This window comes from Parambassis ranga, chromosome 16 (genome assembly GCF_900634625.1).
Source record: "Parambassis ranga chromosome 16, fParRan2.1, whole genome shotgun sequence".
NCBI lineage: Eukaryota > Metazoa > Chordata > Actinopteri > Ambassidae > Parambassis > Parambassis ranga.
In genome coordinates, this window is record NC_041036.1 from 9,221,273 (window position 1) to 9,292,966 (window position 71,694).

Here is a 71,694-nt window from a genome sequence, read left to right on the forward strand (position 1 = left end):
CGAGTGAGAAGGGCACATAATAATGTTACAAAGAGAGTGGGTGACCGTAATCCAGCCACAATGGTCACGAAGTTCCAGTAAGACAGCGATATCCACCAGCACACCATGGACAAAGATGCATCCCAAAAACCCACATTTACCACATGAAAACATGCAATACATCTAAAAACTTGAGTCATCTGTGCCTCTCCCATCATATTGCCAAAAAGTATAAAAACACAGTTACAAACGTCACTAACGGCCACCCAGCCTAAGTACAGTAGCATGAAAATGTCAGATCTTCCTTCGCAAAAGAAAAAGTATTTCACCGAGCACCTGTTTATTACTGTCATTAGCCTGCTATCTGAACAAGACACTATGGGTTAAGTGCATCTGGCGTGGCTTAATATAGCCTAGCACACAAACTACTGCAATGGCAAATAACCATAAAACCACACATGTACTACTTAATATCCACCTCACTCTGTGCCATTAAAAACTAATTAAGGACTTCAAACATCCTCCATTACAGAAGCGGCCTTCTGCTTTGGTGTAGGAGAAAACAGTAAGGTCTCTATAAACAGTTGTGGTTTGGACTGTTGTGGTTGTATTGGTGTTCTATTGTATTAATGTGGTCAGCGTTAGTCATTATGATCATACTGTACTCTGGCTGGAGTGCTGCATGTTTGTGCAGTCAGTATATGACTTTAATGTGTTTTTGTCCATGTATTTAAGCACATGAAGGCACTACCGGATGGATGTAATGACTCAATTTAACTTTTTCAGAGAAAAGATTTCAAGGGTTTTAACCATTCATTCACATCAGATCCTGTTTTTACTGCTATAGCAGCCTTTTGTAATGAAAAAAAAATGCAGGGTTAAATGTCCTCTTTCGATCAGGACTGTAGCGCACTGAATCAATGCTTTAATGTAGCTATACGGCATTCTCATGAACTCAGTTTTTTTAATCCATGTGTCAACTCCCTTCCGTCCAAAATACAAAGAAGCAGATAAGTAAGAAAAGCCAGAAGGACTCATGGATGCTTACTTACATCAGTACAAATTTCTCACACAGCCGCAGATGGTACAGGAATTTCAGAAAGACGTGCACCTGAAACTAAACTAAAACAGACTACGCTGCTGCAGCATTTTTCTCTGTTACCACTAAGTAAAGTGAGCGGAGCGGGGGGGGGGGGGGGGGGGGGGGCAAACTTTCAGCACATGTTATAGGTACCACTACTATTCTTTCACGTCGTCTCAAAAAAGTGAAGTATGTGAAACATCTGCAAAGCATTTGCAGAATTAAAAATAAATTAATAAATAATAATGGACGTCTGGTGCTCAGCCAGGATTTTGAGTCCAGTTTAATGGCACATGGCTTCATGGTTTGTATTAATTTACCCTGGGCTTTGGCGTTTGGCAGCAGGCTGAAATGAAAGAGACTGGCCCTGGGCAAAATACATCATATTTACTAATAAAAAAAAAAATCCATATTAGAGCTGGAGTTTTTTTTTTTTTTTTTTTTTCTACCTCACTTTTTCCGGCCTCAATTATACTGAGCTTGAAGTGCAAATGTGCCCAGGCCTGGCAAGAGGTTAATTTAAGTGTGACTATAATGTTCCAGCTGCACATACCGACAGTGGATGATAAGTGGCCTGATAACACATTAATGCTCTTATGGAAACATTACTGAGGCGTAACAACTAAAACTTTAAACACTGTTGTTAAGATTCACTGATACAAACACATAGTGCGTGTAATGCTTTAACATTAATTAAATTAATATCCATACAAATTTCATTCACAATTTTTTTCAGTGTACATTATATCTGATAAAAAAAATTGAGACTTGTTTGAAGTAATTGAAGACACCACATGACAGGTTCTTTTTTATGGTTTTTTGATGTGCGTAGGCAAATAAAGTAACCTGCTCTTTAAGGCCATTTATATGCTGCAGATGGTATCACATACCGTTTTCCTGCAGAAAGGATATGGACATGTTCAAAAATCTGTTTGATGAAGAAAGCAGCAGCTTTGTAACAGCTGCTGTTCGTGTTTTATCTGTAACGTAAATCAAATAGTGACTCAAAGCTCTTACGGTAAATTGTGATGTTGAAAATGTAAAAAAATTAAGGAAAAGATCAAAAACTCTGAAGTCCGGACTGCATGTTCTTCAGGGATTGTTACAATTTAATTCATTCACATTGTATGTGTTTGGACAGACCACTGAAGCTATTTTAAACTCATTTTGTAGATAACCACACAATACAAAAAAGGGTATTTTGATAATTAGCAAGTCATTTGCTGGCCTCAACACATTTTTCTACTTCCTGCTTTGCAGTGATGGTGGCTTAAGGCTCTGAAAGGCGATCAAAGGCTCTTCATACACCATTAACCAGGAAGTGCTGCTATAACGACTCTAGGCTGTTGCCAGTTTTAACACCCTTCCAGAATTCTTTTGGATTTTGCACTCACCCAAAACAAATCCTTTCAGTTCAGACTTTCTCTTCATAACTACAATAGGTGGCTTTTGTTCAATATTTCAACTTCCACTGACAACTCATAAACATTTATTTATGGTGGCTTGTTAAATAGTCAAAGTTTTTGATGAAAGCTGAGGTTGTGGTAAATCACTTTGTGAGTTAGCCATAACACTCCACCCACATCGCTTTTATACACAACTCCTGAGGCCTGATATGACCCATGATTCTCTGATTGTCTCATCCATTGGTGGAAATGTAAATGACAAACATTTGGGAGTAATGGCTAGAATAATGTTAATTTGAGTGTTAATGGTTTTAGTGCTTTAAGAGTCGTGCAGGTGACTTGACTAAAATGGAGGAGAGCAATGCCTTGAAACAATGTATAAATACAGCAAATGTCAGTATCAAGACTATGCACATGAATTTGGTGTTGCTTAAATGCTTGTGCAACTACAAATGTCTGCTAAAATATGTGGAAGGGTATCAGATTGTCCGAGTGTGTATTGAGTTCAGTAATGGTACAGCTGTAAGTAAAAAGACTGTAAGCCTGTCATTAATTGAATATGAAAACTGTCCAATGTGCAAGGATAGTTATGCAGACTGAGAGGATAATGAGGTGTGTGCCAAAGCAGAGTATATATGTTCCTGTGGGAGCTAACCTACTGAGCATCCGGGGCATTCCCTCAAACATGATTCAACTGTCTTCAGTTTTTCACTACACAACAGGCCTTTTCTCTGTCTAACTCTTTCATGTTCAGGTGTTAAAACCTCTCGCTCTCGACTTTGAGCTTATTTGTTAAAATGGTTTCCAGTTCTCTGTGAGAGGTCTGATTGATTGCTTCTGGATGTCATTTGGGTCTGAGATGGGGCAATCTGAGGCCATGGTGTACACACACACACACACACACACACACACACATTTTGTTCATGTGATCTGTTTCAAAACAGATAGGTCAAATGTGTGACAAGTGCTCTGTCTATACTAATTAGGAACCTCTAGTAGATACATACAGTCCCACTGGCTACTGACTTTAACTCATGAGATAATATGTAGATACACATTTTAATTGAAACAAACTAATTTGTGTACACATAATGAATTTGCTTCTAGCTTCTTTACTACAGCCTATAGTCTAATCTTAAGAGCATCTGTTGACTATTGGACTCTGCAACCTGCTTCAGAAAGACCTCCAGAGTTGATAGCTAAGAAACATAAAACAGGTGCGCACACACACACACAGAAGATGACAGGAAATTGCCACCAGATTCTGACAGAATGTGTGAAGGGAGTTTTTTTTCCTGATTGCATCCTATTCTTCACACCAAACCACATGTGCAGAGGTGTGTGGGCATTGTTTGAACCCCCATTTGCATGTGGCACAGTTGACCAGTGTTGATGCAAAATGGTGAGTGATGGGTTAATCTGGTGCTGCTTGTGGTAAGAGACTAAAACTCTCCATTTTAGACTCTTACCACAAGCAATTGTATGATTCAAACTGAAAATGCTTTATTATGTATTCCAGTTGATTTCAAATGTACATTTTTTTCTTACCTGCTACCCCTCCCCCACAATGAAGATTCTTTCTCCATGTCTTTGTTCATATTTTTAGTTGCATCGATTTATAATAAAATGTCCTCACGGGTATATCTGTATATATAACTTTAAAATATGCATTAAATGAAAGACTAAGATTGTTAGACCAAAGTAACATATAGCCTTTCATCTTTTGGTGCAGGATGAACTTAGAAACTGGTTTTTCATTAATTTTATCTCTAAAAGCTTATATTAGAGATTCAGCTCTTTACCCCCTACTGAGCATTCATATACATATGTCATACATATAGTAGGAAGACACAGGTTATTGTAGATATCAAGAGAGCGGGGGGGGGGGATGAGAAATTTGTCATGGTTTTAAAACCAGCAGGGGGTTTAACAGCATGTGGAACTTCTAATGATTCTTCTTGTCGAGTGTAAAAGATTATATCAGCTTTTCTTATTATTACATGTCAAGTTTAACATATTAAAGAAAGTAAGGAAAGACACAGAGCAACTCAACAACTGAACATGAGCAGAGTTTGATGTTGCGACGTCTACTTCTGCTTAGAGATGCAGTTACATTTTTAAAATGCAAAATATATTTATCTATGGTTATTACGTTGGTGGTTATCAAAATATCTTTTACATTTACCTTTTACCAGCTGATGGAGGGTTGTGCCGGCATGTTATTGTGTATGAAGGCACTAGCCTCCATCAGCTGGAAAAAGACCACATGCAAAGGCTGTCTTCAACATTCTTACATTAAATACAACAGTAAGAGTTTAATGTCAATGACCGTGTATCTATCTGACACAATGCAGTTGCACCAGGTAGATACAGAAAACCAAGCAATAGCAGTGGAAGAATTTATTTGAACTACTGAGACTTTTGTTAGAATGATAGCCTGTGGAAATGCACAATAATAAACGAGTAAATAAATGTCCCCTTTATATAGTTTCTTATTTTTCTGTTTTTCTTTCCTTTTTTTAGACAATTTTAAAACACTTTTTTTAGACCCAGTGTTACAGTAAAGTTAAGAAAATGAACTCCTGAGAAGAGGTTTGCTGAAAGAGTAAAACCTAGAAGGACGTTTGTTTGCATTATCACAAAGTGTTTATATCAACATCGTGCCATGCAGTACAGCCCTGTGTGTGTGTGTGTTGCTTTTTTTCCGAGACATGCTAGGACTAGTTAATTGGGGACAGGACCTATGTCTTCATTTGGGAAAAAGCTGATTTTTGGGTCAGTGGTTAAGGTTAAAGCTGTGGTCAGGCAAGTACTCATTGTGTTAGGCTTACTCTTTAGGAAATGAAAGTAAATAAGTGTACGGTAAGTCACCTGAGTAAGATTCAGTGTGTTTCTGTGTAATTTGGATGGAGTATCTGACAAGTAAAACCATTAGACCTAACAAGATCATTCAGAAAATCTGAAACCATTTACTCTTCTGAACAACACACTACTGTTCTCCAGTTATAGGAAACCTAATCAAAAAGTAATAACATTACTTCTCCATTCATTTTTGTATTTGTTTGAAGTGTTTCATTTCAACCTAGCAGAAGACAGACTCCCAAGAAGAGATGGATAACTTTGACATGTTTGAAAAGCTCATAAAATTCGGAATGTTGTGCGAAACTGTTGCTGTAGCTGTTCAGTCCCCTGACACCACAAGCTGTATTAACTTCTGTTTTTAATCTTGGCTGGGTTTGCCATAAACAAGTAACTGGGTAAAAATTAGGCCAGGGTAAAGAGTTAGGTAGAAATAATATTAAAACACATTAATTCACAACATTGAACACATTCTACAAGGAAAAATGCTCCAATCACACATCGGCTCCAATGAGTGCCCTCCCATCAGCACCTAGAGATGCACTCAGAGAATTACACTCACATGTTCCATTTTCAAGGTTTGAAATATCGACCTTATGTTACACTCCTGGTTATGACATGCTGTATCTAATTGTCATCTAACTCCAAGTTCACATTGTATAAACAGGTCAGAGTGATCTTACACTCTTACACAAAAATACCAGTTTTACTGCTTATTTTCTAACCATGCTTAGAGGAAACAAAAATAAAAAATGTGCTTTTCAAACCTCACTGCATACTACAAAAAGCTATAGCAAATGTTCCTTTTCCTCAGGTGAACCACATCCACGCAAGAATAAATCCCCCCTAACTACCAGCATACAACAACACAGCTGCAATAGCAAAAGCCAGCCAGTCCATTCCTGTGGTGTCAGGGTCTGGGGGTGTCAAGAGAGCTGACCCCCAACACACAGCAAATAAAACTGATTTACTGCTGCTTCGCTGGCTGCACTGCACTTTATAAAACTGTCCTAGGCAAAGTTATGACCCCAAGTAACACATGCATAGACAGTCACACATAAACACTCACACAGAGAGTGACACACACATACAGAATCATGGGCACAGGGGCACTGAAAGATGGATGGAAATGTGCACAGAAGTAGACCCATTATTGTACATGTAATCAGATACTTCTACACAGACTCACATGTGGAGAACGACAAACAAACCTTTTAAGGAAAAGAATCAGAAGCTGATAACATCATCATGGAAGTTTTTTATAGACCTGAAACATGACTTAAACTCATGAGTCCATGTTGTACTTACTGATAGAACAAGATTATTTTAAATCAGCAAGCGGTGTTAATGAAAGATAAGAGAAATGATTGCATGACAGGGCAGTAAAATACAGAACGGAGTGGGAGAGTTACCAAGCACTTGTGTGTTTACATGAGTGTGTGAGTTTTGTCTCTGCTGCAGTGCCATGCTGCAGACATGTTGTGTAAGGCCAAGATGCACTTTTTGGAAGTGGAGAGAGAGCAGAAACACAAGGGGAAAGATTATTTATCGTGTTTTTTTATGGAGAGTTTCTGTTTATTGCTACAATTCTGATTTGTGGGTGCACAGGATTTGTAGCAGCTAAGAGTCTATTGTCATTCTTGCACAATCACTATAACAATGAAGAATCTACTTTTGCATATTATGTGATGTCATTACTACACATTTGTGCAACACACACTCACAGACATGCGTGCTCTGATAATACAGTATGGAGTTGTACGTTAAATCTTCTTGGTTTTAGGCCATCCCTCCTTTTCTAAAAGAGGAAAAGCAGAGCCATCAGCTCATGAGTTTAAATCACCCACCACTGCCACACACTCCTCTCGACCAGTTCATCCCTCCAACCTGCTGCCTTGGTGGATTGCTGACACTAAGCAGATGCGCTGCGCTTTATCTTGTCATGACACAGAGCTACTGAAGGAAACTCTTTAGTAATCAGATGTTCAGCTGAATGTGATTTTCAGTACTCTACTTGATACCTCATTAACTGCAGGATTGTGTGTACTGGAAATATAATAATCTGATGACACAATGTCTGAGCTTTGACATTGAACAGATGCTAATTGAGTTTCCAGTTTCATCAGGATCTGGCCAACAGGATATCAGACCTTTGGGCTTTTTTATTTTTTGGTTTAAAAAGAGATAAACACAAACAATCAGTGCATGCAGCACTGCAGCCTTTCAGTATCTCAAAAATGATCATGACTAAGCAGTTGTGCTTTGTGTTATCTTGTCATGGTACAGTGCTACCAAAGTCATCCTCTCAGTTTTAGAGGCCCCTGTCTGCTGCCCTCCTTTGTGGCCCATGACAGTTCTAACAGTTCCCTGATTAACAGCAGCTGTCAGTGTAAAACCCATTATTACTATTAACTTGTTCTTGTAGAGCCACTTAGAGAGATGTGGAATGCTTAGTATAGGGAATTTAATAGCACTCATGCATGGCAGCTGTATGTTATTTTGTTATATTGTGCAGGTATGTGACCACAGCACCACAAACACCTTACGCCCTACTAAATTTAGTGTTTGCTTGTTGTGCATTATGACATCCATTCTAGGCTTTCAACTTGATGTTTGTGTCACATCTAATTAAGCTGTGGTCTGTTGTTACAGGCTGATTTGTTGTATTAATGTGTGTGTGCTCAACATTACAAAGGAGGTGACATAGTCAGCATGTGAGCTATGAGGGAAATGTTGCCACAAGCATTGTTCACCTTGTACCAGTATGTATGTTCCAGACTGACAATTGTGCACACAATACACACAGGATCAGTCGTGTCAATAAATAGCAGTCACTACTTTCTTTCTAATTACACAGACATTTATATGACATGTGTCAGTGTCTATCTCTGTTATTCTATTTGTCCTCCACACCCTCCATCCATGCGGTGTGGTCTAGCCATGAGATCTGAACTACAGATTCCTGAAGGTGGGTGTAGGTCTGATCCTACTCTGTCACCCAGCGATGAGAGGTGATCCTGGGATTAAAACTCTGTTGGTTCAGGCTGGGTCACTGGAGACAGACTGGGGCTGGCAATGAGACAGCAGCAAGAGCAAGAGAGAGGGAGGGGTGATAGGATGGGATGCAGAGAGAACCACAGAAGAATGAGAGGCGGGGAACATGCTGACAGAGGGCAGACAGATACATAACAGCAGAGAAGCTGGATTGCAGACAAAGATTAATTGATAACTTTTGTTGGAGTTCAGTACATGTGCCCAAATTAAAGCCACAACTACTCAGTAATTGTAAAATATTGTGAGAGCAGTATAATCTCTCAAACTAACTAACAAACTTTGTCTTGATTGTGAGGCTGCATATCCAGACTGGAGACAATGATGAAGTCATTTGTGATTCGCCCGTACCATCTATTTTTGAGATAAGCTGCTGTAGGGCAGTTGAAGAGTGAATCAAACTAGTCTGCATGAGACCTCTTCAATGAACAGGTGCAGCACCTATTCTGTTTCGAACAGAGGTCATTGTCACCCCCCCGCTGAGGGGTGGAGGGATGAAGGGAGGGATGAAGTGACTGGAAGACAGGACCCTTCAGTGCTGGTTTGGTTTGACAATGGGTTGCTTCTGCCTGGTTGAACGGTGCATTTGTGTATGAAAGGAGTTGTTAGAGGTGTGTGTGACTGAGATAAATAGAAGAAAAGAGAGAGAGAGAGAGAGAGGAAGAGTTACCGTGTGGAAGTACTGTCGCCCCACCTCACAGAGACATACACACAGAGAATCTCTGAACTGTGCTTTGACCTTGCACTGACCTGAGCCTGTATCTGGTTCACCTGTCCACAGGGGATCTCCTCATCCTGCTGTCCACTCATCACTTTCTGTCCAACCATTAAGCCTCTGCAGTGGCAAACTACACAGCAAACTAGCACTGTTAGCTATTGTTATTCCTCGTTTAAGACGTATTAAATGTACTGTCATCACAAAATGAGTGTGTAAGATAAAAGTAGAGTTACTACAGGAAAGCATGTAGGAGATTAGAGGGAAGCACACCAAACTGATTTTTTAACTTACAGCCTGCCAACTATGGCTAATCTGTCTAACACCAGACAGCAATCATTACTTAACCCAAGCTTTAAAAAATCTTCAGGAAGTAGCAGTTAAAATAAGAAATAGGGAGGATCAGTAGTAATGTAAAGTGATGTACAGACAAGGAGGTGTCATCTAAAAAGCAGTAGTGCCATCCAAAGTTTTAAGTGGCATCTAGAGCAAAGGCTGAGTGATGGAGAGGGGAGAGCTCTGCCCTTACCTCTGCATGACACCCATCCATCCACCTTCGTAACAGGACCGCATCAGAGCGGCCAACAAAGGCAGCTGGACTGGTTTGAGCTGTGCACTCACCACAATAAAAGGTCAGGGAGAATATCCCTTCGCGGGTGTGTGATTGTGTGTGTATTTCATGACAGAGACATCCATGGTTTGGTCTACTTAGCCTCTGTCCTCTCATCAAAGGATGCAGGTGAGAGCAGCATTGTGGGCTCTGAGTTCTCATGTTACCCTTTCAGCTCAGGGAGGGCACATCAAAGAGAGGTGCTTGAAGAGTGCAAAATACATGCACTCACATGCGCACACACAAAAGCATAAAAAATGCAGGAACGTATGTGCACACATACATAACATACAAACGTGCTGGGCAGAAGAATGCATGCACGTCTGGTAGATGGATACATTGTGTAACACATCTTTTTGTTCCAACACAGTACTTGGAAAACTATAGTTTTTATTTTAATATAGTATCTTTCATGTCATGTAAACCATGACTGTATGTAATCACTAATATGCCTTTGCAGTTCTCCCTGCTGCTAGTTTCAAAAGCCAGTCAATCCCCATAGGCTCACATAATAAAATGGCCAACTTTACAGTAGACATACAATGGTCAGAGCCTCCCACAGAGTCTCAAAACAGTGCTTCAGTAAACTGCTGACAGCTGACACTGTCCACAATTATGAACTGTCAATGGGTGGGGCAAAGTTACTGCCAAAACTGCTGGTCAGTTTATGAAGATGAACATATAAGAGTGAATACTTCCACGAAGCGAGCACCATATTTGTTAAGGTAATAACCCAGTTTGACAACGAGCCAAGTATACGACATTTACTAAATGTGATAGTTTTTCATTTGGTTCTCTCTAGCCTGCAGATGAAGACAGAGGATCATAACAATGCTTACCGAGCTTGAAAAGGCCAAGTGCCTCTGTGCTTTTTAGAGATCAGTGTGTCAGAGAGATTGAATGATACAGGTCAGATGTGTATATGTGTTCGCGATACCTCAGTGTGCGAATAAAAACAAATCCTGAGTCAACCCACTTTCCCAAAACCAACCATCATGCGTGTTCCATTTTAGGTTTTGTAACATTGTATTAAAAAGCTGAACTCCATGAACTTTCTGTCATTTGAAACCTGATGGGAGCCTGCACACTACAACCAGATTTACTAACATCATTTTCCATGGTGTCTAATTTTAAACTCTCCCAGTATTTGTTATAGGAAGTGTACTGTGTTGACTTACTGAGTCTAACATTCTCCATATATTGACTGTGAAAATATGAATTTAGAATACACAGCAGCTGAGTGGTGGCGATTCAGGACCAATTTGTGTTATGCATGCAGCTTAGAGCATAATTTAAACATTGTTTTTGAAGAAAATGTTTTTGTGTAAACCTGTTTTTCACATGACATGTCAGTAACATAAATATGTCAGTGTATTAAAGTGTGTCTTAGTGGAACTTTTGTCCAGTGTGAATATTGCTTATGTATCCAGAATTTAAGTGTAACATGGCAGAACAATTTTTAAGTTCTACTGAATTAAGGCAAATTTGTAGCAAATATTTGTATTTCATGTTTACCTATTTACCCAAGAAAACGTTAAAAGACACCAATAAGTTTAGAAGATATCCATCTGTACTCAAAGAAGCAGAACCATGGCCGTCTCATTTTCCGATGTGAGCACCTGTGGAGCTGATTGAGAGCCTGATGTGCTCTTTGTGGTTTGCCTTTTTTTTAATAAATATCTCTGCTTGCCATGTTGTGAAACTCTTAAAGTAACTGAGGTAATGTTTTCCACTTGGTCAGAGAGCAGATTTGGTCTTGACAGAGTTTGGCGTATTATACAACTTTTGAAGTCAGATCCTCATCTGATCTAACGTCTGTTTCGGTTTCTGAGACACTATCTGTGGCATCGTCAGCTCTCAAATATGCATTTGGAATGATGTGAACTGTAGCCAAACTGTAGATTCATCCCTGTTGGAGGAAGTTCTATTATAGTATAAACAAGAAGCCATTTATCATTAAATATATAAACTGTCCTACTTTTTGAGGATGGAAGGATGGAGGAAGTGCGTGTGTGCATCTATGCACTGTGTTGTAGCCTGCTAAATCCATATGACTGGCACACTGTCAGAAAAAAAGGTTAGCCAGCAGTTTGACAAAAACACTCTAGAACACCATACATCATACATATTTCAGGAATCGACCCTATGGTGCATATCTTAAGCAAACGTGTAAAGATCCTATATGTCGTCCCTCTTTTAGATACTACTAAATACTTGTTTTAGAGAGGAGTCACTCAACATCTTTTCCTTTGTCATCATCACATTGCTATGCACCCCCCTGTGGTGTTCACACCAAGTACATGTAAAACTGGAGTAGGTGTCGGCTGGGTTATCTCCTATGAGGTAGACATTATCTACAATGAGTACACATTGGACTACTGTGTCTGATCTGTATGTATTGTTAGAGTCATTAGTAATCAATCTATTCTGTTATATATGTGTGAGGAGATGTTGCAACCAAGATATTTGAACACAAAATGTGAAAGCTGGGGTTCATTTGATAATTCCCTTTTGTTAGTTGTTAGTTATTTAATCCTTCCTATCTGTAGACATTATTATAATGTTTTCCATACGCCCATTGCATCAATAGCAAACAGAAGAAAATGCAGAAGTGTATTTTTTTTAATAGTTTCTTTTCAGACACTTCCATCACGAGTCCTTCTTCTGAGCCCAATAAGTGATGTCATCTCTGATTTTCCCCCTCTAATGAGGCTCACTGCACAATGGATGGTGTGTTTGTGTGTTAGTTCGCACAAACACAGGAGTAGTGGAATAAATGCCAGAGTTAGTATTTTGGCATTTATATGTCATTCCAAAAAATGCCTTAATGGAGTTGCAGCTGTGACTGAGCGCTTTAGAAGGATCAGCTTACTTTACCCCCAAAAATGTTGTATGCTCAACCCACACGGTCAACTCTTTAAATGATGAATGATCTGCCGCCGGAGGAGAACCATAAGCAGTCTTGAGTCTGTTTCACAGTAGCAGTGACTCTCTTAACTCCTAGGTTATCCACGCTGACAGGAAAAAGAGGCAGAAAAATATAGAAAGACAAAATGAGAGCAACTGACCTGACAGGTAGAAACTAGTGTTACTATCATCAGCAAGCTGGGACACAAAATTTAACAAGGGAAGATTAGAAGATATGGATAACCTTTAAACAAAGTGAAGCCTGTGCATATATCAACCATATACATGCTTATGTTTTATGATAGGCTCCATAAAGCACTCTGAGAATGCTTTTACGCTTTCCCAGAGATGGCCTGTTTGTTGCCTTTGACATGAGCTGAAGAGGAAAAAAGGCCTGTAAACACTGTATACCTACAAGTTGTTACATATATACAGCACATACTGTACTTGTTACACTACTCAGACGAAAGAAAACATGGTGTGGCAGGATTTTGCAATTTGTAAATTTGTTATGCACGATAAACAACTTCACTGATCAGTTACCAACCAGAGAACTGGATGCTAAATCACAGAGCTTCTATTGTCAGCCCATGTGTGGATCTGATTCCCTGCTAAAGAGGGTGTCAGGCAGAAATGCAGCACAGTAGTCCATTACCTCACATCTTCAAAGCCTTTGCTGTATAGTAGTAGGCATGAAGTGGATTTTAGAGGGTGTTTTATGTCAATTAGTGTTGGTATTTTTAATCCCAACTGGCTTGGCTTTAGTGGTCAGGGTGAATGGAAACAGGTGGAAAGGAAGGAAGAAATGATAATTGTAATTTGTGTATGTACTGTATTATAAAACATTCTCTTATTTACTCACACTGCTCAGTCTATGATGGGGACCTCTGTTTAAACATCATGATCCCCTGTGGCTGCTGTTGTTCAAACTTTGCAACACATAAGGAGAACCCACTGCTCACCTGTTTGGGATTATCTAAGCTAATAGAGTTAAAGGTCCATGTAGGACAAAAACAGTTCCGCACATCTGTTTGCATTGACCTAACTTTGTGTAAGTCACTTTTATGACATCATATCAGTTTTCTTCCATCTGTAACTCTAATTTTCACACTCAAGATCCAAGCATAAACAAGGATTATATGCATGTTTACAGTATCATGGATGAACACTGTCACCAAGTATTTCAACATACTTCCGGGTGTCAACCTGGTTTATAGTGTTTCTCTGCTGCTGCACTACTTTATTCCAAATTTAAATATCTCAACAGCAAATGGATGACCATGGATGCCATAAAGTGTTCTAGAGAAATTCATGGTCCCCAGAGGATGAGGCCTATTGACTTGGGTCATCCCTTTACTCTTGCCACTGTGACTAGAAGTGTATTGGATCGCCATGTAATCTGGAACAGACATTCATGTCGTACACAGGATGATTTGTAGTAACTTTAATTTTTACGCCTTTATCAAGGCAAAATAGTCAATTCACCTTGCTGCTTACTGCTAATTACCACTCAAAAAGAGGTATTTACACCCCACAGTAGCATCAGCATGTATGACAAGCATGAATGAATGAATGAATGAATAAAGCCTATGTCAACTTTTGTTGACAGAAACACAAGGTGTTAAATTTTGGACACGTACAAAATTGTTTAAGATTGTGTATCATCAGTGTCAGCACAAACATAGTTTCCGTTCTGTTCCACCAACAACTTTTTTAACGCTCTTTCCAGAGACATCTGCTGTCTGCTGGGCATACATTCTCAACATTTGTTTGGTGACATCTTAACAGTGGAAAAATGTACCTCAGTTCTGGGAACATGGCAGTTGGTGGTGATGCCATTTTTGCAAGAGCATTCAGCTATTAAGAGCCAACCTAACAATGGTGCTTTGGATTTTGCTTGCAGCCTCGTAAAAACGACGAGCATCTAAAGCCCCTCTCTGCATCCAAGCCTTAATTCATTCCTTATAATGTAATGCTTCCCCCACCACCACTACCACCACCACCTTAGGGAGTGCTGGCAGCAAATGAGACGTCACCTTCTTGCCTCCTACATGGCATGTCTGTTTTTTATTACAGGTTGAAAGGTTTTTTTTCATTCTTTCCCCTCCAAACTTTCATTACACAAATGGTTCTTTTTTGGAAATAAGTATATGATGATAAATGACTGCTGGAAGCACACACAGTGTTACACTGCGGGCGCATGTACCTTTTGATGAAGAATGGAGGGAGAGAGGTCCGAGCCTGGTAAGGTGGAAGAAGGATGAAGTCCTTTTTTTCTGGTAAAACTAAAGGTTCCCTTGGGACCATTTCAATTAGTCATCGAAAGGTAAATTGGTCAGTTTATTTGACTGAAGGAGAGCAGCTTTAAAGAAAAATGACTTCAATGCTTATGAAGTCAGAGAGGAATTTCTCGCCCAGCTCCCTCCTATTAATGCAGCCGTGTGCTTTACATGTGCTATTGGAGTAGTGCATAGCTATGTTTCCCAGGCAAACCATTTGATATCTTGAAATGGAGCATGCCTGCAAACATAATTAAAATCCATTATGTCTTATGAAAGCAGTAACCTTTCAGAAGTCCTTTGTGTGGCTCAGATTGTGGTGTAGTAGCTGTGTTTAAAACAGATGCAGCCTGTTCCCAGTATAGTGTGGACCATTCTGAGAAATACTACCAGTGGAAACACCCACTGACACCTGCCAGCCATGCTCACTGTAGCTGCAGGTTGGCAAGTCTCCAGTCATCCCTCTCTACAACATGAGAGCAAACTGATTTTGCTCTTAGAAGGTGTTAAGCATCTAATAAGGACTGAGAAAAAGGACATGACTCCTTTTATACCCATTTAGAAATATCTAAGGAACATAACCACTCAGTTTTTGTGTGTTTTCAGCAACAAGCAACAAGTATTTAAAAGTCAAGTTTGTTTGTTGTAAACTAATGACTATGGTTAATTCTGTTGCCAAATGGTTGGTAAAAGACAAGAAAAGTCATTCACCTCCCATTGTTGTTTGCATTGCTGGCGCATGTGTTTGTGGTACACTATGAGAAAACAGAGATCATTGGTGGTCCAGATTCATGACTCAACAATCGAGTTATTTCATATTTACTGTCGGTCTTTATTCACTCTACACACGCTTGCATACATTTACTGAAACATCTTATGGTTGTTCTGTCACCTGTCACAGTGATCACAGTGCTCTCATCTCTACACACATCACTTACTTTGGAGAACTTCAAAAACCTCTGTGACGTCTCTCTCAACATCCTGCTGTGCTAAGTCCAGAGCCATCTGGCTCAGTTCAGAGGAATCACTAGTGGCTTTGTAGTCTGAAACCTGCCAGCAGACACTATATGACTTGATAAATGATGTAAATGAATGTCAGTTTGTATCAGTTTAAAAGGTCAACAAGCTCAAATCTGCACTGATTTGGTAAAATAATGTATTCATTGAATGGGCAGGCAGAATATAGAAAGCAAATAATTCAAGCAAAGCTATAATAAATGTCTGGGCCTTTGCTGACATACATGCAGAAATAATCAGCCCCTCCTTGACGGAAAAACAACAGCAGGAATCATAGTATTTGTCAGACCATTTAATTTCAAAATACTGTTTAAAAAAGAGAGTTGAGCTTTGCGTGAAAAACCCACGCCACAATGACACAGACCCTGTTACACCTTGATTCAAATCAAATCCAAACAAAGCAGTCGGGTGGTTTGGGACTGCTGGTGCTGGGTGCTGTTTTATGGCAGATGCTGAATCACTGCATGAGTGTGGCAGGTGGGAGGTAAAAAGTAGACTTCAGTGGGGGCAATCTGGAAAGATGCTGTGGAAAGCCCCCGTGTTACTGCACAGAGTCAAAAACACTCACGCAGGCGTGCAAACATGGTCGTGGGTGTGCGGACACACATTGACATGCTCCGACATGCACACGCAAAAGCGTACACAAACAGATTTTATTTATTTAGATTCATAAAACCTCAAAATGTTCAACAAAGTCTATGCAAGAATGAAATTTAAAAAAAATCAACAACAACAAACTTTTCATCATGCGATATCCAAACACACAAAGTAAACAAATGAAACCAACTTCCCACCACCCTCACATTCACACACTATAGATTGTAATATGCAACCTACATTTACATCAAAGCCTTTTTTTAGTTTTCCACGTGAATGAGTAAATTTGTCTTTCTTCGTTTTTTGTAGTTCCCTGTTTTCCACCACACAGTAAAATCAGAGAACAGATGCATTTTACATGTACTGGATATCCCAGCAACCTGGCAGCTGGAAAGCAGAGCCACCAGCAAGGTCTTGTGCGGTCTATGATTCGTTTATGGTCTTACGGCAAGAGGTAACATAGCAACATTGTTTAAAAATCATAAGAACAGAACATGAGGCATGTTTCTCTGTTTTTTTCTGTGGTTTGTTGTCCTTTTCAGCCCTCAATATCAATTCTATATCAACTGTTGACTATGCTCCAAGTCCAGTCCTTTTCCTGCAGCACCGTGCCTGCTATTGCAGAGTGAGTTATATAAAATAAAATATATATATAAAACACACATTTAAGTACACATGTTCTTCTCAACAGGTGAGAGACAACACAGAGTACAGACACTTCACAGTATAGTGCTTTCTTTCTGTACTGCTATATAAAACAGGGCTGTTATAGCTCAGGGCTGCTGTAAATGCTACATGGATCAGAGTCAGTGTTGGTCCTGGTCTGTGCCAAGCCAAAAAGCTGTAACAACAAGAACAAGCACTAAGTCAAATCTGCAGGGTTTATTTGGTTTGAGTTCCACACTGTCAGATTCACTGGCGAGGAAGCTTTGGCCACACAGCACAGCGAAGAGGAAAATGAAGTTAGAAAAGTGCTTCATCCAGGCACTTTCATACATACCTATTTGTCAGATCAGCAAAGCTAAATGGAAAAATATTATTAAGTTGCCAAAATACTGGTATTATGTATGACTTGTTATAAATATCTTTGTTTTAATTGAGACCATACAACAATATAGGTATTTTCCATTTAGCTGCGGATGAATATTTACCCTGTTGTATGCATCAGAAAATGAAAGCACAATTTTCAAAATCTTAACTTTTGAATTCAGAAATTAAATGTTGTTTAATATGGATAGAATGTAGAATGAAACCAAACCGTGGTGAAGCCACTTGATCTGTGCATTTTGTCGAGCTTTGTAGTGTTACTATGGTGAGGATTGGCTTAATGCAAGGTGTTTTCATTTCATTGGGATGCATATGCTGTGGGAGATGTATTGCTCAGAACTCGAGGATGTGCAGTGTCAAGCATGTTGGAGTTGTTTGGATGAGCGACTCTCTATAAAACTGTTCCTTTGACCAAAGCCAGGCTCCGTGTTTCTCTTGCTGACAGCTTTATAGTAAATGAACACATAAAAGAGTGGTGTTGATCTTCTCAGCTTTCTTGGTAAGGAAGGAAATATTATGACATATTGACTTTTTTCTTTCATGTTAAGCTAAACTTGCATTTTGTGTGAGATTTCACATTACTGCACAGTACATTGCAAATCAAGCTTAGAAAAGTTCTTGTTTTACTTGTCTGTCTCATACTGTCACTAATATATTCTCAATATAACTATACTTGATTATTGATCTTCCCACTTGCTATATCAGACAATGTTTCCTTACTTATGATATCTTATGATGTCATCATATGGTGGTTCGATCCCAACTCCTCCCTAGTCATTATTGTGTGTCCTTGGGCAAGACACTTTACCTGCACTGCTGGTCATTGTATGACACTGCTTGGCAGCAGCCTTAAAACAATTTCCCTCTGGGATTATTAAAGTATCTAAAAAACATATGATATCTTTTTTAATGTGATCCAGACCTAATGAAGATTAGACTATTTCCATTTATACTTCACATTTGCTTGTTAGCTCCCCCTTGTAAGCTAAAGCTTAGTATTCATACATACTAATTAAAGATGACAGTTAGACAAATACAACATACACACAAGCAGGATCTCCCTGATTCACAGACAGAGCCACACTACCAGGCGTGTCTCACCTGTGCAGAAAAGACAGGTGTGAGTGTGTTGGTAGCCAGGAGGCACCTCACAAACTCACCCGGCACTGATAGGGGTGTGATAGCCTTCCTGGGTCCCAGAAGAAAGAACATTTGAGTAGCATGCGTGTTTCCTGGCCCCGACTAACGTACACCCCTATGGACAACACATTCCACTTAGCTAAACAGCCATGTGAGCTGTCGGTGTGATTGGCAAAGTACATATCTATGGGGTTAGGGATGTTCACAGACACACAACTGCCAACAGTACCCCTACACCTCAATCGGACCCTCCCAGGAGGCACTGAGGTGCATCGCTGAAATTTGAACCCTGCACAGACAGCACTCCTCGCCTTTGAGAGGCAGAGCAGCTCATCCTGAAAGATGTAATTTCTCAGGGAGAGAGATGATGTGGGGGGTGCAGAGACCATGCAAAGTGGGCTGGAGGTGAAAGAGATAAAGAAGGGACTTTAGGAAAAAGAAAAGGAAATCTGCTGGCATGTATTTAAAGCGGATGATTTAAATTGCAAATGAAAATATCTTACAAAGAGCCATGAATTGAATGAGAAAGTCCAAAGTACCAGCAAATAAATCACATAAGCACAACGAATATTAATATTTCCTTTGGCAACACCATTTTCCTCTCACATTGCAAATTCATGTCAGTGTGAGGGTGTGTGGCAGATTAGTTTCCAGGTTGTTTCCCATACTTTGAGCCCAGTGCATGCTGGGATTGGCACCCAGGTATCAATGGAAAATGTATGAATGGATAAAAAAATTTTCTCATAATATGTCCTCACTGGTGTCTTATATTAGACTCACTTAAGAGACATTAGTGGTTTATGATCCTTGCAAGAGTAGAAGAGGAAATGTGTCACAGCCACTATGTTTGCCATCTTGGCTGTGTGTGTGTGTGTGTGTGTGCGCGCATACCCACTTGGCAGTTAAGAGTCATTAAAAAAGGGCGTGAAGGAGCCATCAAGTGGTTTCTTGTCATTAATGAAGAACAGCACTAACAACCACAAGAGTCCTTATACACACAAACACCATAAACACTAAATGATGACATATGCACACATCCAAATACACTCATTGACTGTTTGTCTTTGGCTCTTTACTCGCTGCTGCTCTCTGCTACAAACACTTTTTTTCCTCTTATTTCCGGCTGTTATAAGTGTGATGACCCCTTGAACACATCAGTGCATGTACACACACCCACACACTCTTAGACAAACATGTAATTTTACAAAATCAACAATGTACATGTGAGGTGCTTTAGAGTACTTCAGGGTCACATTCTAGAGAAACAACCAGGAATAAGGAGCTTTACAAACCACAAAGTGAATTTTTGTTTAAATGAACTTTAGGAATCTGTTATATAACCCTGTATGATGATAATAAAACCATCATCATGGCCATTGAGAGTGTGCTGTGGATAGGTGAAAGAAGGATTAGGAGGTTGTGTGACAAGACGTTCAGTCACCCCTTGTACTTCCTGGGCCAACAACCCTCACTACTTTTAGGCAAGTATCTTAAAGAGGATGTCGTGTGTTCAGAGCTGCTCTGCACTTTCTCAGCCACAGCTCTATCACTTCAAAAGCTTAGGCCCTGAACTGTTTGTTTACAAGCTGCACAGCATTGATTGTATAGCCAACAGTCTGTGTGCTAGATTACAGCACATTCAGCACACGCAGGAACTGCAGAGTAAGCTTTTCACGCCTTCTCTGCTCAAGGCTGTCATCTAGTGGCTCTGAAATCACTAGTGCCAGAAAAAAGAAGCCCTGGTCTGGCTGGAAAACTGACTGAAACGTACTACAAAACCTTTAACCACAGATATTCTGCTCTCCTATCTTCTCTGACTGGCTTGTCATCATTCCGCATCTTCTTCTTTGCACTGTATCCTGAGCCTGGTTTGAGTTTCACACAGCTGTGTGAGATGGGACTCCTGTGGTGATTTGTAGCACAATAATGGCTCTTCCTCTGCTGCACTTCTCCTCCCAGACATTGAGATAACAGTTCTCACCTTACCTCAATCACCATCTATAGGCGCTGAGCAGGGCTTCACGGGGTGGGTGAGGGCACTGAGGTGACCTGAGGGCGGAGGAGGCAAGGCGAGAAGGGGTGGAGGACTTGCAGGTGTCCAAACTCCTCTGGCTATGGACAGGTGCACAGCACCTGTGCCACATATGTTCATATGTCTGTGTGTATTTCTGTGAAGTTTGGACACCAGCTGTGCTCTGTGGAGTCTCTCCCTCTCGCTTTCACACACTTCACCCCTGTGTTCTGCAGCACACACACACACACACACACACACATACACACACACACACAGTCCTGCTGCTGAAACATACATATGTTCCATGAGGTGTCCCACACTTTTCTGTAAATCAGGCCACACAGATCAATGAGGTATCAATTCAATGAGATCAAATCACATTTACAATTATTCAGCTTTTAGGTTCTGTGTATGTGGACTCACTATATATGGCATAGCTGCTGATTCAGCAGGTTTAAGGTCACCTTTACACGGAGGGGAGTTTAATGAGGAGTCATTGTTCCAAAACAGTGGTTCTTCTCCTACAGGGAGTTCCCCTTTGAGAAGAGGAGAGGGCAGAGGTGAAGCACATGAGGTGGTAAAGGATTTTTAAAGGAGAAAAGATGGACTGAAAGAAGGATAGAGACACTTTTATAAATCCTACTTAGATAAAATATATTATTACACATATGGTAGTAAATAAAGTACAGACAGAGCCATCTTTTGTTATAGTGAAGCTATTAGTTGGGAATGATAAGACTATCATTTAGTCAAATCATTTTATTATCACTAAATGACATCAGGAAACTGCTCTGCTGCAGTTAGCATCCAACATAAAACAAAACCAGATCTCACAAGTACACACAAGTATAAACACATGCACAAACAGAATTTCCTCAGCGTCTGGACAGCATTACGTGGTGTGTGTGGAGAGGAACCCCCCCTCCCTGAAACACACACTCCTTCCCCCTCCCTAATTATAGTCTGCATCATTGGAGACTGCGAGCTCTTGAGAGCATGTTTTATCACTGTATTGTGGCAGCACAAATACACACGCACAGCCCTCCACAAACAAAGTAACAAACAGCAGCTGCATTAAAACGACCATCTTTAACATATAGGGACCTTCTGTTGTGGCAAACATGGCCCTCATTTGGAGAGGAAGAAAATATCAAGACTAGGAGGACAGGAGTGATAAGAAAGATGAGGCAAGGTCTAAAGGAATCATCTGATTTTTCTTGATGATGATCGACAACAAAAAGGGGCACTGTAGGGAACCGTAAACAACACACACCACAAATGATGGCGAGCCGCGTATCATGTGATGGTGCCTGGATACTCTCCCTGTGAAGCAGGGCGAAGGGGGAAGTGCGGTGAAAAGGCAGAGGCCCAACTGATAAACAGAGCAAAAGGGTAATGCACATGAAGGCCTGCTGTGCTGCGCTCAGAAGATGGATAACGAGCCAGCCTGCATGTAAACTGTGGTTGGAAAACAACAAAAGCTGCTGACTAACTGTAGTGGTGTGTGGAGAGGTGGGGACGCCCTGTCATTTGGGAGGCCTCCACTCGCCAAAGCATGCTTCCTTTTTCTTGGAGTTAAAGCAGGACCAGGCCTGGAAATGAACATTTAGATTCTGTTTTTTTGTTTTGTTTGAAAGCTCTGAGACTCAGCTGTACCCTTCTTAGTAAATAACAGGCTCATTAAAGGCAATAGAAATAGGAAATAGGAGTCAAAATTGGAGGGCAGAGTGTTTACACATATAGATCAGTTTGAAAATGCACCATGTGGTAATGCCATTGCATTTTGGGGTATTTAGCTTGCAGCAAAAAAACATATGATGTAACTATCCTAGTTCTTTACTGTCTGAATGAAAGTCGACATTAGTGAATATTTCCAACACTACAAAAGACATTTCTATAAAAACAAATTAAAAAGAAATTTTATTTATTTGCAAAGACATACAAATGAAAATCAAAAGTTAGTTGGTTATAATTTTTGAAAACTTTGAAACTGATTAAAAGGTTTTCTGTTTTCTAAAAAGACACTCAAAAAACATTTAAGCTCATTGATTCGTTCACTGTCCGTTGACCTCAGATATGTTGTCCTCTTTGCCACACTTTTTGTTCACTCCACTGAAATACTTCTCTCTGAAGGCGTTGTGTCCTTGGTAGGGGCTGAAACGTGGGTTTGATAGATGAGCCAGACTGTCCACCTCCTGCAGAGACACAAGTATATATGATATTGTCCTCAACATCTTTGCATACCTAAAACACTTAAAACAAATATGAAATGAACCAAAAAAAACATTCTAATAGTTACTTACATATAGATCAATGTAATATTGTGTCAAATGGTGTGTACTTTTCCCATATTTATGAGAACAGAACTGTTAACAATGTGAGTCAACTGTTGTGAATCCCTACTGCTAAGCAGTTTGTCTTGGCTGTTAAGTAGCTGCTAGTCGACTGAGGCATGAAGGGAGATGTTGGGAAGAGGAATAATAAGTTGAGTTGAGCTGGAAGTGATGATTCCATTGCCAGGCCTGTAATCTGTCAGTAACACCTCTCTTTTGCTTTCCAATGCTGCCAAGCAACCTGGAAACAGTTTCAACGACCATTCTGAGGGGGAGACTTCAGTTAACGACACTGAACCTAACTATGACCACAAAATCAATGATAAAGAGACAGCACCACATAACTGAGAACAGAATATAGCACATAACATAACACTCTTTACACACGGAAAGTTGGACACCAGTAGATGAAAATGCAAGAAATTTATGGACACTAAACACATTATGTCACATCCCATAAAATTAAACAATATGAGGTTTAACTGGAAGCATTTACAGTAATTAGGACAGCTCCTTCGTCATCACAACACAGACACAGTGTGGACACACACACGTCATGACAATACAAACACATTGAAGTGTTGACACACACAAGGCTGTGAGGCCTGGTGCCAAAAGATGTGCAGTGAGGGCTATTTTGAATGCAAAAACTGTGTGACCTGAAGAAGATAGCAGTCAGATAGGATCAAACAATTGTGTGTGTTTGTGTGTTATACACAGCCCTTTATGGGAGCAATTTGGGGTTTTGAAGTGGAATGGATGTCAGATACAAAGATGGATTGTTTTCCATACGATGCGTGATTAAGCTATTTAGGGTTCCAGTATAAAAGAAATGAGCCAATCACAGCCAGATGGTGAGGATTTACCCCAGACAGACCCAGAGACACCAACACTTCCAGTGGGATGACATGTAAAAACATACACATGCTACATACATGTACATGACACATACTTATATGGTTACATTTACAAGAAGAAAAACATTAAATGCATGAAAGAACAGACAGGCACACACATGCTCTCAGTTTACATAAGCTACAGTTGTATCTGTGTTGCTGTTTGTGTCGCATAGTAAATACATATAGCACAGCATGCACACAGGTTGGTACTGTGCAGATATGTGGTCACTTAGAACTGTGGAACCACAACACATAACTTAAAACAATATATTTAGGAAGTTGTGTTTCCCATCAAAGGATGAAGGAAATTAGATTATATGGTCAACTTTAGAGCCACACACACACACCAGAGGGAAATGTAAAAGCTTAAAAATGCTTTGTTTAATCTTTACAGTGATTAGATGAACAGCAGAGTTCATAAGAAAAAAGAATCAACAGTGCAAAAGAGCTTTTTGAAAGAAAGCAGCCCACAGCAATCATATGTGTGCATGCTCACACATAGCCAAACCCAAGTATGGAAAGTAACACTGGGAATATCATTTCTGATTGATCTGCAGATTTTCCATATTATTATTTTATACAAAATAAGGAAACCGCATTTCGTCCCACTGTAAGTGGAAAACATTTGACATATTTGGGTAAAACGGTGGCTAATCATTAGCTACTTCTTTCAATCAACTGCTGTAAAGTTTTGTTTATGCTGTTAATACAAACACACGCAAAATCATATGCACACACCTCTGGCTCTTTGACCTTCTCCATAGTGATAAGGCGTCGTGAAGTGTGACTGGAGAGCGTCTGCTCACAGTTACTGATGAGCTGAAGACATGGATGAAGAGGGACCATCTCCTCACAGTACCTAGAAAAGGGCCGCACACACAGTTACTGACAAATTTTCTTCATCTGAGTTGAATACATTTCTAAATGTGTAGGAATGTCTAAGTCCCTTGTGACAAAAATTCAATACAGATTTTGTCTGGAGCCCATTAAAAGGCCGCCAAGATGCAGACACACACTAATTCTGTCAAAATCACAGCTTAAGTTTTGGCAGCTTTTTTCACAGCCCACTCCAGTGCTTCTTCCTGTTTTTCAAATAAACAGTAAACAGTGGATCAGTGCAGTATAGCTACAGCTGCTGGAACTAAGGTAGTTCATTTTGTGGATGATGGAGCTGGAAAAAGTGAATGTGACCTGACAGGTTGACTGCTGGCTCTGTCATCACTAGCCAGGCCAGGTTAGGGCCAATTAACAGAGAGTGATGTATGTGTTTACATATTTGTGTCAGTAGCACTTTCTCTGTCCCACCATCACAATAGCAACAGATTTGTACATGACTGTTTTTCTTGTTGCCATGGGCACATGTGGACCTCTGTGGCAACGGGATGTTTGGTCGTCACGGAAACTAGTGGTGATGCAGCCGGGCTGTGTTTTTCGGCTGTCAATCAGGAGATCCTAATAGACAACCTGATGTTTTTGCTGTTGTAAACACTTCATTGAACTTTCACAAAAAACTGCACTGCCTTTTTAATCATTAGGAGGACTTTCCTGCCTAACAACTGGTGCCTACATTACACAGTGTTCAATGGGAGATTCAGGAAGTGTCTTTGTTTTGACAGTAGTAGCTAATGCAGGCTGGAGCTGCTTGTATATAGTGGACCAGAGAGTCACTCTTTGCCATGAAATTATTTGTTAAATAATCTAACCAGTGTGTTCTTATCCAGAGTGTAAAATGGCCACCTCAAAATGACAACATTACTACTGCCTTGCTTCTAACAACACAGCAACTTTATATCTTTGCTTCCATTGTTTATGTTGTAATTAGGTCACTTTATGGCTATGATGACTGATACATGCATCATCAGTCTTGATACTTTTTTTACATTTATTTTTTTTTAATCGGGTAAAAGGGAAGAGAGTTTAAGCGGTCTGACCTGGTCTAGACGCTGTCTTCTGCTGACAGGACTTTGTGTCACCTGTCATCACACACACACACAAAGCCCCCCATTCTCATGAGGCAGGGAAACACACAGTGTCCCCACTCTTTCTATCACAGCCGCAGATACACGCATACACACACACACATACACATATGCCAGGGCAACCTGATATCTCCCCTGTAGAGCCCCAGATTAAACCCAGGAGACAGGCTACGTCTGGGCTTACACACACAGACATACACATCTGAAAACACACACATGCAGGTCAGTCTGCGGACCATAGAGGCAGATAGTTCATATATCTGACTTGCATGGCCTCAGATGTTTATTTTGGCAAGGCACTCTGACAGGCTGGGAGCTCAAGCGCCAACGAGATGAGTAGCAAAGACAAATGTGTGAACATGATGACAAATGTATGCATGTGCTCATACACAAGACCACACACATCTGTGCATATTCAGACACATTAAATGATAGCAGCAAAAGTTGAAAGTGTGTTTGTACACACACAATCACTCATGCTAAAAACCAGAGGGTGCAGGATTATCTCATCTTCTTTTCCAGTCTTGTAATCAGTGACCAGAAAGTGTTCCAGCCCCGTGGGGCTTTTCTGCCACTAACGTCCGTTGCTGCTGCACTCTGTTGTGGTTCATACCTTTACAGTCGAACACCTGCATTCACAGTCAGCACTTCACCTTCTGCTAATGCACAAAATATTCAACAATGCACAACTTTGTTTCAGAAAAGCTGTTATCTAGCTAAAATATAAAGAAGCTTCAGCACTCTCAGTTGTGGTTTGCTGCTGTATGGGCGGGAAAACCTCAACACACCTGCATACTGCTCTGTATGAACAGGGACTCACACAGGTGGTTACACATTGAGGACAATGTTTTATGAGAATGTAAAAGTGCTGAGGGGAAATGCCAAAAGTTAGAAAACCAAAGTGGGAAAGTGTGGTGGAAAGTCTTTTGTGAGCCAGTCTGCAGAAAGAGCTACAGACACATGCCAGGACTTTTAAAGCGTTTAGCAGCTTGTGAAACTGATTAGTTAAAAACTGATTAATAAGCAGTCTGTGGTGTGCCCCTACCTAATTCACAAAGCCAGAATTAATTATGTGCACCCATTAGAGTTTACAAATGTAATTATGTCTACATTGTAATCACTCTTTGCTTAATGCTGTTTGGTTAGTTGGAGAATTAATTAGGCCATCAATAGATTAAATGTAGCAGGTTGTGCTCACAACAAGCCTGCATTGTGCATTCTAGTTATATGGTATGAGCCTGCCCCCTATGGTTAAAAATCATTATTGAGAGAAAAGCAGCCAGCTCTATTCAGGCCCATAAGGATAATCATTTCCATGCATCAAGGCATGTTTTTAAAAACAAAAAGCTCAAACAAAAATTAGTCCAAACACAACTCGGCAAAATTAACCTGGATATTACTTTCAAAGTTAAAACATGGAAAAATGACAATAGCAGTAGATGAACCATCATTCTGAAAATGCTTCATATTCTGATACTGTTTACTCACTCTGGCCTGTAGACTGGCAGCCAGTACACAAGTCTCCCACCCATGACCAGGTGGTGGGCAGAGAAGTTTAACAGATCTGTGAAGATGTCACTCAGGTGGTACGCCTGTGAGACAGGGACGTGAGACTCCACATACCTGGGCAGAAACATTAGGAAATAAAAGGTTTAGAACAGAGGAATGAAAGGAAAACATTTTATAACAAAAACAAAGTTCTAAATAGACAACAGAAAGGCAAAGAAATAGTAAAGAAATAGATAGAAATCTACAAACGTGAATCATTCTGTAGAGAGCTGACATTTTACACCTATCGTGTGAATTAGTGTTTGGGCTACAGACTCAATGATGATTGACATGTTGACGGAATATTAAGTAATAGTATGGCCAGTTACTTACATGCCATCAGGGGGTTTAGAGGTGTCCTTGTGGGAGCCCGTTTTCCTTGTGGACTCACGGATACCATATGGCGCTAAAAACAGAAAAGGAACACAAGAAAAACAAATGCTTATGATAGAGGAAGTACTCAGTCACCAAAGATGCTGGAGAAAATGTTTGCTACATGACAAATCTTACAGTTCTAATGCTGCTAAATGCAAAGGTATGTGTAAAAAGTCAAGCCAGTGGAAAGACTGTTGTCCTCCATGTAATCATACGCATAATTAGAGATATGTTGTATATGTTTTTATCAAGGTGGATCAGTCATTGTTATAGCCCCCACCACTTATCTGATGGTCTACTGTTATAGTTTTACTGCATGTACCTGACAAACAAATAATAGTAGCAACAAAATTCAGTTGTTGGCTTAAATGTGACCAAACGACCTACGGTCAGTAATAATAGCATCAATGAAAGCAGCATTCCTCCACACAGGCTTAGATGCATCTGACACCATCACATCCAAGTACATCTTCTCTGTTCCGTACTGTCGCAGGTTGGCCCTGATATTCTCATCTGGCCCTCGCCACGTCTGGTTTTTACGACTTGATCGACCTAAAACACAGATTCAGCTCAATCTCAGCATAGGAACAAGCTGAAGCATAACTCCATGCCTGGATGCAAATCTGTGTGGAACAAATGCAACAGTACCTTTGCCATGGATAGTGTTGTAGTCAATATCAGTTCCACATACATAAGCTCCAAAATGGGCACATGCTACCAAGAGGCTCCCTGAAACAGATTCGCACAAAAGAAAAGTTCTGATACTGTGTGTACAGTGTCCATATAAATGTGTGTGTTTGCGTATGGATTAAATTACCTGTACCAACAAATGGGTCAAAAACAAAATCATTCTCTTTGACCTTGGCATGATTAGCCATAATGAATGAGAGGCCGGCATCCATGCTGGTGTTTCCAATGAAATGTCTGTTCTTCACACTGTAGGAGCGAATCAGTTCACGCTGACCATTTGCTATCTATTGTAAGGACAAACAACTGTCAGCTGAGGGTCACTCCTCAACACTTGCAGGTTAATAAGCAGTCAAATGTATCTCACCCATCTGCCAAAGTAGATGTAGTTAGGATGCTCAGGAATGTTGTTCGGGTCTGTGCCATAATCCTCCAACAAGCAGAAGATGTGCTGAGGGCTCTTCAGACTCACTGTGCCCTCGAAGGGAAGATAATCCATAGCCTGGAGTTCAAAATGTGACATTCTGCATATTTAACACTGACACACTTTGTTGTTGACACAATGTTTTGCATTCACTCAGTACTCACATCAATCTTTTTGATTCTGTCTGCAAACTCCAATGTTGTGTTGAAAGTGTAAACATTGATTCTGTATGTGGAGTCTTTGTGCATGAACGGCTTCTGCGTGGGGTGTGGGGGAAAAACAGAAATTAAACATTTAGCTCCAAATTTTATATTCAACCAACACATAAAGCACTAGCATTACAAACCATTTTCTCTAATGGGTAGTTCAAGAGGGATGTTCTGAGTTCAGTGTGTGTTGGTCCGTGACCCCACAGTTCAAAAGCAGACCTGCAAGGACAAGTGCATGAACAAGAGCTACATGACAGGGCCACTGGCAAGTTCTGCGACTACAATGAGATTTGTACAGTTACCCCATCACCAAAGATACCAAATCCTGTCTTTTGTACTTGCAGAGCACTCACTTCGCACAAACGGATCTGGCCATGATGCTGCGGACATCCTCCTCGGACAAGCCATCCAGGCACCAGAAAGGAACCTACAGTTAAGTAAAGAAATGCAGTTACAGTGGTGAAATGGAGTCAACAGAACAGAAACATTCTTAATGTTAAACAAGTTAAAAGTTTGTATTGGAAGCAGCACAAAGGATTTATATTCAAACCTTTTCTTTGAAGTTCTCACAAGGACAGAATGGTTTTGCCCTGAGAGCAAGCAGAGCCTTGATTTCCTACAGAAATCAGCAAATACACCATGAATATTGAGATGTTCATGGTGACATATAGATGTGAAACATAACAGATTCACTAAATAGCGCAGAGAAGACTAAAGATGTAATTACCTAGAATTGACAATAATGTTTATACTTAGTAATAACCACACATTTGAGGTTAATTATGAGAACTAAGTCACAAACTGAGGTCCGGTGGAGACATGTGTTATGTTATATAACACACACACACATATATATATGTATATATTATTAGCATGAAACCAAAGCCTGAATCTAATATACTTTTCAGTTTGAGTTAGCAGCTAGTAGCTAACACAGCACTACAAAGGAGGAAGGAGGGATTTGACCAAAATCGTCGCTACTAAAAATAAACATTCCCGGCTAAAAGCTAAAGCGAGATTGAAAGTGTGTTATAAATATTACCGGTAACCTGAAGTCCAAATTATCATGGGCCAGATGAAATAAATACTGGAGGCATGATCGACTACTGGAGGTGGCCATTTTGGTAGCGGATTCAAAATACGTCCGACGTGAAACAAGCGGCCTGTAAAACAAAGTACCGCTTTCATACTGTTTAACCATAAATGGCAGAAAAATGAGGGATGTCCTTTCACTGTGATACAGCTGCTAAATGGGAATTGTGCTGTCGGACCGGACTATTAAGACACATGGAAACCAGGGTTAAGTAAGTTTGAGTTAAAGTTTGAGAATTAAATATCTTTTAATGACCTTGTCCAAATTGAAAAATACAGTCTTTATTTTACAGATAATTTTAAAAATGTTATGTAATTTTTTATTAAATCAATTATTTGTGCACGCAAAGCTTTGTCATCTGTAGCTGCGCAGATAAACTCCTCTTCAGGCTGTAATCTGCTTTACTTAAAGAGACACCTCATCCCGCCCCTCCTAGTGAGTGATTGGCTGTTGGGGGTTGTCTCTACCCGGCCTTTGGACGAAAGAGAAGTCCATCAAAGTGGTTTTGCCAGCGCTTGGTGACAGAAAGGCATCCACACTCTTGCGACTGTCAGCAATGCTGCAGTGTTGTTACATTGTTTTTCACAGTTACAGTGCAAGTTTGGTTTGCTGAAATGAAGCTTCACTGCAGCTGAACAGAGGACAGAGACTCAGTGTGGCGCATGTAAGTTAGATCATATTTTAACTTTGAATCCAAATCTCCGAAATGTTGTGTATACTGTCCATATCTCTATTTATAATGAATACTGTAATTTTCCTTACTTTGTTAAGTTTTGTCAGTTAAATTTGCTGATCTGCTTAGACTGCTAGTCATCATTGGGCTCTTAGTCATTTATTACTTTATACTGCTAAATCCCCAAAATAAAAATAAAAGGAATGCAATCAGTGAAATTTAAAGTTTTTGTTTTCTCTCCTTTCTCCTGAACACTGGGGCCAGAGCACCACCATCATGGACACTGAGGATAAAGTCCAAGCTCCTGCTCAGTTTGGTAATGATGACACGGCGGTGTGCATCGTATCTGTCAAAGGTATGAAGGAGAACTGGCAGAAGTGGTCCAGCGAGCACCAGGAGTACCAGAAGCAAAACCCCTTCAGTCATGACACTAGGCCGAGTGTGGTGGTCCCTCAGAGGGGGCAGGAGGATTATGGCAGGCCCTTGCAGGGCTCTAAAACTGATCAGCGTGGGAAGGACGCTCACACACACATCAACAAAGAGGTTGAAGAGCTGTGTGAGGTGATAAGGAACATTGGAGAGCCAAGAGACAAAGATGAGGATAGGAGTGATGGGAAAGTGACCACTGTAGAATTTGGGAAGCTGTTTGAGCATTATGTGACTATCTCTAATAAACTGGTGGGGATTCTTCTGCGAGCGAGGAAACAGAGGCTGGTTGAGTTTGAAGGGGAGATGCTGTGGCAGGGGAAGGATGATCATGTAGTTATCTCTCTCCTGGAATGACCAAAGGCTTTATATGCTGATTCATGGTATCACTGCTGTAGACAAGCATAGCATGGGCATCGCTAATCGCTAACTAATTTTTATATTTATTTCAGGGGAAGTAAACTCATATATACTGTAGTTTACTACATAGAACATTAGCGTGTATTTGAATTAAGGTTATACCTGGTAAAAGTGGAAGACTGACAGGCTGAAATGAGGCCAGAGTGGTTAATGAGACAGAACCAATGCCAAAGTGAACATGAGGCTGCCTGTGACAGACAATATGGTGCTATAGGAGGAACCTGATCCAAGCTGCCTGGGTGCTCACAGAGGATGTATTTATTACAAGTGTGCTTTGTTTTCAAGACTTTAGAATACACAGACAGTAAATATGCACCTCTCATGGAACGTTAACTATAGAACAATCAAGTACTGCATATGGTGTTATAATAAAGAAACAAACACTGTCCTGTGTGTTATTGAGTTAGGTGCTTTATGAACTAAATGAGGCAGATCAAAGAATGCGTAAACATCTAGGTATCGCAAAGGCACTGAGAAGCAACAATATATTATTTATTATAAAGAAAAGGAACTCCTAAAGTGCAAAACTTTTAAATAATACAGTGTTTCTGACATTCTGTTAAAATAATACAGTATAGCATTACTCCAGCACAACTTCATCAACGTTAACACAGTATCAGAGATGAGCAAATACTAATTTTTGTATTTCAGTGCTTGTTGAGATTATGTTAACTTAATTCCCATGCAGTTGAGAATTGTTAGTTGTTTTTCCACTTTACATGCCTCTCATAAATACACATTGAATATGCAGCTCCATCCCTTTACCCAGAATCTGTGCATACACAGCTAATAAATGTTAAATACATTTCAGATTTTACATGCATAAAATCATACCAAAGCAAGAAAGCAGTAGTGGATGACAAGGAGGAAATTCATTGTTTTGCTCAGTGCACCCTTCAATTTGGTCGAAAATCTAAACTATGTGATCCTTGGTCCATAGAGTAAATTATTTATTACAGATTTAAGGAGATTAAAGTAACTTCTTCAGTGAAAAGATTTAAAAAGTAGAAAGATCCTTGAACATTTTTGTTATAAGCAGCAAAACATAAAAAATTTGGCTTTATTCAAACTTTTACTTGGCATTAAGTCCCACATCTTTGTATATAGTTAGATGTCACCAGTTTCAAATATGAGTAACAGACAGAGAGTGTCTGCAAGAAGATCAAGTACCCTCATCTCAGTCAAGTACAGTAGAGGTCTCTCGTTTAGAGTTGAGAAGCTCAATCAGCTGGTCTGCCTGCGAAGCATGAACAAAGTTAAAACTCCACCTTCAAGATAAAGTAAGATTTACAGAATAAAATATGACATACAAGTATAAACATTATGCCAATAATCAATAATAACTCTATTCAGTTTGTATAATAACAATTTAATATTTTTTACACTGCAGAGAGAAACAGAAAACATTTGCTGTGCACTACTCTGTAGCTCAGAACAACAACTTACAAAATGACAGTCAAAGGTCACTGCTAAAAAAAAAAAATAATAATTTAATTGGAGTAAAAACAGCTTATCATTGATAATCTTTTGTACTGAAGTTCTAGACTTACTGTGATAAACCAATAGGAGTTGAGTCTGTAGAAGAGCCGGGACATGAAGCCCATTTGACTGGCGGGTGCCAGGACATGAAGGTGTAGGTGTGTGACAGAACAGAAGGGGGGCCAATGAAAACCAAACCTGCAGACACACAAGAGGACGTTTCTTAAACAAGAAGGACATGTACCAAGATCAGATGATCAGTTGCTGTATAAATGGGGCAAAAGATGAAACTAAAGATAAATCAAACTAATAATCAACTACTACAGAATGTACCAACGCATGAAGCCCACCTGACATCATCAAGGTCTGTTATGTTGTTCTTTTGCAGCATCTCTTTCCCTGTCTCCACCATCCGCTTCACTAAACACAACCACAAAAACGTGTTAGTGTTTTTACATTTCTACCATTCATTGTCACTGTTGCAGCCACTTCCATAAGCACTTATTAAGAAGCAAAACGTGTAAACATTACCCAAAGGCACATGTTCTTTGCTGAGTGATTTACAGTTGCCAACATGCTTGGTTGGGACGACCAGGTAATGGTGGGGAGCTCCAGGTTTGATATCTCTGAAACAGGAAATCTCTTCATCCTGCAACACCAATTTAAAAAGAAAAACATCCGGTTATTTTGAATGCGTTCGTTCACTCACTAACTCCTTAGTGAGATATACTAAGGAGCATATGCCTGCATATATATACTGTTTATATATGAGACCTAGCTTAAACATATAACAGTATGAAGACGAAGACTACAGCACTGAATAAAGTTGTTAGTTAATATAAATATATCTGACTAATTACTAATATAAAAAAGTAAACGTTCGGTACATCTAACTAGCTAACCAGACAGGAATAGGCTTACGCTTGTTAGCTAGCCACTCAATATTGTGTACTTGTTAAAATATACTCACAGAATGTAGAAGCTCCGTTCCCATTTCATTGTTCACAATGCGGCAGAAAATGCATTTTTTATTGTATCCTTCGTTTGGTTCGCTGCTAGTTTTAGAAACATCAACCTGAGCAGGTTCAGTAGCCTGGACCTCGGCCATTGTTGAACAATAAACTGTCAAATTCAGACCTGCTGCATCGATCCAAGAGCTTGTCGAGCTTACAAGGGGAAAATACACGATTATCGATGGCAGTGTGCACTGCAAGCGTGAATGACGCCACTAGAGGGCAGTGTTGTTAAACATGTCTTTAACTGTGCCTGGTCACTGTCACTGTGGTCAAAGAAAAAACGACAAGTAGAGAGGGGGCGTTATTCTTTTGTTACATGGCCCTAAGTGACGAATTGATGTTAAATTCAACGTAACATACACAAGTTAGGAGGAAGTTATTGTTTTGTAAAAGTTACAATATATATTTTTGCCTGACAAGCTTTTTGCTATATCTGCTCTGTCCCCAGACATAATGGACATAAGGAGATTTCTCACAAAGAAACAAAAAGTAAGTCAAAGTTTTAACACAGGGCAGGTTTTTAGTGCAGTAAGCTGGCTAGTCAAGGTGATCCATTAGCTAAGTGGGCTATCATTTCATCCAAATTCCAGACATAAAGTTAAGAGTTGTTTTCAGCAATTAAACCGCATTGTACGGCCAAGAATGAAGAATGATATCGTGTGATATTTACTGTCTGTGGATATTTCAAAATGTGTTTCATAGTTACCAATGAATATAACTGCTTCTGTTAGCCTACTAGCGTTAGCCTCGCCCAGTATTTGTTAGCTAGTAGACACCTGCTGGTTTTGTTATCAGCAAGAATAAAAAAAGTAAATGTAACCTCAGGACACAAGAGTGACGGCACCCGGAGTACAAATACCTGGGAATGTACTTGGACCTTAAACTGGACTGGAGTAAGAAGTGGACACTGTGTTCAAGAAGGACCAGAGTCGCCTCTACTTTCTGAGGCAGCTGAGGTTCTTCAACATCTGCAGGACGATGCTGAGGATGTTCTATGACTCAGTGGTGGCCAGTGCCATCATGTATGCTGTTGTCTGCTGGGGCAGCAGTCTGAGGGTGAGGGACATGACCAGACTCAACAGAATCATCAGGAAGGCCGGCCATGTGTTGACCAGCTGCAGGAGCTCGTTCAGCAACAGACTCCGACTCCCACGATGCACCACTGAGAGACACAGGAAGTCATTCCTGCCTTTCTCAATCAAACTACTGAACTCTGAACTGTAACAGTTTACTCAGACACCTTACATTCATACTGGTACATTCATGTCATGCTCTTTACTGTGTAAAAGTTTTTACACAGTAGTAAATATGTTCTTTTTTAGATACAACTCTGGGATTTAAATGCTATCTAGGTATCTAGATATTTATTCTATATTTCAATTTCAGCTTTGATTTCTATTTGTCTGTAACAAAAAATAATTTCCCCTCAGGGATAAATAAAGTAATTCTGATTCTGATTCTGATACTGGAGGACCAGATTAGTCACTGTTCTAATTCCATTGGTCTACTTTTATATGGTTGTTTTAATAGGCAACTTAGTGTCCTTGAAAGGCGGGCGCCTATAAATACAATGCATCATGATCATATGTCATCTTCTGCTACAATTCTTGACACTGAAAATGTTCCAGTAGTTCATGGGGTTAAGGCCTGCCCACGTACTTGGAAAAAAACATCCTCCCTTCTTTGCAATGCACCCTCTGTCCTAGATCATTTGCTGTGGTTTTGCATCCTACAAACTCTCATGTTCTTTCTTCTGAAGACTCTGAAATGATCACTGTTATATTTTATTACAAGCAGCTGCATGGGGAGAAGCACACAAACAGGTCTGACACAGCTCTCAGTGGTTCTCCACCGAGCAGGAGGCAGATGTTTTAAATCTTAAAACTGTCCTTCAACCTCCACCAGGCATAGTATGAGACATAAATGTAGCTCTCAGCATAAGTTCAGTCATGAAGACTCTATTTCACATCATCCACCTCTTATGTCTCTCCGCTGTTTAATAGATGGCACCTCCCTCACCAATCAGCTGTCGATTCGTCCCTCTCCTGCCCAATCATAGCGTAGCAAGAAATTTTAATCTCCTGATCGAATCCGGCAACCCTCCTCCACCCCAAGCACCTCCCGATCCATGCAGTTCAAGGTCTCCCCTCTCCTGCTCTCCTGCTTCAACACCACCACCAGGTCTAGGCCCGGGGGGGGGGGGTCTTCTGATCAGCGGCCTCTCCGTTCGAGCTTTCCCCCCTTTCGGACGTGGTCCTCACGACGGGGTCTAGGACGCCAATGCACATTTACAATTATTGTATTAATTAATTCTTTCTCATTCAGACTCATTCGCTGAGTCTCTAATGATTCAACTCTCTATGAGTGTGATGCAGGTGCAGTTCTTTTCTGTCTGTCACATTCATGTGTAGTCAGATAAGCTCTAGCATTGCAGTATACAAGGAGAAATGATGTGATTCCGTATTTTCCCACCACATGTTCCATCCACTTGCATGCTTCAATGTCAACGTGGGCCTTTCACAGCCAATATAAAACAAAAGAAAAATTTATGCAGCTAATTTTGTTTGCAAAATTTGTTTTGTAAGTTTTACTTTACTGACTGAGCAGTGTCATTTCTGTGTGAGCCGGTGCTGCAAACTACACTGAACCTGTGAGTCCCTTTCCAAATGCCTAATGTTCAGACATACAGTTAGCATAAATGCATAAATTTACTTTAACTTCTTTTCTATTGTATGTTGTCTTTTATTGACTATTTAAAGGGATATTTATATGTATTATAGGTTTTGTCTTGTTTTTGATACTTTGAAATGTATAGCTACCAGAGTGGCACAGGTGATAGGTTTATGGCTGAAGGTTTATTTTGAATAAATAATCACTGCTTTACTCAGTTTTAACAGGAAAGACAAAGGTTTAATGGCCCCACAAAAAGAATGGCAGCGCCAGCACTGCCCTAAATACACTCAGATTGACACATAGGTGCACAAACAAGAAAACATACAAAAGATCATACAAAAAATATTTGCTTTGCTTTCCTGCTTCAATTTTCTTAAAAACATATTTAAATATCTACACAACAAATAATAACAACAAGCGGAAGAGACAGTTAAAATTCAGGTCCCTTCCTCCATAAACAGCAGGCTTCACACATAATAAATTGCTGGTAGTGTAACCGTGTAGTTTTCTTTTTGTACAAAAGAGAGTTACAAATGAAAACATTGAAACCAAACCTGTTGTAAGAGTGTAGAAAGGCTTTTTCAGGTCCTATCTTGTTACGGTGCCTTACCAGAAAAGAATGCAAACAAAGAGCAAACTTTGTAAGCAACAGTGTTTTTGTGAACTTTGTATCATAATACTCTCCATAATCAAAAGAAGCAAGCAGGGCTTAAAGCTTCAGATGCCAGTTGGCTACTTGGCTTAACAGAGAGCAGCTGATCAATAATCAGTAGTTTAAAGCACCAGGAACCTGGACCACAGGTTTCCATCTAGCCACTTCAGCAGGACCGGGACCTCAGGACCACCACAACCAGCTCTGTACTCTGAGCCGGGTGTACAGCTGATAGACAGCTCTATCAGGATGTGTACAGTAGTGGCCAACCCACACATGTCTCTTGAAGTTTTCCTTAACTCCAGACGGGTTCTGAATTGTTTTCATCTTCTATTTTCAGATGTTCTCAGTCAGTATTGCACAGTCCAGACCTCAACGTCTTGTACAATGAAGTCTTCATGTGTGGAGAGGGGTGCGTTGTGAAAGGTAGGACAGGAAATGCTTGCACCATGGTACAAATCTGCATCCAACCACAGACCAAAGACACCCCTACAGGAAAAAAAAACAATTCAAACTGTTAAAATGTGTTACACACATAAGCCTGCCGATAACCGGTATTGTAAATTCAGTTATCACACAGGTAGCCTTTTAACTGATAATTTTATGGTTCCGCTTTTTATTACTTTATGACATTGACAGACTGCGTTTTATCTTTGGATAGCAAAAACAATAACTTACTCTCCACCACCAATCCGCAGAGATTCCAGGTCGCCACTTACAAAGTACGAATTCTCACCACTCCACCTGTATGCCTGAAAGAGAGAAGCACATAATTTATATAGTTATATTTACATCATCTCCTATGGTTTTCCTATTTGTTGCATTAAAAACACAGCAGTTCTCAATCTTTCTAATAAATATCATCTTATCCTCTTACCTGGAAGTCAGGACTGAAGCTAAACAGGAAGGTTTCTCCTGTGCCGTAGCAGTATTTACTGATTTTGAATGGATCGGAGACAAAAGCCCCAAAGACCTAAAAAAAGAAGACATCATTTCATGAGATTTACTCAGTCTCAGGGGTTAAACTTTGACTGCTTTTAGTAGTGAAAGGTGTTGGTGAAAAAACGAGGTTGATGCAAACCTTTTTGTGCACGTCTTTGACGACCAGCAGCGCAGGACTGTCAAGATCAGCCATGTTCCTGTAAAGCGTCTTCAGGCTGCTCCCATGGACAGCTGTGCTGTAGACGAGCTGCCATGGATAACCCTGTGTCCTAGCTGGCATGTGAGCAGCAAGCTGTTGAGAAAGGTGTTGTGAATTAAACCTCCATCATCCCATTGTGATAAAGACATAATTCTCCGCTTGAATGAATCGACATAGTTTGATTGAAGACAACTTACTCTCACTAGGTGGTGATCTTCTAGCAGCTGGCTGTGGTCGCTCAGGATGGGGATAACATCGTCAACTTCCTCTTGGTACTCGGGCTCCTCTGCCTCAGAGCCCTCAGAGCCGCACAGACTCAGGCGGCGCTTGGAGTCTTTTACTGTGATAATCTGCAGGAAGGAGCACAAAGATCCAAAAGGTTAGTGAGAAAGAAAAGATGACAGGATGTTTTCTGATATTTATCCTGTTTTTGTGTCCTCTGCATTACATAAAACTGGACACACTGGACAAATGACTTATTTACATGTAGTATGTGCACTTATATTACTCACAAGTTGTTTAATACAGTGCTATCTAAGGTAATTTTGACAATTTACCAGGAATACTGGGTGGATGATAACAAAACAAACATTTTCAGCACTCCAACATGATTGCATTTGGACCAGTAATCCTACCTCAACATACGGCTCCACGCAGTCACTGGCAAAATAAAGCACCTTGATATTTTCTGGAAGCTGCCTCATAGCTCTTTTCTCTGTCAAACCTTGCACTGATCTGGACCACATGGTAGTTCACTAAACAAGCGTGCCTTCTCTCTCTTTTTATATGCGAGTAACTTTCACTCTCTGCTTGTGATTGGTTAGAAACGTGCGTAGACATTTGCTCATTGGTTTGCTCTGACGTTGAACAGTTTCTTTTCTGGTGAAGCAGTAAAAAGAAACCAGATGCTGGAGGAAAAGGGATGTCCATATATGGAGAGTAGGCCTTCCCACAACCTCTGGGATAAGTGCCAAACTATTCTGTTCTTACTGTAAATTACCAAGGGAGGATTTAAACAGAAACGTTTAAGGCTTATGCAGTCTGCTTTCTTAACCTAGTGAACTTTATTAATTTAACCATCTCAGTAAATTTGTGTAAATCCTTACCTCCCAGTTCTTGTTGATGACAGAAATGTCCTTCTCCACTACCAGATAATGCTTCTGATGTTTCTCTCTGATGAGGTACCGGGGCTTGCGGTTTTTCTTGTTGCCTTTAGTGTAGATATCTGGTGACCATTGCACAAAGAAGGTGTAGAGGTGGTCAACCCTTTAAAGCAAACAGGCACAGTTTTAGTCGTTAGTGAGCATCATAACAAAAATACCTGAATGCAAACAGGATGGTTATTCATGTGGTTCTCTCGAAATAGGATATTTGGAAATTAGTTGATTGTTTAGAATAATGGAGAACAAGCATGTGAGCTGCAGATTGTTTCCATTTCCCATAAGGGCTTTAAAACAGTTGACAGTTAAGCGAATGCCTCTGCAATCATAGGATGTGCCTGGGCATGAGTAGCAGGAAATGCATGCTTTAGAAGTTTCAAGTATTAATACAAGTTTGATGCTGGACTGAGGTTATTTTAGAATACAAGTGAGAATTAGGAATTCCTGTTAGAACAATTGAGTTAATTAGTTTTCCACAACAAATAACTTCTCATTTTCTCTTTTTGTCAGAACAGCACTGAAACAAACTCTGTACTATGACAAAAATAGCTCTTACATAAGACATGGGAACTAAGCACTTCATATATATTTGCAAAAGGGTTCTATTCCGAGCTTTCCACTTTGATTTGACCTCAAGAAGACAGATTTCTTAAAACAAGCAAACCAAATAACTGTCTGATTGAGCTCCAGAAAATACCACCACATACAGGAACCAGCATCATATTATTCACAGCTGTCTTTTTGGGTTCTACTTACTCTCCGACACTGTATGCTACTCCCATGACTGAGGGTGAAGGTGGTCACGGTAAACTGCAAAATGTAAGAAGAAGAAGTGGTCGGCCGGTTCGGAGGCTCAATGCTGAAAAAGCATTTCCACTCAAAGTCTCTGCCATTCCTGCTTTTTATAGGAGCGGATCAATGGCTGAGATAAGCCCTTTTGAACATTAACCCTCCCTTTCTCACTTGAAGGCTCTACATGTCCAGCACGTATTCATGCATAAATTTCACAATAGGGCTTGAAAGTCAAAGCAAGTGATACATTAACGTGACCTGCTCTCGGTCCCTGTCCTTAAGTTTGGCTGGCGTTCATGCAGTTTTTGGGTCAGTGACAGAATGAGGGCCGGTGTCTGTCTCTTTGATTGCCTCTTTTATTGTGCCAGGCTGTCTTCTAGGGAGTTTTGACCTCTCTGGAAGTTTCTTATTATATAAAGAACCACTGCATTAACTTTACAGCTAAAGTCTCTGAATAATTTTCAAAATAAATAAAATAATAATAAAAGTAATAATATAATAACATAATTCTAAAAGTCTACAGCAATCATGTAAATGAGAATGAATTTATTGTATAAAATATTCTGGTTGCACACACCACATTACATCTCATCCATTCCTTTCTCTCCACATTGACAATGAAAGAGGAAAAAGGTATTAACGGTATGTTTGGCCAGTTAAAAAAACGTCAGCAGAACAGCAACAGAAGTGGTTGTGAACTTACTTGTAATTGTACTTAGGTGGTTGGATTTGAAGTTTTGGGGTTAAGATGCATCAGAAAATTTTGACGGCTTTAATGACTTATTGGCAGATAGTTCTTACTGCTATATTTAGTCTTTTAGCTCAGGAGGAAGACAAGAAGACACAAATTCTATTTAAAGCCTTTATCTTATCAGTCTCCACCCTATCGGGATTTGTCTGAAGCTCGGCCTTTAATATCAAGATTTAATCAAAACGGTAAACCCTGATTGTAGTGTTGACCTTTTATAAATGATCAATGATCAATACTTGCCATTCAGACCTGATCAGTTTCCATTTATCAGTCAAACAGAATCACAGAGTTGTCAGGATTTTTTTATCTGTGGTCATTAGGATTTCAGAGTAAACACAAATAAACTTTTCAATAGGTCCAAATCTTCTCTAACAGTAATCCTATTTGTGAGAGCTGATTTGAGAGTGTTGTTACCAAATGTCTTCACTTTATATTTCTACCGTCTTCTCTCCTTTCAGCAAACAATAATTAACATTCTTAATAAATAAATTAGAATGGTGTAGACTGTGAAAGCAGTACAGTTACTTACAAAATTAAATACTTAACCATAGGTTCTGTCTTGTAGATTACAGTAGGGACATTTAGAGGTCAACAATCCGCTTTAATGTTCTTACACAAGAGAAATAGGATGGAGGGGATCAATTTGAGACAGTATGAGCTCTGAAACACAGATGTGATCGATAGGTTAACACAGACACACAGATATACACCCCTAGGAAGATATATAACCGTAATACTTGCTTTTATACTCATACACACACTTGATGCATGCAGAGTATACGTGTGCATGCACACATGTAGAAAAAGTCAATATGGCTGATAGTGATGTGATTGTTTCATCAGTGGTTTGACTCTGTCCATTATTAGAATGTGAGCTTTGCAGTCTGAATTCACATAGTGTGAAGTGAAGGTGACCAGAAAGGACATCAGTAAGTCAACTGTTGACACACAAGCATCAACAGGCCAATATGATGAGAGAAGTAGTAAATTTCTCAGTTAATTATTGACTTATAGAATTTTTGGAAGCAGTCATTTGTTCTGCCAGTCAGTCTGGCTGCTTCACCTCTGATTCCAAAATGGGAACACACATAATTAAACATTAATTAAAACATTACTTGTCTTTTGAGGTATAGTCCTCGTACTTACACAGTAACAAACACATTTGGTTGATAATCAATCTGCCAGATATGACGGTAACAATATGGACATATTGACCCACTCTACACAAACCCACTCTATGATCATATCACCCATAGAAGTGTGACCTTTGGTCCACATGCAAGACGCCACTTGTTCCATTTTCAAGGACGGAAACATACACCTCATGTTACCTGGTGAGGACAGGTTAAGTATCTTCCAACACGATCCCACATTTGTCCACAGGGAGGGCCTTATGTTTGTTTTTTTTCTTGTGTTTTTAAGTAACTAAAAGCAAGAACACTTTTCCTCCTCCAACCTCCAACTGATTAACAGAAAGATGAGAACAATTGGATCAAAAGATAAACTCACATAAGTGGCAAAAACTTGTGGAGTGAGTACACCACATATAATAATCACACTTTTAAGATTTGTGAGAGAAAACTCTCCATTTTCTTTCGTTGTATGTAAAAACAGCCGTTTGCCCACATGTGCACAGCAAGGACGTTTCACACCCTTGTGCATGCATGCCGGTGTGTGGAACAATACATGGTAGTGCATGTATAGGTGTGGGCATGTAGGTGTTACGCACATCATTTCCTTGGCATGCTTTGGACTCCACCTCTCCTCCAATTCCTGTAAATCCACTATGCGCCATGCAGGATTCTAACGAGGTCTGAGAACATCTTCTGTGAGTCAGCATGACTCGATTTCTCTTTTAAGTAAAAGTATACTTTGACAAATTGACACAAAGGCATCAGACATGCAGGAATGTAAACAAGTCTAGAATGTAAATGGGTTTTTTAGCTGAGAGCTGGTCTCCTGTAAGATCAGCCAAATTAACTAAAAAAAAAGAGAAAAAACAGCTTCGGATTATATGTTTTCCACTGCAGTGCTTTGAGCAGTAGTGGTTCAAGCAACTTTTCACTGCCCTTTATACAAAGGTTAGGTGAATTTTCCCTTAACCACAAGAAGTTTCACAAACTTCTTTTATAGTTTGATAACAATGGAAACCTTGTCAGTAGTGTCAGTGTCAGTAAATCTGCATCACATTAAAGAGATCTTGAAGATAATGTAAAGGTGTCGATCGACATGGAATTGGAAATGGACCTTTTACGAGAATATTGATCAAATTCACTAAAGAATTTAGTGATGAAGTAAAAACAGTTTCCACCAACAGGTGCAGGAAGTTGATTGTCCCTTAGGCAGTGCGGCTCTTGGCCCTGTACACAGGACTTGACCAGCAATGTTGCTGATGGACATTTGTGGCTAATGGATATGCCATTGAACAGCACTGCTCAGAACTCATTTGCTTGTTGACACAAAACACTGACATTGTAAAACCATGCACATCAACGCACTGGACTCACACCGTCTTCTCTTTTATACCTGCACATTTTATACTTACTGCCACCCTGCAATGTGTCTTTGTGCTTATTTAGCACTGTGTATCTGCACTTTGTTAATGCAGTCTGTGTTTAACTGCTGCTGGAGACCTGATCTGAAACTGCTGGATCACGCAATTAAGGGGAACTTTTATAGGCTTTAAATTTAAGCAAGTCTGAACTGGTAGTCATGCAGTAGTTTCCATCTTCTGCTAAAAATGACACTACAACCCCTTTACAACATCTGTTAATGATTTATTGATTAATAGGCATTTTTCTGTAACATCTCTGTTCCCCCATATTCTGATCTATATAATATACTGACTACCTACAAACATAGATAATTATTAAATGGTATATTTGAAAAACAGATGCTCACCTTGTTTGACTTGCAGCGGTGGCACAGAAAATGACATGTTGCCTTATTCTTGATAAACACAGTTGCCAAAATAATCTTAGCAAATTATCATAATAGATAATTTATCTAATGTAGTATGAAACCAGTTCTTATAACACTTGCTTCTTTTTCTGTTGATTATTCAGTAAAGTGACCACAGGCTGAACCCATCTAGTACATTGATTTTCAGCTATCTAAAAGTCCATGCAGGGTTATTGCTTAAGCTCACGTAGTTTCTGCCTGTGCTCAGGAGGTGTGCATGTCGTGTGTGTGTGTGTGGATTGCACTTGGGATGTCCTCTTAAATTTTATCTGTTTATGAGACAGGTTTTAGCTGTTTGTGTGCAGGTTGTACATGCATGCAAGTCATCAGGGAACGTGTCAAAAGGATAATACACAGCTGAACATTTGTCAATCAATTCAGAGAGCACGGCCACAGTCAGCTGCCATCAGCTGCAGATGAAAGTGTGTCAGTCCTGTTTGAGCAGTTTTACATGTGAATATCTGTAGTATACGAACTTTTAATATCACCTAACATCATATCAGATAAATGTTTTACTCCTGATTTAAGTGCTAAAACAGCAAATGTGAAGATGATAAGATAAGATGATTCGTAATACACCAAAATTATGTTCACCTTCTTTTATCGAGCAAACTTTTTGCTTCCAGAAGTAAGAACCAAATCATTTATTCAAATCCACTGGTCAGAATTTCACAATAGCAGCTGTTTGCTGGTATATTTCCGTGCACAAAAACCAGGTCAGTGCAATCAGGCTTTTGTGTTTTTTTTACCTGCCTCCTGCAGCAAATCTCTGAGTTCACAAAAACTGGTTTGTACTGGATCAGACTGCTGATCTGCATGAGTGAATTCAGTGTTGCTCTCATAAGCTTTAGGTTTACAACAAGAAAATACATTATACAATTACAAATCACTGACACAACAGCCTACATTCTATACTTGTGGACTACATGGCTGTATATGGTTTCAGTAGTTTTTTTTTTAGTGTTTCTCTCTTACTCTTGCCTAATTGCACAGCCTCCCTTTGGCCCTCCCCTCCTGTTGGCAAACTGCTTACCTAGGACTTCAAGCTAACTGAGACATTTAACTTTAGTGACACTGTAATGCAAGCAATGTAGCAACAGACGGTAAAAGACAAATTTACAGCTGATGACAGTGTAATCGCTACAGCTATACAGTATCACTCAAGGTTAATCAATGATGTTTCTGGGAGTAGTAAGTTTTCTGTTAACCCAGATATGGAACCGTGCGCAGTAAGTGAGCTCTTGTAAGCTGTGGCAAGTACAAGAAGAAACCACAGAAGGCTTCCTTTACAAATGTACACGTCATTTCAGCTGAAAAAGGGGCCTTCCACTGAAGAATCCAACCACAACACACACCTCAGACGGTGTTTTTAAATACATCTATTCAGCTATAAATGAAATAACTTGTAGTTCTTCATCTATGAACTGTGCGATATTGTCCAATTCAAAAATTGTATTTTATTTTTTTTATTATAATGATGCAATTACTAGTCCAGTCGCTGGATAAGTAAATGTTGCTTTCACCTGTTCCACTACCTGTTGACAACTCTCACAACTTTCATGTATTGCTAGGTTTTTGGATTAGTGTGGTGACCTCATGCACTGTGAAGCTGACGGCAGCATTCACACTGAGCCTGAACTCATGAAAGCCTGTATGCAACCATTTGTTTGCCATTTGATATATAAACTCAAGCAGTAAATGCAAACAAGTGATCAGAGGCTGGCTCTTTTCAAAGATGTCCACATGAGTGTTATTATCAGGGTTTTTTTTCACTTCTATAGTAAAGCATTACTGCTATTAAAAATGGTGAAGATTTCTATCACTTGGATCTTTGTCTAAATGATTATTTTAAAAGACTCTGGAGGCTTGCCAAAACCAACCTGACCCGCAGTTAACTAAACCACTTCTGTACTTTACCCAGACTGGACTTTACATAGCAAAAATCCAAGGCCAGCAGTATCCTTTATGAACTGCTATAAACTGGAGTCTTTCTATGCATAAATGGAGCAGTGGGTCAATGCAAAAGTTGATGTAAAGCTCCTGTTACTGTCACATATTTAATTCCGCCAAAGGCCGTGCATGACAAACAGTAAAACCGTGTAGGAAGAACCTGGAGATTTTTGTCTCTATAGGTGGGAGTGTGGTGGGTGTGTTTGTTTAGTTGTGGAAAAAAAGTGTAGACCCAGAATATAACGTTCATAAGACTTTTATTTATACAATAGTTATTTAATATATAACTTGTGTGTCTCATATAAAGTTTTGTGGTCTATGATGCCTGCAAGACTCAGAGGCACATCCTCTGTATTCTAAAAAATTGAACATATTTCCAACAACCTACATTCAACAACCTGTATTTACTTCGCCTCAGTATTTCCATGGCCTTACTTGATCATTTTGCTCAGAGTTTGTATCCACAGTTTGGGCATAGTTTCAGTCAAAATCAAAAGTCACTGACAGTAAACTGTTTCTGTTCTATAATGCTTAATATACCAGTGGTTCTATGGCTTGTTCTAACTTTAAATGGAGTAAAGTGTGCCATGTAGTTGGAACACAGCACCAATACTTCATTAACATGGCTGCTTGATTGTATGAAGATGTGTGTTGCGACTGAAAAATGATCCCTGAAGCATTTAATCAAACTGTATATAAAGTTACTATAAAGTATGTCATACAGTTTCTAGAGAAACCATTTGCCGCTTGATATTTACTGTCCATGTTATTCAAAGATGTTATCAGCCTACAATGGTGTAATTTCCTGTTTGAGGAAGCGTGTTGATTCTGAGTTACTTAAGTGATCACTATTACAGTAAGTAATATTTACCATGCTTTTCTACCTGGGAACATCAAGCTATTACCTGTTAAAGTCTAACAAACATCTTTTTTTCTACCTTCTTCTTTGCATTTCATTTGTTGTGTGACTGAAAAGTTCACAAGAGAATTGTTTTATGCATAAAACAAGCGTATGCAAGGCACCTTTTCCTTTAATAAAAAGAAAACTCACTCTCTTTGTTATGAAACATTCTGCTTGTTACCAATTATAGCCTATTACCCCAGGACTCACTGAGATTAAAGCAATCTGTGCAGTACAGCACATATTTGGGCAGCTGGGTCTTGTGGTTACGTTGACGCTTCTGAGAAACTGTGATGATGTCATAGCACTGCTATCAAAAGGTAAAGAGATTATTTTGATATATAGTAAGTAGAGCAATCTCATGAATCTTAAAAAAAGAGATAATCAATATAAAATCAAGACTATAAAATGTGATAGTTAACCAGCTTTAACCAGCCCAAACATTATGTTGTTTTCAGTACATCATCATTTATATAATGATATTGGCTGCATAATTTATTTTTAATTGGTTTACTTGCACTGCCGTCCACGTTTCAGATCTCTACAGCAACTTTCTTTGTCAGCTGACATTTGTGACCTCTGTAGGGCGCTCTCTGGTTGTCAGCCTGCCCACCTAGTTCTCTATTTACCTTGTCTACCTTGAACTTACTTTACTAGGAGTTGATCATTGATAAAACAGTTAATTATAAATGGTGATGTGCAATATATCAGTAGTTTTACATATTAATCAGATCAAGAGGTGTAAATCAAAGGCATATATTCTAAATGACTTGTTTTTCTTGTGGCAATTTATAAGTTAAAAAGACAGACCATCATATAACATCTACTCATTCACTACCATCATGCGGCTTTTTTCACACTGGAAAGAAATTCATCTATTATATAAAGGTTTAGTCCATTGACTGCACCCACACACACACCAAGCCTGAATAAAGCTGCAACAAAACAGGAGTCTACTGCTCTTCTTCTGTGGTTTTCCAGACATGGTAGCTCAGGTAGCTGCTTCCTGCATAGCACACAGTTGACAGAAATGCAAAGAACTGAGAGAAGCGAGAGGAGAACACATGAGAAAACACCAGGAGAGAAAAGAGGGGGGAATGCAGTTAGATGTGAGGATCTCATGAAAATAATTCAAGAATAATTTATAATAACTGAGAGAAACATCATTTACTTATTCCTAATTAGATACTGTATTCAGCCATCACCAATACCTCCTTCTGTTTTAATGGTAGGACAGCACGGCTTTTACATTGTTCACAGTATGTCTATTTTAATGTATGTATGTATCTAAGTATAGATGTTTTTATTTATCTAATGTGTTATATAAGCGTCTCTGGGCTTATGAGTCTCCAATCTTTGTAGAATTGCAAATGACAATAACACGTCAGCCTCGCTCTGTAATATGATACTGTTATGATAGTTTGCATCAATGATATCCTGCATGACATGAGTGCTATCGTGCTGATCAGATCATACTGAGCTGAGTGTTCTTACTGCTGATGCTGCCCAACAGTTGTAGTTGTGTCGCCCCCTGATGGCCTGGTTAACGGAGAGTGCGTCTACTGTTGCTGTCACCAGATACAAAACTGTAGCACTACAATTCAAACACAACGACTGTAGCAGGGACAAAAACAAACAAAAATACATATTTATCAAAAGTGGCTTCATCAACAGGGGCTGACTGGTTGTACGGTGTATGTGGATGTTACCAGTGTTGTCCATGGGATCTGTGGCATCCTGATATGGAGTCCAGTGAGGTAAATTATAAACAGGCACACTGTCAGAATCCAGAACAGGACGGCGACAAACATCACCCAGCAGAGGGCAGACATGTGAAAGTAATCTGTGCCCCCAACCAGAATCCATACTAACATACCACACACCTGAGGAGAGGAGAGGAGAGGAGAGGAGAGGAGAGGAGAGGAGAGGAGAGGAGAGGAGAGGAGAGGAGAGGAGAGGAGAGGAGAGGGGAGGGGAGGGGAGGTCACTGCATTAAAGTGACATCAAATGTAGCCTTCAAATACTAAGTAAAACACCCCAATAATTTCACTTTTAATTGCAGACCTTCATCTTGTTCTGTCTCAGCTGAATTACAGTGTTGTGGCAGTGAGAAATTAAATCTCTTTCCTCCTAACACTATTGTATACTCCACCCTTCCCTTTTGACAACAAAAGATTCCTGCTGGATGTTTCATATCACAGGAAGAAAGCATTTTCTGGTGTGAAAGGATTGTCGTGAGGTGGGTTTCTTTTAACAGCGAAATAGTTTCACAAAATTTATCAGCACTTAATGTTTCTATGATTTCAGGTCAGTATTTTTCACCCACTGTGTTGCATTCTTTTCAGAAATATGTGCCATTATTTTTAAAAAATCAGATAACTTCCACTGAGACCAGCCCATCCTCTGCATGGCAGACAGCCAGACTGTATTTAGAGAAAACCCGTCCTGATTTTTTTTCCTTCAGCTGATTTGGAAAGGAAGAGAGACAATAAGAAGAGGAAGAGATATTTGTTTGGTGTTTTTGGTTAACTTCCTTTTTTCGCAGAAACATAGTTTTTCTTTGGTTCAGTGAAAATAAAAAAATCTATTTCCTGTGCAATTTTAAAATCATTTGTGTGAATTCTGGATCCATTTTACTATTAAAGAAGATATGAGGTTTTTTTCCTCAAACCTCTGATTAGGTAGTCTGCTCTGAGATGCTCTGAGAACTTTTTTAATATAAAGTGTTTACTTCTCCATAAAACATCAAAATCGCTGCTTAATAGTAACTTCCTGTCAGAACCTATAGATGCAGTCAGACTTACTATCTCAGCCAGGAGGAGTATTCCTTTAGGAGTCGTGGTGAAGTGCTGGTCGAAGGCTAAGGTAGAGGTTGACACGTTGTAGTCCGGTAGTGAAGGACTTCTGCGGGCAGACACTCCGGCCGGTCTCTCCATGATGCACTGGCACAGAGAGCCTGTGTGCCTCTGAGGCTGTCGTAGCAGCAGCAGCAAAGGAAGTGGTGTTCCTGTACCGGAATTCATCAAGGACACCCTTCTGTGGGAGCTGTCTGTGTCTCCTTAACTTTGAATCTAAAATTACAGGTTATTTTGATAAAAGTTGTCACTGGTACTAAATCATTAATTCTTCAGTCACTTTTTGTGCTGTTGTTGTGACTTAAAAGCTGTGGATGGTGACAATAATTGGAAAACAGAGAAAACAGTCCACACAGATGTTCAAGCTTAGTCTATCTACTCCAAGATATCCAACCATTTCTCTCAGCATTTCATGCATTATTGATCTCTGATAATATATTTGCTCTGACAAAAACTGGAGGTTAAATACTGTTCAAAATCCAGTTATGTTGATGGGACAGCGTATGCTTGAGTTCCACAGAAGCCATTGTTGAATGCAAGAAACTTACCTCAGTTATTATAGAACTTTCTGTCAGTACATTTAGGAAGGAAGTCCATATTTTTTCAGCCACTGACATAACAACATTGTATTATTTCCAAAGAGCGCCACTACTGCAGTATTGTCAACACAGCAGTAAATAGCTTTAACCACAAGGGGGCAGTAGTTACACATGGACAGACCTAAACCTTACAAGGGAGGAAACGGCAAAGAACAGGGACAAAAGATATGGTTGAGGCCTAAGAAGATTCACTGGTGGGTGTGTAAGTTGTTGTTTTCACTCTTGTATTCTTTGTTGTTGTTGTTGTTATTATTATACAGACAAAGGAGCACTTATTTATTACCTGAAAGCTTTCTCTTCACAGAAGCGTGTGTGTCAAGAACAAGAACAAATAGCTTAGATAACTGAATATTTTGTGTTGCTATGTCAATTAATTGTACATGTTTAACAGCACGTTGGTGATGGAAGCAGAAGCATACACTGAGTAAGAAAAAAAGGGGGTTATATGTTTGACTAAAGTGACTGAAAAACCCAGGTGACACAAATAATATTCTGAGTCAACAACATTTATGAATGAGGGAGATTTATTGCATCCCCAGCTCTTCCTCTTCAACATCAGATGCAAACAAATGGACCAATAACCTTCATATTAGGATGCTTTGTGATGCTCTCCTGCAGTCGATATCCTGGACCGTGCATTATCTGACTGGATATTTTACATGCTTTACCTTATGGTTCTTGATAGACTAATTCTGCCCTGCTGGGCACATTCTGCTCCGCACAGCAATATATCCACTGCAGCGATCTATACTCTGCATCACTCTCTCTCTCTCTCTCTCTCTCTCTCTCTGCATTTACTGAAGCAATAGGTCGGCTAATCTTGACTTCTTTGAGCTAGCCTGTAACAACATGCAGCCAATACAATAACTAAAGTGATGACCAATGAAAACATTTCTTTTCGTTTGATTGACAGTTGACAGAGACATCAGTCTTTCTTTGGTTCCAATAGGTTTCTCATATGAGCCGTCTAAAAGCTAATTATCACTGCAGGGGGGTGGGGGTGGGGGGCATTTCACTTTCAGTCTATTAATTAAAAATGGAAATACCATCTGCATGTGATAACTAATGTTAGACTGTATTCATAATTGTGTCAGATTGTGTGTGTTTAGCATTGAATTTATCATGTCATAGAGAGCCTCCATTATTTGTTATAATATATTTGTTGTATTACATTTATTTGCCATCTAACATCAGGGACATTTCATATGTTTTGGACAGGAAATTCTTCTTCTGCTATTAGGGTGTCTCATAACATGCACCACAATCCTCTTCACATGAAGCAAGTCTTATTGGTGAGGAGTTGTGTGCTGCCAGCACAGTATCTGTAAAGAGTGTATGAATAATGAAAGCCACACACAGAGTGGACTCTCTGCTCAGTGACAAAAACATGAGAAATCCACAACTGATGGCCTGGTCACATGTAACTGCTCTAAAGTAGTATTCTTTGAATCCTCTGTGTTTCCTTCCTGCTCCACCCACATGACTCTTCATGTGAAGCCATTATTTGTCACCACAGTAGCATTCGTAACAACAAGTAGAGGGTACAACAATTATATAGTTGGCTATAGGAAGATAATTATTCATGTTTAATGATCTATATTTTTATCTGAAAAATGTACGCATATGTATTAGGATACATATATGTATTGCTCCAAACAACAAATATCATAGTTAGCAGCAATTTGTATGGTTATTCTCTGCTGATCAATAACCTCGGGCCTTTTGTAGTAGTGTCTTTTCTTAGATTCACTGAACTAATTAAAATGAAGCTCAGTTAATTGTCTCAGCGGCTCATTTAAAAATGGGCTTCTCCTTTAATTCTCCAAAATACCACAAAGGCCTAGAAACACAGGTGATTAATGGTTATTGTGCTGCTTTTGTAGTGGTGTGTTTTGTGTGTGACATTTTTATCACCATGGCCTTCTATGAGATTTGACATCATGTGATTAATGTAAAACAATCTGTGTTGTCAGTCAAATAGATGGAGTGTCATTAAGTCCACCTGAGCTTAAAACAGCTTCCAACAATAATGCAGGGAAGTGAAATAACACAAAAAATAGCAATATGTGTTGTAGTGTAATGCCCCCCCCCCCAGTATTTAATTCACTTAAAATATGCCCAAATATTATATTAAATGCAAAAAATGAAAAATGTGCCAATTAATCAGTATCTCAGAGTAACTTAAATAAATGAAAACATTTTTATTGACATAGGACATGATGCTGTACACTAACATGTGAGGTTTGCTGCTCTATCTGACAGCATGCAGAGGTAGATGTCTGCTTCCTCCCCTGCCATTGCCTTCATTGTCTCTCCATATTTATGCATCTCTCTCTTTTCCTCTAATTCACCCCACAGCTCTGTCGTCATCTTCATGGTGTGTGTTTAGCTCTTGCTGCTGTGACACAAAGCGCCACTATTGTTACACACACTGACTGCTTACTGAAACTCCACATGCTAAGATGTGAATAACCTGAACTCCGCCTGAACCTCCCATCCCCTCTACACACACACACATGCGCGCAAACACATGAATACATGTGTGCTAGCCCAGATGCTGCACTGTAATTGGCCACTGTGGCTTCCCACTGTGGCAAAGATATTTTTAACACACACACACACACTTAAAGACACACACGCTAATCTTTGCTTCTGCAACATCTGCCACATCCCCCAACAAATGTGCTGGTTAAACACACGTAAACACACACCATGCAGTGTAACCATAGAGGCAGCTCCTCCCTGTTTAACTACCAGTCCTGACATCAGTTCTAAATAAAACGGCGTGGTTATTCACCGAAAGGCACAGCCTCGCCCTCTGAGGCTGCTTTTTGCATCTTCAGCTGTGTTTCCCTTGGACTGCTGTCTTGGCTCTGTGGAAAGACCTCAGGATCACGTGACTGTAAACATTTCTAAGTCTTTTAGTGAATTACAGTATTTCAAATAAGAGCCAGAATCTATTAAAGTGAATCATTACCTTGTCATAAACTATATTTTCAGCAGAGCAGTCCTTCTCCTGCTTACCTGATAAAAACAGATTCTTCTGCCTGAGTGCTGCCGTCCACATGCGTTCAGCTGAGGTAAAAACCTCGACAGTAATTCTCCAACAAATAATTGTGATGTGATGTTAAGCATGCCGGGAGCTATTTGAGGTTAGTGCTCAGTACAAAAATAATAAATGCACAACCCTAATTAGAAAATCCCTGAGAGGAAGCCATGGCTCCTTTTCACCTTTTCGACTGTGAGTTAATTACTTCTGAGAGAGTCACAGGGCGATGTGACATTGTTTAAAATGGCTGAGGTGTTCAGTTCTCTTCCTGTTAATATGCATCTAAAATAACATATTGTCAAATGTGACCTGACATGAAATGCAATCATATTAAACATGAAACTAGAGAGAATTGTCTAATTAAAACTGCAATGTAACATAGTGAAAAAAACTTTTTAGAATAATAGAGTGAAAGGAGAAAGTCTGTTATGTATCAGGAGAATATGATTTAAGCTTTGATTCTGCTATAGTTTTTTGTTTTCTACCATAAGTTTGGTAATACTATATATAATCACTGCAGAATGTCAGAGATGCTGGGACGCTTTGTCCAGATTAGTGGCGAGAGAGAGAGAGAGAGAGAGCTTCCATCTCTTGAAGAGCATTTACTATCTTCTAGCCTTACTAGTTAAGAGAGACAGAGGGAGGGAGGGGTGAGGACAGGAGGAGGGTGTGGGAGCAAAGAGAGAGAGAGAGAGAGGGAGAGAGCGATGGATGTATCAAACAGCAGCCCCCTGCTGAGCAGGGAATGGAAAAGCTGCTGGCACCAACATGAATATTTCAGCAGATAGCTACAGCTCTCTGTACCCCTCTCTCTCTTTTCTCTCTTACTCTCTCTCTTTCTCTCCCCTCTCTCTCTCTCTCTCTCTCCCCCTCTCTCTCTCAGTCTGTCAGTCTCCTGCTCTATGTCTCTCACCTTTTCCTTCGTTCCACTTCCCTCCCTCTTAACCCTCCAACACCCCCACCACCCACACCCCCCCCCCTGCTTCCCTGCATTACTCTCTCATAGAGTGGACTGTGATAATGAAGGAAGTGAGGGAGAGAGAGAGAGAGAGAAAGACCTCTTCGGACTGAATTCTGGGTAGCTGAGAAAATGGCTCCTGAATGTAAATCTGGGAAGGCGGCAGCAGAGTGTTGCCTCAACTTGGCTGCTTCCCCAACCCCCCCACTCGACACTTGTGATGGTTTGGCCCGCGGTAGTTAGACAATAAAAACAGAACAAATGGAACAAAACAAATATCAGCAGGCGGGGAGTTTCTCTGGAGACCTAAATAGATTTTTAACAGTCTGCTGCTTCTATTTTTTTCAATCGTTTAACAGCCTCTTTCCTCATCTGCTGTTTATTTTTAGCAGTCTTGTTATCTTTTTCAGTTTAGTGTGTGGATTTGTATGTGAACCTTAAAGCTGGACTGCACTGATTAAAAAGCACCAATGACTGACTGATCAATCAATAGAAATGTGTTGATCTGTAATGAATGATCGCTCTAATAATTGCATAAAAGTATTAAAAAACAGAGAAGAATTGAGATGCAGCTCACACTAAAGGTGTGCTGTTGCCTGGAGGTACAATCTGTGTGATCTAAACCTGTTTTCTATGGAGAAAATAAAAAATAAAGTGCTGCTGTAAATTTGTCTAGAAAGTGTACGCTTTAAGCCTGAGAAAAACAAGTCACTGGAGATTGCGAAATTTATTTGAATAATATTCAGACTTGATCCGTGTAGCAGTAGTTCGTATTTTTTGGCATCACACCCAGAATAAACAAAAGCCTTGGGTTGCTGGGAGTTTGCCATCAGAAACATTTAGGGACTAAGGGATTCAACATGTCTCATTTTCCTGTTTAAAAAAGTGAGTGTCATTAACTCTTATTATGATAAAAGTCATCAGCCCAACAGAAGCTGAGTGGTAGAAATGAGGGCGGCAGGAGTGTCTAAAAACACGAGTGTTTGTGTTGATTGTGAGCATGGATGGTCTTTCTGTGTTAACTCTGATGAAGGACTGCAAACCTGTCCAGTTGGGTCCTGCTTCTTGCCCAGTGACAGCTGGAGTAAGCTGTCTGGATGCATCATACATTTAGATTTACAATTTTCACCTTTAACTTTTATGTCTCAAGCTGGGAGAGATGTGACTTCCTTATCCTGATCATCCTGTGTCACCTGACTTCACATATTTGCTGTTGAGTTGATGGTTTTAATCCTTTCAAAACATGTTAAAAAACCCTCAAAGTTACATTTGACTCCTCATTTGAATCACCACAAAACTTCAACTGCACCTATAATTTTACTGAAATGACGCTTTGCATCCCTTGGACTGTACCTGCCTACAGCTGGGAGGTTACCTGCATGATATCTACATAAAGCTGCAGTTGAAACAGTAGGATTGATGTTTAGATGCTTAACATAACTGAGCATTTGGAAACTCAAAAGTTCCTCTAAATTCATAAAGGATCCAGAATATTTTATTATGTTTATATCTTCTAAAGTCTTCCTAAAGTCGCCTAAAATGAACTGGTTTCGCCTTGAGGCAGTAAAATCTTTAATTCTCTTGTCTCTGACATCCCCATGACTGACACGTCAACGTCTACAGGACAAGCCAGTCTTTAGCAGAGTCCGTCACTTCACAGGTATCAATCAATGGATCCTAATTCGTCAAACAAAGTGTCAATCAAAAGGTCAAAATGCGGGGGCGTATGACATCACAGGCCTGCAGACACGCTACCGCCGAGGGAGGAACACCTGCGGTCACGGAGCAGCAGTCCGTGGACGTACATGTGATGTTTGCAGATGTTTTTTTGGGACGTTTGCTGACGTAAGCGGCCTTTTAAATATTTCTGTGAGACTTCCTGACATGACGCTTCTTGGGTAAGTTGCATTTTACTGTGTTTTACCTGCTGGTTTTCTTGTATCACTTAACACTTAACCTGTAGGCCTGCGCTAATGAAGTTTTTTGAGCCAGGAAAACGGACTTGTACAAAGGCCCTTGTTCCATTAGCTCAGTACAGTAAGTCTTTAAGTAAGTCTGATTTTAGAAGTATATTCTAGATATTTTAATGCATTTATTCCAACATTCACTACGTTGCCTGTTGTTCACATGGAGGCTCAAAGCCTTTTTTCCTACAGTGTCTCTTCGTGGCTGTGCTGGCCTTGTTTTTGTTCGAGTCATGTGCCAGTTTTAATGAACATCATTCAGACGGTTCTTGCTAGTGTTCCCACTACAGTTCTCTGATTCATAGTTAATAACATGTTGAGTTTGCATCATGCAAAATGAAAAGGCCCACATTGCTTCTCACATTAATACAGAACAAAAACACTCAAAGGAATCTGCAGATGTGCTGCAAAACTCACACAGTTTAAATAATTAGTGCAAAGGCAGCAATTAAGCTTTGAGAGAAGAAGCAGCGCCAGCATTTTGCAGAAATGACAACAAATGGTGCAACTGGTTGAAATTGGGGTTAGACTGCATGCACAGTATCAGTGGCATCCTTATTCTTTAGGTGGCTCCACAGTGTTGTCTGCAGTTGACCCCATGTGTTGAAGGGTACAAGGTCCCTTTACAGGGATCCATTATTGGATCCAAACCGAGTATTGGCAAAGTGCTGTGTTCGAGTGTGTACTCTGTGAGGTTGAGTGGTGGGGCACAGCCTGGTTAGTTTTCCATCTGCAGATATGCCTGTCATCATGCGGGCCCAAGTGCTTGCCCCTGGCCAAGATATGGACCAATAGTGAACTCTGATAGCTGCAGCACTGCTAAATGAGTATGTGCGCGTAGCATAACAGATAAGAGTGGAAGTGTGTCGGAAAGGGTGGCTGTTTGTGGTTCTGTGTGTGTGTTTAATAGTCTGCTTAGTGTTTCATGGTGGCAAATCGTTCGTTCTGTCTCATCTCACACACTGCTGGACAGCGCAGAGTCTGCACTAGCCTGATAACACACACATGCACGTACACAACACACACACACACACACACGTCTTACATGCAAGCAGTAGCGCTCTCTCGCACTCTGTCAGACACTCACAGACACACACACAGACCAAGGTTACAGACAAGCTTTCTATCCTACCTTGACTTTACAGGCCAGTAAAGACTGCAGCCTGTTCAGTATCAGCCGGTCTATTTGTCTGTCTGTGTATTTACTGCCCTGTCTGGTTATCCCCTGCTGCCAAGGTCAGTATTGTTGGTAAAAGCTTCTACATCTGTGAAGCCCTGTGCTGCAGAGGGGTTATACACATATAATCTAAAGGCTAAAACACGGTTTACCTGCTGCAATCCTGCAGAGACTGTTATTTTCTTCAATTTGTTCAATAATAATAATAAACTGGTGTGTTTTTTTCTGAAAACCACAAATGAATAATTAAAAAAACAATCATTCTGCAAGCACTGCTAAAACTAGCAAGACAAATCAAACGTACCAGGCAATGCTCTGCAAATTTACACATTATAAAATTAACACATTTCATACACAGGTGGTGCACATTAAATAACAAAGCAGTGCTGAAGCTGCTGACTGTGGGGGGTTACTTTTATCTTTTAGGTCAGTCAACACTGAATGTGTAAGTGCACCTTATAGATGGATTTTAATGGCTTGGAGTCCAAGGCATGGTTGGATTCATGTTGATGAAAATAACAATTTTTTTGTAGATTTTGTTTTACAGACATAAAACAGTGCCGAACAAACATATGAAACGCAACAATCTCTGCAATCTCTGATTTAGTTTCCTAAAAAAAAAACAGCATCATAATGTGATTAACTGCACTCTTTTCACGCACGGTAATATTTAGACAGAATACATTTAAAACGATTTACTGTGAGAAAGAAAAGTTAAGTTGGGGAGATGGGGGATAAAAAATAGATAAGGGAGAGCTGGGAAAATTGATAGGAGCAGCCAGAGATGAGATGGAGGTGGAGAGTGTCCAGCCGCTCGGAGCAGAAAATGGAGGCAGGAGCAGATGAGAGAGGGACAGATAGGTGCACCGAGGAGAAGAAGACGGCAGCAGTCAAATCTTTCCAGCATAGAGGTTATTAAGCTATTGAACTCACATAGAGCAGTAAGAGATGGCGATGAACCACGTGTGTGAGTGAGGGTGTGCTGTGTATGTAAAATGGAGGGCTGGCTCTTAATGGTAATTTTGGCCTGTCACTCTTCTAAAGGCCATCTCTGTGGGCCATCAGCCAGCCGCACACAACCACAGACACACTGCAAATGTCACCATTATCACAGTGTGCATGGGTTTCTCTGTGTGTGTGTGTGTGTGTGTCTTTGTGTTGAATTACTTTCCTGTTTTCTTCTCATTCAGTTCTCATTTATGTGTCTATTTTAGATATCCTTCTGTGTGTGCCTTTTGTTTTGCTCTTGCACTTTTACGTGCACTCTCTCTCTACGCTCTGCTCTCTGTGTCTGTATTGACCAGGCAGGCTGTAAATATTTACATGTACTGAAACTACACCAATCGATCGCTGTCCATTTTCTGCCTCACATTGGCAGGGATCAGTTACATCCCCAGCCCTCTGTGTAATTGGCTCTTTTTTCCCCAGCTGTTGTTCATTATTCATATTATCTGTGTCTCCAAGAACCACAGCTCCAATTTGAACATTTCTTTTAAGTAACTGACAGCCAACATTATCTCTCATGTGTTGAAAATGTTTTATCAACACAGGGCAGAGCTAAACCATTGCTAATACATGGCAACATGCTTGTCAAGAGAGAATTCAGTTTTCCTCTCTGGGAAGAAAACCTTGTTATTTAGAGGAATATTTGAAAACCTACGTGAGTTTCTATTTTTTTCTGGTTCTATATGTTTTAGCCATTTTTTAAAGGCATTATCAGACATCTGGTGCCTGATAATACAAACATTCACATATCAGAGTTTTTCTTCTATTTTAGCAGAATAAATTTAGTTCTTTTTGTCATTCATTATAGAGCATTGCAATGTGTAACAAACCTTGAACAGATCAAGGTCCACAGGTCGTAATAAATGGAGTGATGATGTTTAATGTTTATTCACTGGCATAACATTTGATGTTGTTTGTATTCAGAAATGAACTCCCACATTGACGTATCCCTGAACCTCCACTATTAACAATAGTTGTATTCAAATTAGGGTTGGGCGATATTGGCAAAAAAATTAATCACGATTAATTGTGGCATTTAGCCGATAACGATTAATTTGACGATTAATTGATGGCAGTTGCACTTACATGTTTTTGACTCTAAATTGGCACAGTGTTCTAGCATGATACAGACAAATCATCAGTCAAGTTAACTACTTCATTCTAACAGGCTAAGCTGGTGATTAGGCACCAACCAGCCATGGAAATATGTATTGATAATATTGAGGCACAAACTGCTTCAAAATAATAATGAAGCAAACATTTAAAGTAACTTTGTCCTTCAAATGCTTTTATCTTAAGGTCACAAAGCATGTCAACATTAAAATTAAACAGACAAATAGACAAATAAGTTCAGAAAAGTCACATCAGTGATTATTTCAAGTTAAAAAATGTGTCTGTGCAAATGAACCTGTGACTGGAATATGTCCCACACTAGTGCATGTTTTCACTCAGACCGTAGAACAGCAGCAGAAAAAACAAACAAACCGGACAATTTCACATTTAAATGTGTGTTTGTGCAAATCAACCTACGTTACGTTCTTCCAGCGCTTAGTTTGGTCGTAAGGAGCACACTGACTAAACGTATCGCGGATTCTCAGCTGAGTGGAATTCTTTCCAATATCTGCTGGAGGAGACTTCGCTGTTGTAATGTTTTCCTATCTTGCTGTGGAGTCCGTAAATAAAGATCGGAGTTCATTCATTTGATACGAGCAAATATTCAGTTACTATAGCAACAACCAACGCTCCACGCTTCACCTAATGCATGTCGCGGCACTATATACAGCTGTAGTGTAGTGTTGTGGCCTCGCTGCGCTTTCTTCGGCTTTCTTCGTGCTCCGGCTTATGGTGACAGACGTTGAACTTATGTTAGAAACGTGCTGCTCTGCATTATTTAACTGAACACCACTGCCTTCCACCATTATTGTTATTGTGGGCTCACATGTGCGCGGGTGATGGTGAGACTACGCCGCACACAAAAATGCGTCATCACGACGAGGCACTAATCGCCGTAATCGATAAGTGGCAAATATCGATTACAGTTTTTCTGACGATTAATTGCACACGATACAATTTTGCACAAGCCTAATTCAAATACATCTGCACACTCCAGCACCTGCATGATCACTCCTCTGTGTACAGATGGTGGGATTGTAAATATTTGGCACAGACTGTCTGGTAATTACAGAAAATCATGCTTTTTTTTAATAGGTGTTTTTGGTATTGTAGTCTATGCTGTGTGCATTAAATGTTCTGAGATGGCAGCATGTTTAACTTGTTGGTCCGATGTAGTTTTATGTATGGAGTGCATTGTGACACGGTCTTCCTCGGGTGTCAGGCATCAGTGATGGCGTCCAATAAAAGTACTCTATCTGAAATTTATGACGCCACAGTGATTCAGTATGCACAAATATACCACCAGTTGTTGTCTGATCTATGCAGATCAGTTTCTCCACGAGTCAAATGTTCGCCTCTATGACTCTCTTTAGCTTGAATGTAAAAGTAAAATATGTTTTATGGCTATATATAATGTGAAATTATTAAACTAAGTAACTTTTCTGTGATTTTTGTACATTTTAATTGGTCTGTTGCTTTGTTTACACTTTTAAGACAAGCAGTCAGGTTTATGCTTATTGCTGCAGCTACACAGATATGAATTATATTCATTGTAAAAAGTTGCAGCTTTTAAAAGCCAGAGGAAGGCATGGTGGTGTGTGGCATGCTGGGTAATGCTTCTTGACAATGACTCTCTATAGACTCAGTTAGATGAAGGCTGACTGAATGGGAATTGGACTCTATTCACCACCACACCCAAAAGATCTAACCTCTCTGTGTGTGTGTGTGTGTGCAGGGCTTTGGTGGTAACATTGAGCAGAGAGCTGTGTATTGTATTGTCCTCTGGGAGATCAATGACATTCCCCTCCTTTGAGTCCGCAGATTATCTGTCTGCCTCCTTGTTTGAAAGTCTGTTTTTCTGTCTCCCTGCCTTGCTAAGCCTTCTCTCCTCTGGCTCTCTGTCCATCTTTCTGCTTGTGCTCTTGTTTTCTGCATCAGAAATATTTTTGGCCACTCATAAATTAGTTAAGGAGAAGTTAAGGAAGAAGTATAAACTAGAAGAGTGTGTGATTTTTTTAACACTCAGTGTACTTCCTGCAAGCTGCTTGTATTCCTGCAAGAATTATAGTCATTTACTGTACACTGGTAATTGCTTCTGGGTTATTTTTGTATACGGCCTACATCAAAAAATGCATGTAGAAATTTTAGTGGATATGTTTAATCAGCAAAAAAAAGCCAAGCAGAATATGTTTACATGACCCATAACAAGCTGTTTTAAATAATATTGTGTTATTAGTGTACATACAAACATATTGAATGAGTGGGGAAACCAGGCCTCCATGGAAAATACAAAGATATGATCCCCAAACCTCACAGACCTCGAGTTAAACAGGACCAAAGCTGCCGCTGCCATTTTCCAGGGCAAAGAATAATGGGTGAGGAAGATCTGAGGTGTTTTCGTTTTTGGGGTCAGGTTTGTATTATTTTACGTTGCGGCTTTGCTGGCACAGGCTCAGTAAGTGATTGTAAAAGTTACTGACATGGAAGCTAAGAGATAGACGAGGGGTTTTGACCCCTGCTTCTGCAAACACATGTGTTCTCTCTCTGCCTCGAGGATCAAATCCCTCTTGACTACCCACTCTATTCTCTTTCTGCTTAAGTAATGAAACCCAGCATATCATAGTTATATGTTGTAAAAAGCACATAGAGAACAAGGCCTTGGAATACAGTGCATTTACATCGCTGACTTTCTTAACTGCAATGAAGTTAATGTCATAACATGCCTTTATTTTGAATAGTAAATACATCACTGAACATACAGTGGATAGAACCTGCAATCATCTTAATTATAATATATATATTATATATAAATATATTACATTATAGGGTTGGGCGGTATCTAAATTTTGACACCGTCAAACGCCCTCCACGTTTTACCCCAGTATACGACGGTCAAATAAATTACAGGCGAAGACAGGTACGTAACCAGAGAGGTGTGTCTGCAGAGCCCTATCAAAACAGCGCATATACTCATATCAAGTTGCAGAGACACCGCACACGTTTAATTTTAATTCAGCTGTGTAGCCTACAATTCACGCCTGACACATGTCAAGCGATCTTTTTCTGTTAATATAGTTTTTATTGAGGCCATTTAAAAACGCAAATAGCGAATGGCCGTTTTTTTTTATTTAATGCTGGCAGCACACCGCGGTATTAAACTGGTATGAGCCAGTCCCTATGTGTTTTTGTTTGTTTTTGCAATTTAATCATCTTAAGAGCGCAGCATTGTGCAGTATTTATGTTAGAAGTTACGCATGGTAATAAAAACACTTGTCCGGTAAACTGAAAACCTGCCGGTCACGTTTTCCGCTGCCAAGTTTTTCTAATGGAAACAATTAGAGGTATAAATGTAGGCTTAGACGGCACCAAACTGTTGGCTTGTGCCTACACCGTTCAGAAACTAAATACCATCTCAGCTCTGGCTCGTCCTCTGAAGCGCAGCAGTGTTCATTCTATGGGACCCGGTCATAGGTGCGACTACAGCTCTCTCTCTCTCTTCTCCGCCGCGCTGTCACATCATGTTCATAAACTTTATCAAACATCTCCAAAAGTAAAATACATTATACTACTGAAGTAAAACTGAAGATTCATCCACACAAGGAATCAAATAAAATATGTTTAATATTTGATCCTTATTTTTTATATATGTACATTGCCTTTTTTTATTGACGGTATTAAAAATGATACCGTGGCTACCTGTGTGCCCCGCCGGTATACCTTAATACCTTAATACCGCCCAACCCTATTACATTATACAGTCGTTCACATCAGGTCAACAAAGGACAGACACTACCTTCAGTCATCTTTTTGTGCTATTGTGCATCATTGCTTTGTGTGTGTCTTCAGGGGCACATTGATTTTCAATACACTGGCTGGTTACAATATGGAACAATATATAATTGTCTGTGCTACAGAAGCTATGATTGTTCCAACCAATAGCAAAGATAATGATGTGGTTAATAATTTCACACTCAGAACAATGTCAGTGAAAAGAGCCATCAATCATGTCTGTGGCGTCTCTTCATTTCAGCAGACAAAAAAAAGCTGTTTACAACAAGACTGATTTCATCCTTCTGTCATAAGTGTTCTTGAAAACCAAGACATGGCATCCTCACCTTTCACCTTGTGGTATTGAAGAATTGGCACTGTCCTTCTATAAGTGCCATTTTATGGTGTTTCAGCTTTATTAAACTGCTGTGGAAGGGTAAGAAAGCAAAGCTAAAGCAAGAGAAGAAGAAGTTGAAGGAGTGAGGAGTGGGCCTGATGACGATTGTGCAGTGCTAATATATGTATATACCATTGACAGTGAAAAACTATGGACAAAGCTTCTGTGACGTCATCCGTAGGTTTCTGAAACGCTGCTTTGAGTCCTTCTGAGAAGCTTCTGCTGAGGCAGACAGGCAGTCAGACTCCTGAGTGGAAGTCCACTGCGTCGCTTCACACCTACCGCTTTACTCAGACTTTTGCTGCTGTATCTGTCCCAATATCAGATGATGTCTGGCAATATGATCATGTGTTGTATCTGGAGAACGTATTGTCGACCAAATGTGGAGTTTTTTTTTTTTAATGAGGACATGTTATAATTGGACGCGTGCAGAACATTGTCAGCAATATCTTTAAGTTGACATGTGCTGTTGATTCTGTTCTGTAAATGTGTAAGAGTGGAAAGTTGGACAAAAATGAGGGAAAAAAGATGGAGATAGAAAGGTCTGCAGAAGACACAAGGAGGAAAGAAGAGCCCTCTTCTTTCTCCGCTACACAGCTGATGCTACTCTCAGCCAGAGGGGTCCAAAAAAACGAAGTAGCCTCCATCGAGGAAATACACACATTCACACACAACAACAAATATTAGCCTGTTCTCCACACAGGCACACATGAGCTCACAAACACGCAGGTGGGACTAAAAAGTGTTGTGTGCCAATTTGTTGTGCCCCTGGTCCCCTCTCTGGAGGCTCACAGGCAGGCATCCAGCAACGCCAAGACTGGCACTGCTCCCACAAACACACACATCCTCATCCACATCCACACACACTTTCACTGTTACTACACTGTGGCTGCAGGCACTGCAGTATCAGGGTTTTGTATGTGTGTTTGTGTTTGCCTCCATTTTTCTAAGTTTTCAGAGACCACGAGAGACAAATGCTGCAGGATTTGGGAGCATGTGAAAGACACTGTAAAACCTTTTGACACACAGAAAATGGAACATTCACATATCTGTGTAAGGTTGTGGTTCACACTCCCGCACATAACAATAACATTTCCACACATAATCGTTGTGGATAAAGAGTTATTTTTATTGTCCAAAGAAAAAGCTCTGAAAATAATGACAACAACAGTAAAGTTCACATGCTGGCTCACAGACAAATCAAGTTATTGGGGTAAACATGATCAAAACAACAAATTCTGCCACAACTATAACAAAATTATGCATGCACTGGATACCTGAAAGACTTTGAAACTGGTCACCTTAGCAGTAAGATACTCCAGTCCCACCTCATTAGGACAATGATAGTGAAGGTGTGGACAAGATGTTTTTTGTAGTACTACTTAGTCTGACTGAAAGCAGAAGTCTGAATTATCTAGTCTGTCATTTTCATCACATCCTCATTAAATAAATGACCATATTTTGTCAATAATACACTCGGCAAATACACCTCATAATTACGCTTCTGCTAACAGAACATATGGACGTAATTCCAGGCAAACACTGTTTAGTTTGCATTAGCGAAACATGATCGTATTGGCCTTTGTCATCTTAACATACAGTAGAACCCCGAGAGCTGCAAAAATCTGACTATGGAGGTGGGTGGAGAAGAGTGGATGGGTGAGGTTCGAGTTCCTGGTTTCATTTTTTCTTGTCGTTGCCCATGATTAAGTTATGTTATTAATCACAACTGCATTTGGCATAAAAAAACTTTATAAACAGGGTGAGAGGTTAGGAGAAGATCATCGTAAAACATACAACATTTCACAAGGAAAACCTCTTCTGTGTGGTCACCGAGTCCTCATGCCCAAGAACAAATAGGGATGTGGCCGGAGTAAGGACGCTCAGGTGGCATCGTATGACCACGCTGGAATTCACTGAGCTCCTGAGAATGACCTATTCTTTCACAAATGTTTGTAAAAACAGTCTGCATGCCTAAATGCATGATTTTATACACCTGTGGCAGGGCCAAGTGATTAGGACACCTGATTCTGATCATTTGGATGGGTGAGTGAATACTTTTGGTTATATCGTGTATGTTCCATTTTAAGGACCATAACATTGATCATGTCATGTTTTTCTAATGAAGATGGTAGTTTTAAGACTTTTTGTCAAAGTCAGTCATTTATGAGTGAGTGTCTTCTGCGTATTCCACCATATGTTATTGTCAGGTTTATTGTGCATGTATCAGCCTTGTGTAGTTAATCTAAATGTACTTCATAGTACTGATTTTTCAGTGGAATAACAGCTGGCAGCTAATTTCTCCATGTTTCAGCTCCATTTCACCATTTTCTTCTTCAGGGACACTTCGACCTCTGAGGACGCAGTTTGCTGATCCAACAAGACAATTTTTTTTTGCTGCTCGAATTTAATTTCTTAAACAACTATGCTCTTCTGTTCTTCATCACTGTGCTGCTAATGTCATTGTCACTGTCCTCTGGGCCAATTATGCAGCATGCATTGTCTGATTGGACTGTGTATTGTTTCAGAAATCACTGTGTGACTGTATGTGTATAATTTAGTATCTGATGTGATAAGTATCTGTGCAGTGAAGGGTAGAAAGGATAGCAGAGATTGAAAGATAAAACAGAAAGAAAGACCTGACTCTTGTCTTTCTGTCTTTTCAGGGGCCCAGTCTGGCTCTAATCAGGGAGACGCAGGGCCGACTGCACTCAATTATTTACTCATTAGTCAGCAAACAGTGGAGGCCACTGAAATCCATGTTCCCTGTCTGCTACTGCTCACAGAGCTCATCCCTGCCTTTGTCTGTTCTCTGGTCTGTCACCTTTTACACATGCAATGTGTATTTGGTTTTACATTTTCCTAATGGTATTTTAAGGCCGTTGTTTTCTGACATGGACCTGAGCAGTGAGTGGCTGTGACTTTAAATGTCAGAGTCAGCTGAAAACTCTGCCTGATGGCTTTAAAAATGGTTTCCCTTTCTATACATGACTGGGAGACTGCCAAAAATCAGCTCCTATTTGTCTCTTTGCTTTTTCTCTCTGGGTTTTCTTTGACACCATCACAACCATTCAGGGGAGTATAGCCAGACAGCATTGCCCTCAGCAAGGATAGGATTGGCAACTCAGACAAAATCGATGTCTATAACACAGCGAGGTGTAAGGGAGCAAAGTATCATGGAAAAATACTGTTGGTCATAATCGTTGGCTAAATTGCCCGTCTACTTTGGCTCCAAATGTTGTCTGGGGGCTGTAGCCTTAACTCTCACCGCCTGTGGAAATAGTTGCCATTAAGTTGGCTCCCCATTTAAGGCTCATTTTACTGGCAGAGTTTACTGAACCCCACAACATTCAGATGGGCACAAAGATGCATGCTGGGTTCTCTGAATCAGACAGTCTTGATCTATAGGCCTGGAAAAACAACTCAGGGCCCAAATTCTACTCTACATTTATTTATTTAAGTGTTTCCTTACAACCTGTTTAACTACAGATAAAAAGGCGACAATTCTGCAGCACTGAAAGTTGTGTTTTACATGTTTTACACATATATTTGTATGTGTGGGTCATTTGCACTGATGTTGCAACTGGACATGAAAGACTTTGTTTGATTGTCTTTTTCTTGTGCGCCTGTGTGGATGTGGATGTGTGCATCTACTTATGCTAGACGATGCATATAAGTGTGTTATTGTTTATTCTCTTTCTAAACCTGGTCCTGACATTTTGAATTATTCTCTCACTGTCAGGTCTGACAGACACACAGTCGATGTCTGTTAGGTTTCTGTTTTTAATGCAGCTTTCTCTCTGCTCTGCTCACCCTCCATAACAGAGATGTCAGCAAGGTGTGTTTGTGTTTTTCTACGTGTGTCTTAGGACTTATTTCCCATTTGGACACAAGTGCATCTCCCTGAAGTGTAAATTTCAGGGTGAAGGGTTGGTTTAACATCAGGTTTTGGTTAAGGTTCAGGACTTGAGTAAAGTATCATTCTACAAAGGGAGGAAGACTCTGTGTGTGTGTGTGTGTGTGTGTGTGTGTGTGATGAAACTGACAAAGCCACTCCTGCTTCTCCACCCACTCCAAATAAGACCTGACAAACAAATGAAATATGCATTTTCAGCAGTTTGTTTCATATTCTCCTGACAGTGTCCTTCTGCAGGAGTTTTTCAAAAAGGAAAAAATTAAAGGCTGGCAAACAGATTAGCATGTTGGTGGAGTGCTTTTCTCATTGTACTCGTTTTTATGGGGTCACTAGACAGAAAATGTCCTTCCAAAAAAGGGAGTAGAATCATATTGCTAAGACTGCACTTTACTGAAATATTTACTAATTAAAAACATGGGAATTTATTACAAAAATGTGTAAGAGGAGTCAGAGTAACCAAAATAATATTTTATAGTTTTCTTTAGGTTGCATTTCTGCCAAATAAATGCATCAATTTGTTTTCTTTAACTTTCATGTTAGAAAAACTTGGTTTTATAGTGTCTGTCATGTTTCTGCACATGTATTTATGTAGACACACTCACAGTGTGAACTCTCGCCTGTATCCAAAGACAGAGACACACTTTCACCCCTTAGCTATGCACTGTCAAACACTTGTGTGTTTGTGTTTGTGTGTCTGTGTGCATGTGTGTGTATGTGAAGGCAATGCAGAGGTCATGTCAAGCCCCACGGCAGTTCATTAAAATGCATGTGTTTGGGGGAATGTGTGTGTGTGTGTGTTACTACTCTGTTCACATAACTGTTTACATAATTGATGAATATGATAATGACACAAGCTGGCACTGCGCTCATGTGGGCATTTGTGTGCATGCTCAGATGTAGGTCTGAGTGTGTTTGTGTGCTGGATGTTTAGGGCTAATGCAGGCGATGCCCCAGTCCCATCACATGCTCATCATCTTGGCACTGACAGTTTGACCACTGACAGCACTTTGTTCTGTTGGCAGAAAGACGGGGAGACAGACAGACAGGTTCACAGACGTGCTGACAGCATATGGTGCAAGACAGCAGACCTGTGGACCCATGTGGTAGTTAGAAAAATGCTTATTCCCCCCCTTTCTCTTCCTCTCTCTCTCTCTCTCTCTCCCCCTCTCACCCTCTCCTCCCCCTTGGCATATGTTGTGTGTGGTTGGCTGTGCGCCACATGCCGAGCCGATGCCCTCGGCACTGCTGGGGCTCTGTGCCACCTGTGCCACTCTCTCCCACAGCAGCCCCCCTAGCTCAACACACACACACACACACACACACACACACACACACACACACTACCCAAACACTAGCTCTCAGTTTGCACCTGTGTCTGTGGGAGAAAATTTTAGACAGGGAAACACAGACATCATATTGTCCTCTGAGTGAGTTCAGCAGCTTGTCTGATGGATTTTTCAACACAAAGTTACCTTAAAAGTCCAGATGGGACAAGTTTTCTGTTAAAAACTTTTAAAAAATATCAGAGCTGAGTGAAGAGTGAACACATTTAGGAAGATGTTATCGTACTTAATCACGTAGCAGTCATGAAAAAGTAATTAAAACTTTAATTTGACAATATAATTTATGTAAACAATGCAGAATCTATGCAGTATCAGTATGCAGCAATTTTAGCGCTGAACTAAAAGTTGTTGCCAAGAACACATCATTGTGTCTGTATAATGCCGAGTGTGATTTATAGCTATAGAGCTTAAATAACTACTATAACTACCCAAAAGGCAAAGAAGAAGTATGAAGATATTAACCAATGTGTGTGTTTATTTGTTTTTGGTTCAAACAATTAGGATTTTATAGTACTATGTTATTGAGAACCTTAAAAAAGCTTTCATTCAGTTCATTTCAGTTTTTACATCAAATTTTTAAAAATAGTTAACTCCTAAAAAGAGTACAGCTCCATTGTTTCTCTGCATGTACAGTATCTGTGGCACAACTCAACAAGCAGCAACCCCACAAGGCTGAAAAATGCTACAACAGTGCCAAAAACATTATATCCTTGAATAATTGGCCACTTGAATTGATGAGTCCCCATTGATCCTGATAATAATTTGATCTCTAGAATTTTCCAATTCATTACAGTATGGGTTCAAGGCTTAATTATTGACTTTTGAGAGGTGCATCACAGATTGCCAGATGTTTGCTGAGGCATCACCCACATGCTTCGCCTCTGCTCACTCTTCACATTTGTGCACATTTTAGGATTAGCTGAGAGTTGAGCAGACTCAGGTACAGCCAAGATGGAAGCCACTGCACTGAGCTGTAAAATTAAGCTGTTGTAGCAGCAAAGACAAGAAAAGTGACAAATACAGTAAAGATACACTTATACATACATACACAGAAAGCAACACACATGTACATAAATCCAGTTATATTTAGCTAGTTAAAGTATGGATGTATTGCCCGATATGTTTACATAACGGAACCAATGATCATATTGCCTGATGACATCTGATTATGGGACAAGAGACCTAGTAAAGAGAAGTGGAGGGTAGAAGTCTGAGGTTCGGGTCCCCTGATGCTGCAAGCTGTTTTGTTTTCACGCACTGTTAACTTTTGTTTGTGGTTAAGGATGGGTATGTTATAGAAAACCACTGGTTTAGGATGGTTTTACAAGGACAACTGCTTCGTGGTTGCCATGAGTCCCTGCCGGCATGAACACATAGAGATGCAGCTAAAGGAATATGCTCATGTTCTGTATTCAGGAACTGAAATATCGATCTCATGTTACGCTTTCTTGGTGAGGACCGGCTGTATTGACACACTGACGCATACGCACACACTGGGAGGCTAAATTGTGATTCTAGTTTGCACCAGGCCAGGTTTATTTTTTCTCACACCCTGTAAACTGCGACTGGAAATATATTTTCCTGAGGCCACTTTTTGCTGAATCCACATTCAGCTCAGAAACAGCAATTTGTTCTGAAAAGAGGACAACAAGGGAGATTTGTAAAGATTTGAGTGTGTGTCAGGAAAAAAATAAAGGGAGAGAAAGAGATAAAGCAACAAGGCTGCAGGTTGCGTGCAAACTGGGCAGCTAAACAGAAAGAGGAACAAAAAGATGTTATCTACTGGGGCTGCAGTCACACACACAGACACACACATTCACATGTACACAGAGCAACTGCAGGCTACACTTTTGTTCAATCACTTTGTCGTGGAACAAACTCTGGTGGGCCCACATGCACCATCACGTAGCAGTCATGTAGTCGCTCCTCGGTGAAAACGTGATTCATCTGGTCAGCCTCAAGCATCCACACATGTTCACAGACACACAAACACTAACATCTAGCTCATCGTTACCGTGATCAAGAGACAGACTTATTGCTGTTTTGTCATCATTTGTTCACCTTGTGTTGTAAGCAGGGAATGTTCCAGATTAATCCAAGCTAATCCCCCCCAAAATGCTCAGGTCAGCTACCACAGCTGACTCTCACACACACACACTCCTAGCCAGGTTAGCTAGCTAGGCGGGAGGTAGCACACCTGACCCCGCTCTGTTGTTTCCCAGGCCGTGCCATGCCAAGACTAAAGGTTACCTCTTTACATACGCTTGACCAAACACACACACGTTTTGTCCCTCTCGGGTTCAGCC

The 71,694-nt window shown here is 40.0% G+C and overlaps 5 protein-coding genes across 6 annotated transcripts; 1 reads left to right on the top strand and 4 right to left on the bottom strand.

The window, feature by feature from the left end:
• Window positions 1–22,597: 22,597 nt before the first annotated feature.
• Window positions 22,598–30,297, bottom strand: trmt11 (tRNA methyltransferase 11). The gene is made up of 13 exons (XM_028425380.1): window positions 30,199–30,297; window positions 29,707–29,772; window positions 29,510–29,583; window positions 29,294–29,375; window positions 29,112–29,204; window positions 28,891–29,025; window positions 28,654–28,810; window positions 28,485–28,565; window positions 28,224–28,388; window positions 27,795–27,867; window positions 27,402–27,536; window positions 24,673–24,793; window positions 22,598–22,897 (listed from the first exon to the last, which is right to left on the bottom strand). Exons 1-13 carry the CDS (start codon window positions 30,274–30,276, stop codon window positions 22,757–22,759), a joined length of 1,401 nt encoding a protein of 466 aa, XP_028281181.1. The 5' UTR covers window positions 30,277–30,297; the 3' UTR covers window positions 22,598–22,756.
• A 483-nt stretch (window positions 30,298–30,780) lies between these two features.
• LOC114448950 (actin-binding Rho-activating protein) lies at window positions 30,781–31,979 on the top strand. Its single transcript, XM_028426215.1, has 2 exons — window positions 30,781–30,913; window positions 31,187–31,979. The coding sequence occupies exon 2, from the start codon at window positions 31,199–31,201 to the stop codon at window positions 31,703–31,705; it is 507 nt and encodes a 168-aa protein (XP_028282016.1). The 5' UTR covers window positions 30,781–30,913; window positions 31,187–31,198; the 3' UTR covers window positions 31,706–31,979.
• A 165-nt stretch (window positions 31,980–32,144) lies between these two features.
• On the bottom strand, window positions 32,145–34,382 carry hint3 (histidine triad nucleotide binding protein 3). The gene is made up of 5 exons (XM_028425946.1): window positions 34,218–34,382; window positions 33,779–33,896; window positions 33,598–33,667; window positions 33,319–33,445; window positions 32,145–33,005 (listed from the first exon to the last, which is right to left on the bottom strand). Exons 1-5 carry the CDS (start codon window positions 34,353–34,355, stop codon window positions 32,946–32,948), a joined length of 513 nt encoding a protein of 170 aa, XP_028281747.1. The 5' UTR covers window positions 34,356–34,382; the 3' UTR covers window positions 32,145–32,945.
• Window positions 34,383–37,151: 2,769 nt separating this feature from the next.
• ncoa7a (nuclear receptor coactivator 7a) lies at window positions 37,152–40,803 on the bottom strand. 2 transcript variants are annotated; one of them, XM_028425450.1, is made up of 7 exons: window positions 40,646–40,803; window positions 39,836–39,995; window positions 38,927–39,079; window positions 38,670–38,822; window positions 38,466–38,561; window positions 38,267–38,340; window positions 37,152–38,077 (listed from the first exon to the last, which is right to left on the bottom strand). In XM_028425450.1, the coding sequence occupies exons 1-7, from the start codon at window positions 40,669–40,671 to the stop codon at window positions 37,939–37,941; spliced, it is 801 nt and encodes a 266-aa protein (XP_028281251.1). In that variant the 5' UTR covers window positions 40,672–40,803; the 3' UTR covers window positions 37,152–37,938. The 2 variants fall into 2 exon arrangements, with proteins under 2 accessions (XP_028281251.1, XP_028281252.1); XM_028425451.1 differs by lacking the exons at window positions 39,836–39,995; window positions 40,646–40,803 and adding an exon at window positions 39,365–39,816.
• A 5,780-nt stretch (window positions 40,804–46,583) lies between these two features.
• cmtm8b (CKLF-like MARVEL transmembrane domain containing 8b) lies at window positions 46,584–50,217 on the bottom strand. Its single transcript, XM_028425667.1, has 4 exons — window positions 50,049–50,217; window positions 48,954–49,127; window positions 48,739–48,858; window positions 46,584–48,284 (listed from the first exon to the last, which is right to left on the bottom strand). Exons 1-4 carry the CDS (start codon window positions 50,178–50,180, stop codon window positions 48,198–48,200), a joined length of 513 nt encoding a protein of 170 aa, XP_028281468.1. The 5' UTR covers window positions 50,181–50,217; the 3' UTR covers window positions 46,584–48,197.
• Window positions 50,218–71,694: the final 21,477 nt, after the last annotated feature.

Coding starts and splice junctions, on each gene's coding strand:
- cmtm8b (XM_028425667.1), bottom strand. CDS start 50,180: ATGGAGAGACCGGCCGGAGTGTCTGCCCGCAGAAGTCCTTCACTACCG. Junction 49,128..50,048: donor TACTCCTCCTGGCTGAGATA/GTAAGTCTGACT, acceptor TCCTCTCCTCAG/GTGTGTGGTATGTTAGTATG. Junction 48,859..48,953: donor AGATCCCATGGACAACACTG/GTAACATCCACA, acceptor TCCCTGCTACAG/TCGTTGTGTTTGAATTGTAG.
- hint3 (XM_028425946.1), bottom strand. CDS start 34,355: ATGGCCGAGGTCCAGGCTACTGAACCTGCTCAGGTTGATGTTTCTAAA. Junction 33,897..34,217: donor GAACGGAGCTTCTACATTCT/GTGAGTATATTT, acceptor TTGGTGTTGCAG/GATGAAGAGATTTCCTGTTT. Junction 33,668..33,778: donor CAAAGAACATGTGCCTTTGG/GTAATGTTTACA, acceptor GGTTGTGTTTAG/TGAAGCGGATGGTGGAGACA.
- LOC114448950 (XM_028426215.1), top strand. CDS start 31,199: ATGGACACTGAGGATAAAGTCCAAGCTCCTGCTCAGTTTGGTAATGAT.
- trmt11 (XM_028425380.1), bottom strand. CDS start 30,276: ATGGCCACCTCCAGTAGTCGATCATGCCTCCAGTATTTATTTCATCTG. Junction 29,584..29,706: donor GTGAGAACTTCAAAGAAAAG/GTTTGAATATAA, acceptor ACTTAACTGTAG/GTTCCTTTCTGGTGCCTGGA. Junction 29,026..29,111: donor ACAGAATCAAAAAGATTGAT/GTGAGTACTGAG, acceptor TTTGAACTCCAG/GCTATGGATTATCTTCCCTT.
- ncoa7a (XM_028425450.1), bottom strand. CDS start 40,671: ATGGGAGTAGCATACAGTGTCGGAGA. Junction 39,080..39,835: donor TCATCAACAAGAACTGGGAG/GTAAGGATTTAC, acceptor TCCTTCCTGCAG/ATTATCACAGTAAAAGACTC. Junction 38,078..38,266: donor CTGCGGATTGGTGGTGGAGA/GTAAGTTATTGT, acceptor TTTTTCCTGTAG/GGGTGTCTTTGGTCTGTGGT.